This window comes from Onychomys torridus, chromosome 7 (genome assembly GCF_903995425.1).
Source record: "Onychomys torridus chromosome 7, mOncTor1.1, whole genome shotgun sequence".
Lineage (NCBI taxonomy): Eukaryota > Metazoa > Chordata > Mammalia > Rodentia > Cricetidae > Onychomys > Onychomys torridus.
Window position 1 is genome coordinate 15857030 of NC_050449.1, and position 71587 is coordinate 15928616.

Sequence of the window (71587 nt, forward strand, 5' to 3'; positions counted from 1 at the left end):
GGTGGCACATGCCTGTCACTGGGCGCTCAGGTGGCAGAGGTAGGAGCAGTGAGCTTTCGAGCGCTGCTTGCCTGAAAAGCTACAGATAAACAGTTTTGCCCTTTTTCTGGGGAGCAGAGTCTTGTGTAGCCCAGGCTGCTGTCAAGCCACTGGTCCTCCTGCCTCCACCTCCCCAGTGCTGACAGGCAAACACCACCACAATTGGTTTACTTAGTGCTAGGGACAGATGGGGCCCAGTGCATGCTGGGAAAGCTGTTAGTCAGGTTTCTGCTGCTGTGATAAACACCGTGACCAAAAGCAATTTAGGGAGGGAATTGTGCATTCTATACTACAGCTTGTAGTCCTTCAAGTTGGGGCAGGAACTCAAGGCAGGCGCTTGGAGACCAGAAGCAAAGCAGAGGCCATGAGGAGAGCTGCTTACTGGCTGGCAACACGTGTCTTGCTGAGTTGGCTTTTTGTTGTTGTTTTGGGTTTTTTGAGACAGAGTTTCTCTGTGAAGTTTTGGAGCCTGTCCTGGAACTCACTCTGTAGACCAGGCTGGCCTCGAACTCGCAGAGATCCGCCTGGCTCTCCCTCCTGAGTGCTGGGATTAAAAGCATAAACAGGGCTGGAGAGATGGCTCAGAGGTTAAGAGCACTGGCTGCTTTTCCCGAAGTCCTGAGTTCAATTCCCAGCAACCACATGGTGGCTCACAACCATTCATGAGAGCTGGTGCCCTCTTCTGGCACACAGGCAGAACACTGTATATACAATAAATAGATAAATATTTTTTTTTTAAAAAAAAGCATAAACCACCATGCTGAGCATTTAAAAAAACAAAATAAAACAGGGTATCACTGTGTAGACCAGGCTGGCCTCCAACTCATAGAGATCCTCTGTCTCACAAGTGCTGGGGTTAAAAGCATCTTCCACACCCTACCCTTAAAGTTTGTTGTTGTTTGTTTGTTTTTTTAAGATTTATTTATTTATTATGTTTACAGTGTTCTGTCTGCATGTATTCCTGCAGGCCAGAAGAGGGCATCAGATCTCATTACAGATGGTTGTGAGCCACTATGTGGTTGCTGGGAATTGAACTCAGGACCTCTGGAGGAACAGTCAGTGCTCTTAGCCTCTGAGCCATCTCTCCAGCCATGTTGTTGTTCTTTTTGTTTTGTTTCGTGTTAACATTTTTGTTTTTTATCTAGTGTGTGCTTGTGTGGAGATCAGAGAACAACTTTCAGGAGTTGGTTCTACCTTCCATCATCTGGGTACCAGAGCTCTAACTCAGGCCATTAGGCTTGGCGGCAAGTGTTTATCCACTAAGCCACGGCCCCCATACCATTTTCTACCACATCACTGCTGAAAGCCTTTCCCTTGGCTTAAACTCACCTTCATCTTGGCACTGTGCTCTATCTTTGAGGAGGCAGATTTGAGGCTCGAGTTTTTTGCCTCTATGCCTGGCTGCCTTTCAAACCACTCTCCTTGGTTGGGGTAGGTTGGCACTCCAGAAGTGAAGGCAGGAAGATCAGCCACAGCTACAGAATGAGTCTGAGAACAGCCTGGGACACAGGAGACTCTCTCAGAAACAGAATATAATTCTGCAGCATTTGCAGGGGATTTGAGGGGTCTCTCAGATCCTGTGGCACTCTATACCTACTTCTAGATATTTAACTTTAAGAAGTGCCAGCTGCAGGCAGTATTTTGCCTAGCCCTCTGCCATATACTAGATGAATCCTTTGAAACAGACAAGAAACATGCAGCTAGGAATGGATGGTGACTCATACCTGCAAACTCAGCACTGGAAGAGAGTCCGAGGCAGGATTACTGCCAGTTGAGACCAGCCTGGGCTACACAAATGAGCTCCAGGCTAGCCTGAGCTACAAAGTGAAACCTGTCTCAAAACAACCACCATGAACTATCCCAAGCCATCATTCACACCAATAATCCCAGCACTTGGGGGAGGGGGATCAAGGGAGCGTGACAACTGTGAGTGCAAGGTCACTTTAAACTTGCTACAAAGTAAGACCCTGTCTCAAAAAAAAAAAAAAAAAAAAAAGAGGCCCGAGAGCTCCTGGCCTGGCCAGTGAAGGGAAGTGGGTGCGAACTCAAGGCTTCTCGGGATACTTAGATCAAGTGATGGTTGAGTACTCAGCCCTAAGCAGGCATTCACACCCCTGAAAGGAGGGTTGGAAAGAGTGGCGAGCAGGCTGCAGGCATACTCTCAGCAGCTTAGGCAGCTAAGCTGCATGGAAGGGACTGTCAACAGCCATGTGTGGGTGAAGTGGGGCTCATGAAGCCCTGCCCTTGCCACTGAACTGGCAGATATGGATTCTAGAAAGGGACAGTCATCGATTTGAGTTGTGTGCCCACTGGCGAGCCCACCAGACTCCAGTGAATAGTTCCTGATCTGTGGCAACAGAGACCAGTAGATCACAAGACAAAGAGGCATGGAGGTGGGCAGGAGAATGGGGGGATGGTGGGGATGGTAGGCAGGTAAGAGGGTGTACTGAGTGTGACCAGAATGCAGTACACGTGAGACTCACAAAGAACCTCAAGGACCCGAGTTCAGATCCCAAGCACCATGTAAACATCTAGTCACAGCCTCCCGCCCGCCCCTGCAGCCCCAGCACTTGGGAGGCAGACATCGGGTCACTAAGGCTTGCTGCCTGCTGATGTAGCCAAAAACCAGTGAGCTCTGGGCTCAGTGAGAGCCCCTGTTTCAAGGAATAACGTGGAGAATGAGAATATTTGTCGGCCTCCTCTGGCCTGCACGCATGCACTCACAGGCATGCACACCTGCAGGCACATACATGCACAAACCAAGAAGAAACTTGGCAGCAGACCATCTAAGGCTGCACCAGAGACTCTCAACAGTGTCCTACTCCTTTACAAGTGACCACCCCCCAAAAGGAACAGTGTGGATCAGCAAAGCCAGGGCACAGTAGCAGAACATGCTGGTGGTCATGTTAGCACCCAGGAGGTCCAGGCAGTAAGGGTAGCTCAACATGAGACCCCATCTCAAAGTTTTTTTGTTTTGTTTTGATGTGAGTGTTTTGCCTCAGGATGTATATGCATGAGTGCAGTACCCAGAGAGGCCAGAAGAGGGTCCCAGACCCCTGGGACTAGAGTTATCCATTCTGTGGGTCCTGGCAATGGAAGCCAGGTCCTTTAAGAGAGCAGCCAGTACTCTGAGCTGTCCCTCCAGCCTCCACATCTACGTTCAGTCGGTTTGCTTAGTGGAAACAAGTTTCTTCAACAGGCACAATAAACAAGTTACACTTAGGTACAACTGGTAGGAAGGGGTCAGGAAAGGGCTTGGCATTGCCCTCATTAATGAGTTCGTTGTGACTAGTGCACTCCTGCAGTGGTGAAGAGTTCACTGATTCACAAAAACCATTGGCACACTGTCGAGGTGTCTCAGCTGCTAAGAGTCTGTGGCAGGAAATTCCAAAAGCTGCCCTCTGAACCCCACGTGTGTGTGCACCAGGGACACAGGCCCCACATTGGCACGGTAAATACAGTTGGGCACGGTGGCCCACACCTTTAGTTCCAGCACTTAGGAGGCAGAGGCAAGCAGATCTGAGTGTGAGAGCAGTCTGGTCTACTTAGTAAGTTTCCAGGTCAGCCAGGGTTACGTAGTGAGACCGTTTCAACTCCAACCCACCTGTCCCCCCCAAAAAAAATGCAACTAAAAACTGTCAGGTGTGACCGAGCACTTATAATGTGGCACTTGAGATGCAGAGGCAGACAGATCTTTTGTGGCCATCCTGGTTTATACAGAATTCCAGGCCAGCTAGGGTGTGGGATTGAATGAGAATGGGCTCATATTTGAATGCTTGGTTCCTAGCTGGTGGAACTATTTGGAAAGGATTAGAAGGTGTGGCCTTACTGGAGGTGTGTCGAAGGGGTATTTCAAAATGTCACTCTAGGCCCAGTGTCTCTGCCTCCTGCTTATGGAGCAGATGTAAGTTCTCAGCTCCCACTCCAGCACCATGTTTGCCTGCTTGCTGCCATGATGATCATGGCCTCACTCTGGGACTAAACAAGCTCCCAATTAAGTGTTCTGTAAGTCGCCTTGGTCATGATGTCTTCACAGTAACATGAAAAGACATGAGGCTACACAGTAAGATTCTGACTCAATAGGAAGAAAAAAAAAAACCTATTCTGGGGCAGCAAGACAGCTCCATGGTTGAGTGTGTGATGCGCAAGCCTGGCACATCCCCAGCATCCCACAAGTTAGGTGTGTTGATGCAGACAGGTAGATCAAAGCCAGCTTGAGCTGTGACACTGTCTCAAAGCAAAGTCAAGCCATCCAGCACTGCTCTGATCAGGGCTCCTTACCTTGCGGTTTCCGTTCCCCAAAAACAAAGCCTGCACTTGAGCTCTGAAGGGAAGACTGTCTGGTGGTTCAGCCGTGCAGCCCACCTAGGGGTCTGCATGCCTGAGCCAGGCCAGTACATGTGGAGGTGGCAGTTCTGCACATGTCCATTACAAGACACCAGCATGGAGGCCACCTTGCAACTTCTCTCAAGACACAACGGCCCCCAGGCCTGTTGAAAGATAGCAGCTGCTCCATAAGAGGCCAAGAGGCACCGGCCTCCGTTTACACAAAAGTACACCCCAGATGTTCTACTGGGTGTGGTGGCAGTCATAAACATGGGGTCTGGGGAGGGTGAGGCAGGGCGACTGAGGCCTGAAGAAAGTCACTGCTAGATTTAGTACAGTGCACCAGCACTTGGAAGGTGGAGGCAGGAGGATTGCCACAATTACTAAGCCAGCCAGAGCTACACAGTGAACAGTGATCAGACATGGTTACAAAATAAAGAAAAAGGTACGTACACATTTGAGCTATGCCCAATGACCCAGGAGGCTCTCAGCACAGTTCAGATGGCACCTGTTTGCTCCTGAGGGTTTAGCCACTTTGCCCCATGGTCTTGGCACATTTGTGACTCGCGGACTGAAGAGTAAATTCATAAATACGAACTCACAGAGATCCACCTGCCTCCCGGGTGCTGGGATTACAGGCGTGCTCCACCACCGCCACCCGGCACGTTTGCATTTTATAGTTAACATCTCCTCTAAGGACAAACTGAAGTTTTGTTCATGTAGAATTCAGAAGATCAAGTCAGAAAGCCTAGGCAGGTCTTGAGCCAACTGGAGTTCTACTTGAGGGCAGCTCAGCCATGGTTCCTCTCTGCTTGCACCACCCAGGTCTCTGTCCTTATGATCATAGGGGGGGCTGCTCCATTCCCAGACACCACAGTACAGTCAACTCCAGAACAGGGCAAAGTAGCCATGGAGATACCCAACACCATTTTCTTAAGAGGCTTTCTGGAACGTTCCATTTGCCCTCACTGGCCAGAACTGCGTCACAGAAATGTATCCCATGAAGTAGATGCAGGTAGCACATCTGTGGATGCCTTCAAGCCTGAGGGCCCATGCCCCCTCTTTTGTTGGTGGGGAAGCAGCCAGAGAAGTCGGTCACTACTTGGGGTGCTTTATAGAAGCGCTTTATTTGAAGAAATATTACAACATATAAAAACTACATCAAATCTTGCTTGCCACCTGCACAGTGGCGGATCTGATAAAATACAGAATTAAAAACAAACACTTTAAGATTCAGAATGCACAAAGCACTGCAGGGCTCGGTCACAAAGCAAACCTCATACATACAGCTAGTGTCAGCCATGGTCACAGACACTGTGCACGTTTCAAATGATGGGGCTCAACAGGTTAAAAACACAACAACAGTGCATGTGGGGCTCTGGGAGAGCAGAACTAGTCCAGCGTCGCAGTCTCCTTTACTGTAACTGCAGCTGAGGAGAAAGGAAAGAAGTCACCCCGAGCACAGCGCCATGTAAGCTCATGGCTGGCCTGGAGACCCTGCAGCAGCTGGAGACTTTCAGGACTAAGGCATCTCCCCAGTTTCCGCACCCTGGTCAGCACTACTTGAGGCCGGTGCCTGATGACCACGTCAGCAGGAAGGCTCACACCCCCTCCAAGCCACTGTGCAGTCACCGGCAGGTCACCGGTGGCTTCCACTACTGTCCTCATGTGGAGCTGGTGTGCCCAAGTCCCAGGGCCTAGAGCTGCCCATGAGGAAAGTGGCACATACCTGAGGCGATCTCCTGAGCTTTGGCCATCATACAGAGCTTGATCTCCAGGCCAATGGCTTTGGCCAGCGGTGGTGGCACAGCATTACCCACCTGTGGGAAGGAAAGAGGCCACACTAGATTGACACCCAGGCTCACCAGTGGCCTACCTCTGCTCTGACCAAGGCAGGACCACGACCTGGGCATCAGGAATTCAATCTTCTCGAGTGGCAGCACAGGCCTTCATTGTGATGCCCTTAGACCCACAGATCACTAACAGGGAGTTCTTTTGGTTTGGTCTTTGTTTCAAAGACAGGGTTTCTCTATGTACACCAGGCTGGCCTGGAACTCAGATCAACCTGCTTCTGCCTCTCCAGTGTTTGGGATTAAATGTGTGAGCCTCCATACATGGCCAACAATGAGCTTTTAGAAGGCTTTAGGAAAATCTGGAAGCAAAATGCAGACACACCCCAGTCCACTTTGATTCCTGCTATGAGCCAAACAAGGGTTTGGGGGAGCATGGGGCCGGTCTGCATGGAGGCCAGGCCAGGCCAGGCCAGTGTTTCTGGCATGGGCCTCTTTCTTGAAACTGTAGTTCCTAACGAGGGACAGCCTGCCTAGGAAAGACATGTGTGCTATCGTGTCGCTGCTGATGACCCACACTCTCAGTGACACAGCCCAACTCCCTACATGAGAGCTGAGGCCACTTGGCAACGAGCTCTGGTGCTGGGCTGACCTGCCGGTGTCTGTCCAAGATGTTGCCGAAGAGCCGGTAGGTGTCCGGAAAGCCCTGGGAGCGGGCACACTCCCGCACGCTCACCACCCGGTGCTGCTCTGGGTGGAGCACTCGGCCCTGCTTCCCCATGGGCTCAGGGTTGGTGACAGTGGTGCTGAAGAAGCCATCCCACTCCAGGCGCCCGTAGAGGCCGGCCCAGTGGTTGTGCCGGTTCCCAGTGTGCGGCAGGCACCAGGGGATGAGGGTGTTGAACTGCCTGGCTGTGGGGTCGCAGGCCTTGCCTGCAACAGAACACTGCGCTATAGCCAGGGCTGGTGCCAGGCTCCGGGGAGACTCCCTGGGGCACTGCATCTCTGCAAAGGGGCCTCCACCAGAGGGGCTCTGACGGCCGCATGCTCCAAGCACAGAGCACCTGACACACAGCACCCAGGCGCGGCCAGGGCCACAAGGCTGACAAGCAGATGTGTCAAGTGGAGGCTGCGAGGGAACCCTAAAAAGCCACCCTCGCTAAGGGGCTAGGCCACACACAGGGCTGCAGTCATGGGGTTCATGTTTGTGGGCACTCTGAGCGAAGGGATGACTAAAGCCTGGGGTCCCACCTTCCACACAGGAGCAGACCCCACGCATGGCGCCAGAGCTGCTGCGGCCATTCTTCCTGTCATGGAAGGTGTAGCGCAGCTTCTTGGTGGTGGTGCCGTCTGTGAGCGGCACTTCTATATTGGGCAGGTCACGCCAATCTGATCCTGGGAACAGTGGGATGTTCCGCATGCGGGCAGCCACCAACGGGCTCATGTCCTAGAGCACAGGGAGTCCCAGCTGAAACCCGGGTCAGGAAGCACGAAAGGGAACCAGAGGCTCAGATCCTATCAGGAGGAGACAACTACCCAGCCCTAGCCGTGAGAGCCGGCTACCTAAGAATGGAGCCAAGGACATACCTGGAGGGAGAGCTGAGACCAAAGAATAGGACAAGGGGCCAGTGTGAAGTCAGCCAGAGAAGCACACAAAAGGTGAAGTCTAGTGTCTCAGAAGCCCACCCAGAAAAGCTATTAGGAGAGGGGTACTGGGGGAGGCACTTGGATGCTACCCCAGGGCCATCTGAAGATGACACTATTGGCCATGGGGGTGGGAGACTGGAGATGTTGAGCCTGCAGGCCTGTGGAGGTACAAGTAAGCCCAAAGGGAAGTTGGGCCAGGCAAAGACCCAAGGGAGCACCAGACCCAGGCTAGCTACCTTGCAGATATGGTCCCTGAGGATGGGCTGGTAGTGTGAGCCCCGCAGCTGCCTCTGGAACCAGGACTGGGGCTCTCCATTGTAGGAGATCTCAGGTGCCGAGGCTCCATTCTGGATCTCAGGGAGGTCAGACATGGTATCCCGCACCGTGATGGTTCGGAAGGGGCCTGAGGTCAGCCTGCAGCAGAGGGTACTCTGTTAGCTGTCATGCAGGCAGCCTCTGCCGGATCTTAAGATGTGAAGGGCAGCTGTAGTGTGTGCTCTACTGAAGCCAGCTGCCTGCACACTGAGGCTGGGACTTGCAACAGGCTTGAGCTTCCTGACAGCCTGGCACAAACCTCAGTGGTCCAGGCATCATGACCTACTATCACTGTCCACTGTCCTGCACATGGGATGCTGAGATCAGCTCCTACCTGGTAATGTTGCTAACGAACTTCTTGTCATCCACCACAACGCTCAGCTGGCAGGCACGGGGTGCAAACACATGTAGAGGCTCTGGAAACAGAGGCAGCTTCTCTCCTGGGGCTGCAGCCAAAATGATGGCCCGCCTCCGTGTCTGGGCCACACCATACTGTCCAGCCTGCAACAGGGGAATGGAGACAGGCGGCATCAGGCAGTATGTCTGCCTAGCTGGCCTCCATGCAGAGAACCAGAACCAGAAGGAGGTAGCACACACCTGCAACTCACAAGGCTGATACCGCAGCTCATCAGTAAGAGCAACTTGCCCGTTAGCCAGGGCCATGTCATTTGTGACACTCGCACTGTGGTTAAGCGGTGACAATCTTCCAGACTATAGTAACGTGAATTCCAGAACTAGTCACTGCTCTTCGTAGGCCCCTACCACTGCAATTTGTCCAGCCCAGCCCCAAGAAGACCGACCCACCTGTTTTTGCCCCCCACCTTTCTCCCCTCACAGTGACTCATGGGTCTGAGGGGATGGCAAGACCTCTGGCTGACCAACTGGAAAGCTGCCATCACAGTTTGCTCTGGATCAAACCTGTTCTGCTGTGGGCCACTTCGCCTTTCACTGACCTAACATCTACGAGGCTGCTGTCAATCCCAGCCCTCTTAAGGAACACTGCAGAAAGGGTAAGACCAACGGGGAGCCAGGAGCCCCACTCCCTGACGTCACAGGAAGAACATGGCCAGTGACGAGGCCTGGCTTCAGGCAGAAGTTGGGAGTGCAGCACTTGCCCCGAGTGGCCTTGCATGTCCTCTAGTTACTTCAGCATCCCTTTGGACAACTTTTTTTTTTTTTTTTTGGTTTTCGAGACAGGGTTTCTCTGTAGCTTTGTACAGAGCCTACTGGCCTCGAACTCACAGAGATCCGCCTGGCTCTTGGACAACTATTTTTGATGTTTGATTTTGAAATCAAGGTCTCACGTAGCCCAGGCTGGCCACAAACTTGCTATGTGACAAAGATGACATCTTGAAGTACTGATCCTACTTGTGGGGATGATAGGTGTGTGCAACCATGTTTGGGCTAGTGGTGATGGGAATGGAACCCAGGCTTCCTGCAAGTGAGGCATGTGCTCTAACTGGGTCCCAGCCAACCCTGCTTACTTTTGGCAAATGTAATGCATTCACCAACGTGCTGCTGGTAAATGCACTACACTGAGCTACAGCCCAGCTCTTAATCCTGAGACACTGGCCTTGAACCCACGATCTACTTCAGCCTTTCAAGACTGGGATGACAGGCATGTGCTACCATACTTGGTCACTCCATGCTTCTTTCTTTTTCAAGGCAAGGTTTCTCTGTGTAGCTCTGGCTATGCTAGAACTCACTCTGTAGATCAGGCTGGCCTCAAACTGAGATCTGCCTACCTGCCTCTCTAGTGCTGGGATTAAAGGCGGGCACCACCACACCAGCTAACCCTATGCTTTTTCTATCTGAGCTATGAGACGCCTCTATCCTCACCAACACACTGGTGATCACACAGACCCTCTGCTGCCTAGAGCAGGCCTGAACACTCTCCTGGTTAGTGATGGAGGGCAGCAGTCCAGGGACTGCACTGCTGTGCAGTGCCCACCTGTAGCACACCAAAGGTGCATTGGTAGCCCATGCGGACGAGGCAGCGCAGTGTGAGCTTCAGCACCATGGAGCGCTTAAAGGACACGAAGTTCCTGACATTCTCCAAAAGGAAGAAGCGCGGCCGGTAGTAGTCACAGTAGCTGTGGAGACAGGAAGGAGACAGGTCACCACAAACCCACAGGCCCCAGGGAACCTGCACCAGGGCACAGGCATCTCCCACTAGGGAGGGGCTCCCCCACAAAGCTGAATTTAGCCTGGAGTTGCCCAAAGACAGCAAGTGGTAGAGGGCTGTCCGTGCCTACCTGAGGAAGGAGACCACTAGCGAGTTTTTGAACTTGGAGTAAGTACGGGAGTTGAAACGGTTCATGCCGCTGAAACCCTGGCAGGGTGGTCCACCACACAGCATCTCCACATCGCCCTTCTGGGGGAGCCTCTGGCCCAGGGAGTTGGTCACCTCGCCAGCCATGACCAGCTTAAGCAGTACATTGCAGTCCTCTGTGAACACCGTGGAGCTAGGGTTGTTCAGCCGAAATGCCTGGGCAGCTGGGTCCCACATCTCAATGGCCCACAGTGTCTCTGAGATGCCTGGTGGACGCAAGGGCAAAGGTTTGCTTTTCATGTCACTTGCTCAACAGGCCACGGTCACCCGGTCCGGCTATGTGCACACTCCAAAGCTTCCCCAGAGCCAGGCCAGAGGCGGCACCAACCAGTGCCTACCTGCTTGGTGGAATCCTTCAGATAACCCTCCACAGCCAGAAAATACATCCAGGGTCCGCAGCTTAGGCAATTTGATGGTTGCCTCAGGCTCTCTGGGCTCTGACACCTGACACTTTGCCTTCCCTTTTCCTGAAGGAGAACAGGCCACCAGTGTGAGAAGAGCCCAGACTGCTCTCCTCAGAGACTTATTCAGGAGACGTTGTCTTGCTATGTGACCTAGAGTAGCTTCTCGGGAGACCTTCCCAATTCAGTCTTCCAGAATTTGGGAGGTGGAGGCAGGAAGCTTCAGGGTTCCATGCTAGCCTAAGCAACATGCAACCTTGTCCCCATACATGTTGGAGTGACAGACAGGGACGCACCTTTTCCCTTCCCTTTCCCTTTGTTCCCAGGGTTGCGGGTGTGGTTTGGAGGGTCTTCGAAAATTTTGCTCTTTGCATTGTAGGCCTGCACAGAGAGGAGCCACGTTAGTCCAGAAGAAATACAGGGATCCCCACAGTTTAAGAGCTCTGACAGTCTCTTATCTCCTAAGAGCACAGCCAATCAGCCACCAACAGAATTTGATCTTATTATTGGAAACAGACAAGACTGCAGCCAGCTGGTCAAGGTGCTGATGCCCAAGTATTATGAGCTTGAGGCCAGTCCACACTACAGAGAGGCTGTCTAAAAATCACAATTATTCTATTAACCCTCCTGTGGTCTGCACCAACATCTGCTCCGGTAAGCACCCAGAGCATCCAGTCTAAGGAAAGGGCACTATGGGAGGCCGCTGTCCAATGCCACACAAACATGCACACACAGAACCTGGAAAAATGAGCACTTACCTTAACACAACACTAACGAGCCAAGCCCCAGGTATTCAAATGGATCTACTACCTATCCAAGAGGTTCTTGGATCCTTTCTCCAAACCAGGCTACCACCTGGCCACACTAGATGGAGCCAGAGTATACTCTTCCCAAGGAGGGGGACCTTCCCAACCAACATACATTAAGACCCAAGGTATGACTGGTAGAGGCCTTCAAAACAGTCCCTCAGATAAATTTTTAATGGTGTTAGTAAAATGTGGCATACTCTTAAAAAGCTGAATGTTAGCCAGGTGGTGGTGGCACTTGGGAAACAGAGGCGAGCAGATCTGAGCTCAAGGCCAGCCCAGTCCACAGAGTAAGTTCCAGGACAGCCAGGGATACACAGAGAAAAAACAAAACCAAAAACAAAAACACCACACACACACAGAGACACACACCACACACAAAGACCAAAACAAAACACAAAAAAGCAAAAGCTGAGCACCAAACTCCAGAACCTCTTGCTGTCAAAGGCCCGTGCTGTGGGTGACAGCATGGATGTGCAGCTCTGAAAGGTACTGTGCCCTATCCCCTTGCGCATTCAACAACTGCCTGCTAGCCATTACCTCCTTTTGAGTGCTCAATCCTGCCTCCATGGCCTGAGGGCTGGGGAACCGACAACCCAGGGCTTCATGCATCCTAGGCAAGAGTTCTATCAGACCAAGCCATGTCTCCAGCTGCCTTGTTTTCTTTCAAAGCCAAAACCCTACTCCTAAGATTCTACATAGGAGCCAGGTAGGTGGTGGTGGCACATGCCTTTAATCCCAGCACTCAAGAGCTAGAGGCAGGTGGATTTCTAAGTTCGAGGCCAGGCTGGTCTACAGAGCCAATTCAGGGCTACACAGAGAAACCCTGTCTCGAAAAACTAAAAGACCACATAGGCTGGCCTGGGGTGAGCACCACAAGCTTTTAATTCTAGCACTCGGAAGAGGGAGGTGGATTTGTCAGTTCAAGCCTAGCCTAGTCTACATATCAAGTTCCAGGGCTATATATTAAGACCCTATCTCAAAACAAACAAAACCCAAATCCACTCCACACATGCACATTAGCTGCTTCCTTGGTCTACCTTGTATCTCCCACCCTAAGACAAATAAATCCAGGACCTAGCCTAGCCTGATGAACACAGGCCCCACTACTGAGCTCCGCCCTAGCCTGAGCCACTTTCTGGGGCAGCCCGCTCTCAAACATTTGCCCCTGAAGCCTGGCTCCACCTCAAGGAAGTAGAAGCGGTCAGGGCCGCCCTGTGAGTACTCCTGGATGCTCTCAGGCAGGTCCTCCCCATACTCCACAGTGCAGCGGCCCTGCACGTCACTGAAGTCCACCACAGCTTCCTCGTCACTCCAGTACAGCAGGTTGATGTCTGAATGGTAGCTCGCCGGGGTGGATCTGTGGGTGTTCTCAGGCCTGTAAAGAGGACACCAGGTGAGCATTACTGTACCACACGTTTATAATCACAGGTCAAAGCACCCTCATCTCAATGTCTGGAACCAGCAATTGGAGTGCTGAGTGTGAGAACAGGGATCTTGTTAGTCTCGTACACCTCACACCTCAACGCCTGTATTTTTTTCTTTGGTTTTTTTCGAGACAAGGTTTCTCTGTGTAGTTTTGGTGCCTGTCCTGCATCTTGCTCTGTAAACCAGGCTGGCCTTGAACTCAGTGATCTGCCTGGCTCTGCCTCCCGAGTGCTGGGATTAAAGGCCTGAGCCACCACTGCCCAGCAGCCTTTATTTTTTAAGACTGTGTTTTGCTCTGATACACAGGTTAACCTCCATCTCAGTGGTCCTCCTGCCACAACGCAAGTGCTGGCTACAGGCAACTATCAACCTAGTCTACGCAGGACATTTCAGACAGCATTTTGAAAAAGATTTCTTCATTTGTATTCAGTGTGTATGGGTGCTTTGCTGGCATATGTCTGTACAACAGGTGAGTACAGTGCCCATAGAAGGCCAGAAGAGGGTAGGCATTAAACCCCGTGAAACTGGGATGTTAAGATGACTGTGAGACACCATGTGGGTGCTGGGAATTAAACTTCTTAAACCTGAAGCACTGGCATTAAGTATACCCAAGGCAGCCTGTAAGACGAGGTCAGCTGAACAAGGAGTATTTTGGCTTGGGGATACTCAATCTATAAACAGCATCATGGGAAGGACCACATGTCCCAGGTCCATCAGTGTGGTTGCACTACTCTGATTTGGACCTAACAGTACGGCAGGAATGGGACTCCTGGGAACCAGATCAGGAATGCTCTGCTTCTCTGCCTTCATCCTACCTATCAACGATGGGTGCCTCATTATTTTTTAACCATGCTGACTTTTATGAAAACTCCAGAAAAATCAGGTGTAGTAGCAGGTGCCTGTTATCCTAGTACTTGGGATGCTGAGACAGGGGGATGTGTTAATGAAACAAGTGCACACTGGTCATCTGGGCCAGCTTTCTTTCACTGTAGCCCTCTTCTGCTGCCTGCTGAAACTCATCCTCAACCCCCCCCCCCACACACACACACTCACACACACACACACACACACACACACACACACACACACACACACTCACGCAGACAGCACACACGAATGCACAAAGTGTGTGTGGATGGGTGGGTGAGGGTGTTTAGTTAAAACAATGGCTGGAAAACAAACCTTAGAACCAGCAAAGAAGGTACAGAGCAGAGGGACTGGGGAGGGTGGTGAGAGACCAGACAAGGACTGTGGTTTGGGGCAGAGGATCCAGACAAACCAGGACACACTCCCTGCCACTCTGCAGCTTTCGGTCCCACATGCTAGACACAGGCTCCTGACACAGCCCCTAAGGCCACAACTATGCAATACACCGGTGCCCTCAGGATATCTAGAAAGCCATCTCCAGCAGCAGCACCTTCTGAAGGGCCTCTCAGCAGGCAGAACCCACACCAACCTGTAGAACTTGTTGACCCTGATCTTGATGTCCGCCTCATTGACCTTGCCATTCTTCTTGCCACAGTGAATTGCTTTTATCCGACCGATGCGATAGGGCTCCGGAGCGTCCAGGTTGCTTCCTTTGATGTAGTCAGAATACTTGCGGTAATGCTCAGGGTACAGGTTCTCATCCACAGGCTCCTTCTTTGAGCGTTTCAAGGGGCTAGCCAGCTTGATGCTGCAGAGAAGAAAGGTGAAGAGGACAACACACCTGAGCTCAAGGCCGTAAGAGTCCAGAGACAGCCAAGTACCACTACAGTACAAATGAGATCTCGGTTTAACCCACCACTCAACTCCCAGCTCAGCTGGCTGTGGCTGCACATGCATGTCATCCCAGGATTTGGGAGACAAACTAATCAATCGATGCAGGAGGGTCAGAGTTTCAGGTAAGCTTACGCTAACTAGTGAGTTTTAGGTCAACCTGGACCTGCCTCCCAGCCATGCGGCATCGTGCACTTACTAAGTGGTATGTGACAAGGTCCTGTCAGCCAGCACAAGTTGCAATGTCATAGGAGGGGGCACTTCATTAGGGGAGCCAGCAGCTTCTGAGAGGGCACAGGTACCACCTTTTCAGGAGTCAGCCAGGAAAGGAACCTCTGTGTTCTGAGGAGTCCTGTGGCTCAAGGGATCACTGTGACATGATCTCACTTCCCTGACTATGGAGCACTGATGTAAATGTGATGCTGAATTTGGTCCAACTCAGGGCAAAGCTGGTTGCCCATCTTGCTACTCTACCCTCAGGCACCCACAAGGACACAGGAGGTGATCTTCCAGTGTGGCTCCCACTCTGGCTAGCAGTGCCTTGACTTTCAAGTCCCAGAGGAACCTCTGAGTGCCTGTGTGTGGCCTGACTGGTGTGCTTCTACGTGGCAGGTGACACCACGGGGAACTTATTGAGGACACCAAAGATGAGCACTTCAAGATTGGGTAATACACCCAACACCATCAATGCAGAGGCACCCACTCATTCCTGGGTCACAGGAACTAAGCTAAATTTGGGGGCTTAAGGTCTCACTAGGAAAATGGATTCTTAAGCCTAGATACTGAGCTATGTTTGGAAAACATGAGCTGCAATTCCAACTTGCCCCAGTGCTTAGGATTAAGAATGGAGGGTGGAGGTGACACCTCTGACTTCCAACACACAGAGTCTGAGGTAGTCCTTTTCACGGATCTCATCTGACAGAGCCTGGGCAGAGCACTGGAGTTCTGGCAGGCAGGCCCCATCAGCGTCAAGGAGAAACAGATTGAGGGAGAAGCCCAAGGCCTCACAGCTGCTCAGGTGCAGAAGCAAGGAAGTAAGAGACCGTCCAGCACCCCAGGTCTCAGCCTCACACACAGCTCAGATGCTGAAAGACCCCCAAGGCAGTGTGCGGTGGGCTAGGTCCCCAGCCCAGCAGCATTATCAGCAAGTGACAGAGTCTTTACAAGGTGAGGCCTAGAGAAAAGTCCCTGGAGGCACGCTCTCAAGAGCATAGTGGCAACACAGCCTCATCTCTCCTTTGCTTCCTAGATAGGTGAGCTCTGCCACCCTCAGAGGCCAAGAGTGGTCTACCCAATGTTGCACTGAACTTCCAAAATTATGAGCCAGAATCTGGCAACCTTTACAATTCAGAAAGTTATTTTGTTATAGTAACAGAGCTAAGAGCTCTGAAATTGAAGTGCAGTTGTTAGGAATCAGTTTCTCATCAGAAACCAATTGGATATGGTCTAAACACTGGCTTCAGGGGAGTAGCTGGAAGTATCAGAGCCAACTGACCAGTATGGACCATGGGGACACTCACTTGAAGGTAAAGGCCTCAGGAGGCAGGTACACACTGTCACCAACTCGGTAGACAACACCATTCTTGGTGATAGAACTGCAGTAGATCCGGCCATCCACCTCATCAAGTTGCTCCAGGACCTTAGGCATTTCTTTATGTCTCAGCTCACCGAGTCGGATACAGGAGAGGCAGAACCTGTAGAAGCCAAGGGAAGAAACTCAAGGCTCTGAGGTAGCCGAATGGTGACCATGGCAGCCACTGAAATCCAAGAGGAGACTGTATCTGCAGGTCTCTGGAGGAACTATCCCTTTATGCCCACACTTTGAAGACAGTTTTTTGTTTGTTTGTTGTTTGTTTTTTCAAGACAAGGTTTCTCTGTGAATTTTTGGAACTCACTTTGTAGCCCAGGCTGGCCTCAAACTCACAGAGTGAGTGCCTCCCGAGTGCTGGGATTAAAGGCATGCACCACCACCTGGCTCTGAAGACAATTCCTGTGGACCACAACTCAAAGATAAATACTAGCAAACAAGCTGAGGCTGTGTACATCAACAGCAGGGTCCTCAGCTAGCATTTGCTCAAGGCCCAGGGCTACAACCCAGCACCACAAATGAACTATTTTTTTTTTTCCTTTTTCCGATTTTTTTGAGATAGGGTTTCTTCTCTATGTAGCCCTGGTTGTCCTGGAACTCACTCCGTAGGCCAGGCTGGCCTCGAACTCAGAGTTTCTCCTGCCTCTGCCTACCAAGTGCTGGGACTAAAGGTGTGCACCACCACTGCCTGGCCCGCCCACACATTTTCAACACTTTCACAATGTCAGGCCTCTGGTCAGCAAAGAACACAACTGGGGAATAAGCAGACCTTTCCCTGGAGCCTGAGAGGATGGCGGGACTCACAAGCAGGATGGGGTCTAGAGCTGGCTTCACCACTCACTTGTGCCTGTTGTCCTCAGTCGGCTGGGTCTTGGGAGGGGACTCAAATCTCGCATACTCTTGGTTGTACCAGAACTGGTAGAAATAGGTCTTTCCATCATCCTCGGACCCTGGCAGCATAGTCTCAGGATCCATGCCTCCCTGTGGAAACAAAACACGGTCAGCCTTGGTTCTTTACAGGCGGGTGGAATGGGGAGGAGAGGAGGTACTCACCTCCATGGCCCAGTTTTCCGAGGGTGCTCTGTAGACGACCTTGACCTTGCTGTGGATGTAGGAAAGCTGCATGTTTTCACACTCGCCCACCAGGAACAGCTCCAGGGGGTCGGAGGTGGCTCCAAGGACTGTGTCTGTCCCAGCACAGAACCAGTGTGCATGGAACATCTGCCCATTCTTATCTTCCCACAGTGCTGTGACCCTGCAGCCGGAAGATGGAACAGGGAATAGGTATCTCATGTAACCAGCAGAACTTGACCACACAAAACCTTGAGGAACTTCTGGTTTCATTCTGACACAATGGACTTCAGGTGTTCAAGCGGAAAAGCAGGTACTCAAATCTGGCAAAAGGAGGACACACCTGGCTAGATACAGTGGCTTAGAGGAATCATCTGGAATGACAGAGACGCAGTCCCCCACCTCCAGGGTCTCTTCATCGATGCACACCTTCTGATAGTAAGTTCTCTTCTCTTCAACCTGAAACCAAATGCTGAAGCTCAGGTGAGGGTCAAGTCCAGTGTTTCTCTAACTTTCTATGAAACTGACTTGAGGCTTAAGGGTGTGGGTCAGCAGGGCAAAGAGTGCTGAAGGGATGCCAGGCCTGGGCTCCATCCCAGCAACCACAAGAGTGAAAGCATGACGTACGCGTCATGAGGGCTAACATGATGGCTCAGTGGGCAAAAGAGTTTTGCCACTAAACGTGACCTAAGTTTATTCTCTGGAACCTACAACCAGGAATGTGGAGAGAAGTGACCCATGCTGTGGCATGTGTGTGCATTCACCAATAAATGTAATAAAATTAAGAAAGCTAGGTATATTATAATGGCACATACCTTTAATCCTACATTTTGGAGGTAGAGGCAGGCCTACATTGAGGTCCAGGCCAGGCAAAGCTACACAGTAGAACCCTAACTCAAATTAAAAAAGCATGAGCTGCTGGGACTGGTAGCACATGCCTACAATCCTAACACCTGAAAGGCAAAAAAAAAAAAAGTTTCCAGGCCAGCACCTAGAGATGGCTCAGCTGTGAAAAAGTATTTTTTGTTGTTACAGTTCCTAGCACCCACAGTGGCTCACAACCATTCATAACTCCAGTTCCAGGGGATTCTTTACCTTCTTCTGACCTCTGTGGACACTAGGCACACTCATAGTGCATGTATATACAAATCTACATACGATAAATTAAAAGAATAAAAACAAAAAATAAGTTGAATCCAACCTAGGCTAAACAGTGGGAGCCTATCTCCAAAACGAAACAAAAAACAATGCTTCCAAATGAAGCCTATCTGTGTATAGCCTTGGCTGTCCTAGAACTTGCTCTGTAGACCAGGCTGGCCTCGAACTCAGATCTACCTGTTTCTGTCTCCTGAGTGCTGGCATTAAAGGAGTGCACCACCACCACCCAGCTTAAATTGTTTGTAATTTTTGTTTTTCGAGACAGTCTCTGTATACCCCTGGATGTCCTAGAAGTCGCTTTGTAGACCAAGCTGGCATCAAACTCAGAGATACTCCTGCCTCTGCCTCCCAAGTACTGGGATTAAAGATGTGCACCACCACAGTCCAGCAATAAATTTCTATTAAGCTGGGTGTGGTGTTGCATGCCTTTAATCCCAGCGCTCTGGAGGCAGAGGCAGGTTGATCTAGCCTGGTCTACATAAGCAGTTCCGGAGAGTGAGAGCTTAGAGAAACCTTATCTCAAAAAAATAAAACAAAGCAAAACAAAACAAACAAAAACCCCAAACCTGACATGGTGGCACATGACTGTAATTTTAGCACTTGGGAGGTGGAAATGGAACAGTGTCAAGTATACAAGTATATGGGCTGCCTAGGCTACAGAGGCAGCTCAGGATTTACCAGTGAGGGGCTGAGGTATGGTGGTTCAGTTGTAGAGCTCTAGCCTAGAGTGCCTGAGGCCTTGCACACTACTCCTAAGTATCAGGAAGAGGAAGGGAGGGGCAGCAGCCCTCCTCACGGTGAGCCAGCTGCCGGCTGGGCTCGAGGGGCAGCGTGAAGAGGACGGGCCCTCACCTTCAGCGGGTGCCCCAGCCAGGAGATACGGTCTTTGTTCTGCTTCTTCTTCTTCCCTTGGTGCAACTTCTTGGGTGACGGCATTTCTGGGATGTAATCGTCAACTTCCTCATCATCATCTGCCTCCTTCACAGCCAAGTTAGGACACCTACAGAACACACATGGCAGTCAACCCCAGGGAAAAACGTCCTGTCAGTTCTTCCCCATGTCGCCACAGGACACTGCATAGTGCACTTGCCTCAGCCACCTTGACTTGTTATCAAAACAGAACACAGCACAGCCTACCTCCTCTTGAGGCAAGCCTGTTTACTCCGTCCAGTGCCCCCAAACTTAACCATATCCTTGCAGGCCTTGCACTTCCCACACTCAGGCTGCTGACAGACCTGAAAAATATTAAAAAGGGTCGATCAACCAGCCATTCATGACTAGAAACTTTTTGTTTGGCTTTCTTTTTTGAGATGAGGTCTCTCTATCTAGCCCTGGCTGTCTTAGAACTCATTACGCAGACCAGGCTGGCCTCAAACTCAGATTTACCTGCCTCTGCAGATGAATGCTGGGAATTAAAGGTGTGTGTCACCATACCCAGCCCAGGAACTTTCAAAAATATGCATGCTCAGGGCCAATGAAATGTCTCAGGGGGTAAAGGCACTTGGTGCCAAACCACCTAAGCTTAGTTCAATGCCCAAGACCCACAGCAAGATAGAAAACAAACTCCACAAAGTCACTTCTGACCTCCATATATACACACTGCAGCCTGTGCACACATCCTCACTAATGAAGCTTTTTTTTTTTTTGGTGGTTTTTGTTATTGTTGTTGTTTTTCAAGACAGGGTTTCTCTGTAGCTTTGGTGCCTTTCCTGGATCTCGCTCTGTAGACCAGGCTGGCCTCTGCCTCCAAATGCTGGGATTAAAGGCATGCGCCACCACTGCCTGGCTCACTAATAAAGTTTTTCCAAGTGTGAAAACATACTGCATCTATGCTGAGCACTTAAGACTTTTTCCACCCATTCCCTAGGCAACACAGCTTGGCAACCACACACAGACTTGGCCTGTATTAGCTGTCAAGTCATCCAGCTCACTCAGGGTCCACAGCAACACTGTACCCTTAGAAGGGGGTCTGTAAAGCTGAGTATTTGGAGGTACACAGGGTGCGGAGTGCAGCCTAGAAACTCACAAGCAGCTCTGTTGAGGTGTTACAGAGTTACCAGTGTCCCCACCTGACACCGAGGGAGTCTGCGGGGATGGCCACTAACAAAACAAGAGCATGAGAACAAGGTAACCAAAAGGGCTACCAAGATTCCCTGTTCAAAAAACCAAAACACTTTAAAGGGAATTAACATTAGATACAAAGACACTGAGAAAAGTCAAAGATGGCAGGACAGGGCATCCTGAGGAGAGCTGCCATGAGAAAAGAACGGACACTACTGTGGGCTTGGGGACCAGCCAGGCTCTGTTGCACCCAGTCAAAACAGTAAACTGCAAAAAATACACCTGAGCTGTGTCACAGGGTTAGGGTGACTTCCTCTAGAGAAAATCCCAGCTGTCCCTTTGGTGCTGAGAACAGCATGTAACAGCCAGTCTCCTCTCCGATGCCCCAGTCCCTTTTACAGCCCGAGACAAGGTGTGCCCTGTAAGCTGGTGTCAGGACACACATCACGGGGTTGGGCATGGCACTACATACCCGGATGCCCAGCTCTTGGGAAGCGGAAGGACCACCAGCAGTTTCAAGATGGCCTTGTCTACCTAGCTGCCTCATGTGCACATACAAGCCATGTTCAGTATATAAATCCATTCTCCAATTTTCCAAACATGGTCTCCTGTGGCCCAGGCTGACCTCAAACTCACTACGTAACTTAGGATGACATTGAAATCCTGGCCCTCCTGCCTCCACTTCTCTCGTGCCTGGATCAAGGCTTATCCCTCCATCTTAACCACATTGAGTTTTTGTTTTTTTTTTGGGGGGGGGTTGTTTTGTTTTTTTAATGTGACACAGGTTGATTCCAAGGCCATCTATGTAAAAAGTATTCACAAGTGCCTGGCACAGTTCTGTAATTCCAGCTCTTGGAAGAATGAGGTAGGATTGAGACTTCCAGGCATCCTGAGCTAGATACTACCCAAGTCACATCAAAAGGCCTTCTGTAGCCACAAATCTAAGCTGAGGGAAACTTGTACTTCTGCAGAATTCTAGAGTGTAACGAAGCGAATGTCTCTCAGGAAACCAGGTTATGTAGCCAAGGGCATCACCCACAACAAAGGCCCTGGACACTCTTGTTGACTTCAACCCCATGTGTCCTATAAGGCAGGCTGCTTCTCGAGAACACTGACGCCTCCACATCTAAGGCTAGCCCTCCTCACCTCACAGACGCCACACCGGCGGCGCTTGAAGGCATTCTCCTTTTCGTCCTTGTCGTCCTTCTCAATCTGCTCTGAGAAGAAAGTGTCAAAGATCTGGTAGACCAGCTTGGTGGTGGTGGCTTTTGTGGGCCCTTTGTCCTTCTCCTTAGCAGAGTGTTTAAGGTTATGGCGCCTCTCCGCTCGCCTGAGAGAGATGGCCACCATTTTAGAGAACCAGACAGAGATCGCCTTCTCTGGGCTGGAGCCACCCACCGACCCGCTTGCTCCACCCTTACCTCTGCCCCAGGGTGACCCCGGCCAGCTGGATCAGGGCTCTCATGCAGGGGGTCAGGAAGATGGGCGTCTCATCGCTGTCCTTAGCGTCGTCGTAGCTCTCCACCTGGTTCACCACAAACTGGGCGTGGCGCAGGAGGGAGTCCTCTGTGAACCGGTTCAAGTTAATGGCGGAAGGAGGGACAGTGGTCTTGGGGGAAAGAAAAGAAAAAGGATCAGACGTTTCTAATAGTTTGCCTCCTTGAAATGCTGCAGGAGGGGGACCCTAGTATTTCATGTATGCTAGGCAAGCAATACACCAAAAGTCTCATGCCCTCAGGCCCTGCTGGGGGTTCTGGACAGGGCTCTGCCACTGAGCCACACCCCAGCCCCTCACTGGGGATTCTGGACGGGTGCTCTACCACTGACCACACCCCAGCCCCTCACTGGGGATTCTGGACAGGGCTCTGCCACTGAGCCACACCCCAGGCCCTCACTGGGGATTCTGGACAGGGCTCTGCCACTGAGCCACACCCCAGGCCCTCACTGGGGACTCTGGACGGGGGCTCTACCACTGAGCCACGCCCCCAGGCCTGCTGCATTGACCTTCTATCAACATTCTTGTAGTGGTACTGAAAGGCTCTGACTCTGAACGCAGTCTTCTATAACAACACCCATGCTACATGTATGTGGATCCAAACATTCATAGAGGTAAAGCTCTCACCTCAATCTTATTTATTAGGTCTTCATAGACAGCGTGAGGATTGCCTTGCAGGAACTCAACCACAATCTTGCTGATGTAAATTTTCTCCTGCATCAGACCAAATATTGGTGCATAGTCTGGGCTGGGTTCCATCAGAATGTATTCTGCAAATGCTAGGAAGAACACGTGATGTGGTTTTTAGAGATCCGTGCAGTCAGGGTGATTATTAGCACTGCTGTCTCCCACAGCACTTGCCCTTTATGCAGGTGGCTGCTTGGTTGGTTTAGTGGGGTCCTGTCATGTTGCTAGCCCCAAACTCCTTGGCCTGCTGGAGCCAGACGGAAATGAGCCAGGTGAGATTTGGACCTGTCTGAGTTGTAAGCACTTGACTGCCATACAACTGAAGGGTCAGCTTCCAGGCCAGTCATGATAAGCACAGGCCACCAGGTCCTCCCGTGCCTTATGACAACCCCTCTAAGGCGGACCAGACAGGCAGAGGTTCCAGGACACCTGTGACTGGGCAGATACTCACATGTGCTAAAGCCAATGAGCGCCTTTTCACCACCATCAAAGCCAGTGATCCACCACTCATTGATTGGCCCAAGGTTTTTGCAATTGACACCACCTGTAAAAAAATGTCTCTTGATAATAGACAAAACATGATGACTCACAACTCCTACCCCAGCTAGAAAACAGCCAGCATGCTGCCTCTCTTCAGGGTCACTTTGCTCAGTTAATGGCAGAACTTCTGAGTTCTCCGCTTGAAGTAGTACCCGCCCCCCATGGGGACATCATGCTTTCTAAATTTTGCTTGCTTCTTTTAATAAAGAACCCTTGAACATTGCACATACCTGGACTATTCCACATACCTTCCACAGATGGATTATCATCATAAATTGCTTTGGCACAACCAGAAAAGTAGAGTTCAACATTCTTCTCAATGAGACCAGTGTCAACAGGACACAGGTGACCTCGACTGCAATAGACACTGTACGGCAACAAACATCACTTTACCACCGACCCAGCACAGAGGGCCACAGACCAGTCAGACTCCAGGGACCCAGACTAAGTGAGGGTTCTGGACTCAGCAATGTCCATCACCAACAGTGTCTCACTCTCCCGCTTGTATGACAAGTACACATACTAAGGTCAGAGGATTCCCCCGACATTGAATTATAGCTGCTTGGTTGTGAGCTGCCTACATAGGTATCAGGAACTGGAGTTGACTGCCAAGTCATCTCTCCAGACTAAAAAGAAATGGAGTACCAGGCCTGATCCTGCATAGGGCATGTTTCCACCAGCCATACTCAGCCAAGGGCTGCATGCCCTCAGCCATCCCCACTCCTCCCACCCCCCGCACCAGGAAGGAGGCTATGTAATTGAGGGAAGGAGGATGCCTCAGTGGAATTCATAGCTGACTGCTATCTACAAGCAAGCTTCAACTGGCTCCTCAGATCTACTGCCTATTAGGGTCTGCCCCTGTAGATCACTGGCAGACAGTATCCTTTATGGGAATCAATGTTCCAGTGGTAGGGAGAGATATGGCCACCATCAACTTGCAGGGAATACTGCCATAGCCATACCCAGGGATCTTCACCCAAGAAACCCCAGCCCATGGTGGGTTCAACATCTAGGAGCACCCAAGAAAAATGCCTACTGGGATGCCAATATGTGCTCCTGAGGGGACCCTTCTACCATATACAACCCAGAAGGACTTGTGGGTCCCAGCACCATCCATCTGGCCCTGGTTCTCCACCAACCACTCTGCCCATGGCCAGCGCAGGAATGGTAGGTAACCTCTGAGAGCTCTCACAGATTTTCTGTGACCAGAAAAGCAAGGGTCTGAGGGGCTACGCCTGTGAATTGGCACTCTGCACAGAGCTGGTCACTGTGTGAGCACAAGGATGAGTTTCAGAATGGCATGACCTGGAGATTTAGCCTGTGAAGTTGTACCGACCACAGAGCAGGAGACAGATGGGGGCGTGGCCTAGGGTTAGGCCCCTGGCTGGAGTGCAGGGGGCCTTACGTTCTACCCCAGCACTGTGAAGGAGTATCAGAATAGCAACAAAGCTAGGCTCAGAGCCAGAAGCAGGTGGACCTGAGTTTGAGTCTAGCCTGATCAATTTAGAAAGTTCTAGCCAGGGATACATAGTGAGTTCTAGTTCTGTTTGTTTGTTTGTTTGTTTGTTTGAAATTAAGCTTAGTGGTGCACGCCCAGAATGACAGGAGGAGTTCAAAGTCAGTCGGCTGACAGTTAGGAACCCTATCTCAAAAACCAAAACCAGGGCTGGAAAGGCGGCTCAGCTTTGAAGTGCCGGCCTGATGTAAGTGAAGCTCTAGGCTGACTCCTCAGAGTACTACACAATCTGGGAGTGTCAGCACAAGAAGGCCAGGAGTTCAAGGTCGTCCTGGACTACCTATCAAGTTAGAGGCTGGCCCAGGCTGCAGAACAAAATGCCAGAAAAGCCAACAAACAGCAATAACAAAGTTTCTACCTGTGGCTAAAGTCTACCCAACCTTAATTGGTTTCTTGGCTATCGTTAAAAGGAGAGCAGCTCGAGGGGCCCTGTGGTTAGGACCAATACTTGGATGCCCACCATAGGACGTGACCCAGAACATGGTGGTTACCTGAAGCAGGTCACCCTGTGCTGGGGAGAGGAATCGATGCGTTCTCCAGACGAACTGGAATCATAGATGGACAGTTTCTCACTGACCAACATTTGGAGTTCCTCCACCTGAAGGACAGGGGACAGTGAGACATGGTCATACCAGGAGGCAGGACAAAGGGTGAGGCTAAGCGTGGACTCACAGCATCCGAAGGGTGCTGCTGGTACTTCAGATCAGGGTCATCCAGGTACTGGCCGCACTGGGGGCACCGTAGCAGGTCTATCTGTGGGAAGGACAGGTACGGCCTCAGGGCAGCTCTCCAACATCTGGGGACTGCTGCACTGCTGCTGGCCAAGTTCTTGGAGGTGCCCTTACCTTTGGGTTCATGGTTGTTTTGGTTCGAGCCACCTTTTTCTCTGCTCTGGAAGGAAGCACAAGGTTGTTGGATATGCCATCAAATTAGAAGACACTTCCATCGGCCCTCCATTACCTTTTCCTAACCACGAGCATGCTGATGCCAATAACCACGGCGACTGTCAGGGTATGAGGCTGGCCTGTAGAACAGGAGTGTCCTGGCCTCCACTCCAATCCACAGAAAGCTAAGGCTGCTGTGGCAGTCCACTAACGGCCACCTCTCACCGCTCGCCTAGAACCAACACAGCATCACCTGCTCTGTAAGGAAAAAGCACTTACGGTTCTCCGGGGGTCATTTTTTTTCGTCTCTTCTCCTCCTAAACAAGAGAAAGAGGAACAGAGTCAGGACATCTCAGGCTTGGATGGCACTAAGAACTTCCTATACTGCTGGGCAGTGGTGGCACATGCCTTTAATCTCTACACTCAGGAGGCAGAAGCAGGTGGATCTGAGTTCGAGGCCAACCTGGTCTACAGAGCAAATTCCAGGACAGCCAGGGCTACATAGAGAAACCCTGTCTCAAATAACAAAACCAAACAAACACAACCACCACCCCCCACCATCCCCACCCCCGCAACCAAAACCTTCCTATGTGTGACTGTTACAAAACTCAGGGAGAAAGCTGGTTAAGATTCAGGTAATGAGGCCCAAATCACTCCAAAGTCCAAATTCCATGAAAAGCCTGCTCTAACCCCAGTGCTCAGAAGCCTAAGGCAGGAGGACCATGAGTTAGAGTCTCGCCAAGTATCCCAGATTGACCTCCATCTAAAAAACAAACACCCCAGTGTGGATGCATCAGGAGGCAGGGCAACTAGAAAGGTGAAGTTCAACAAGGCCCTAGCAGTGAGGCCCTGACTCTAAAGATGCGCCATTTTTATGGGAAGGAGGACACCAGAGCCCAGTCTCTCCTTGTACTACCCAAAGCCACGTGAGGATACAGCAACATCGAAGTGGTCAGGGAACCACAGAGCAGCCTCTCCAGTAGCTAATTGTGGGGTCCTCCTAAACATGGACCTCTAGAAGTCACAAGTTTCACAGGTATTACTGGAGATGCCTATCACAGGCAGCCTGAGCAAAGCAACATATAGAATTACTTCAATTTAAAATGACTCAGTGAACTCAAAAAAGTCATTGCCACTTTATGTTTGAGACAGGCTCTCACTATGTGGCCCCTAGCTGGCCTGGAAATAAGTCCCTATGTAGGCCAGGCTGGACTCAAACTGAAGAGATCTGCCTGTCTCTTGCCTCTTGAGTATGGGGTTGTGGCTACTGTGTAGGTCCTAATGAGACATAGATTTAGAATGCCAACTGTAAGCAGTAAAGGAACTGGAGTAAACGCTGGTGCCCCCTCTCCCACCACAGTCAGACCTGATGGATCCAAAGCCTATAACACTTCCCTCAATCCCTAAGCACCCTAGCTCCAGAGGCACTGACAATCTGCGTTATGGTTTTCACAGAAGCACTTGAAGGCAGTACTATTCTAACCCTAAGTGTGTCCTTTGTTTAGGAAGTGTGGCAGGTTAGTTGGTGTGCATGCTTCAAACTTACCTCTCACGAAACTGTCTTCAATTAAATAATTTTTCCCTAAAATTGTCGGGCTATGTAGCCCAGGCTGACACTGAATTCCAGATCCTTCTGCCTTAGCCTCCTGATGCTGGGATTATGGGTAAGAGCCACAATGCCCTGCTTCCTCTGTGCCATCTTTAAGTTTGAATTAGGACCCATACAAGAGAATGTATTGTAAGTGTCAGTACTTACAAATGGGTATGATGGCACTAGGTGATAAGCACAGGAGCTGACGTATGGGATCCACTGTTGACCAAGTGTTGTTATGTAGCCTATGTGTTTTCAAATATGTAGTCCTAACTTGTGGAAGGTAGTCTGGTTTCCCAGGTTCTGGATCTGGCCAGCCCTGTTTCATGCTGATGCTGGGCTACTGACTGTTTTTAGGAATTTGGGCGGTAGCACCATGCTTCTTGTGGCATCATCTGGAAACAGTGGACCAGGGGTCATGGGTATGTCCCCCAGCTGACCTGGAGCTCACTATGACCTCAAACTAAAAGTAATCCTGCCTTTGTCCCCGGATGCTTTGAAGCCAGGCATGCCTCCACCATGCCTGGCTTCCTCTCAACTTTTTACCTCCTTTCAATCTGCAGAGCTGGGTATGGAATCCAGAGTGTGCACAGGCTACATGGCCACCAGAGTGGCCTCACTAACAACTTCTATGGAGGTTTAACACTGAGGTTTGCACTCAGCAGCTCCTGCTCAGTTTCAAGTGACACTAAGACATCAGGCGAAGCAGGTGTGGTGGCTCATGTCTAGATCCCAGCAATCAGTAGACTGACACAGGGGACTGAGATAAACCTGGACAACAGCATTAAGACTTCGTTTCAGGGCTGGAGAGATGGCTCAGAGGTTGGGAGTGCTGACTGCTCTTCCAGAGGTCCTGAGTTCAATTCCCAGCAACCACATGGTGGCTCACACCCATCTGTAATGAGATCTGGTGCCCTCTTCTGTATACAAATTCATAGTAATAATAAATTAAAAAAATCTTAAAAAAAAAAAAAACTTCATTTCAAAAAACCAAAAAGAATAAAAACGCTGGGTTAGAATCAACAATGAGGCTCAGTAGCAGAGCACTTCTAGCAGATATGAAGACTTGGCTTTCAGCCCACACTTAAAGACAGACAGTATGAGAGGCTGAAAGGATAGACAGTCCACAGTGCCTAAGTCTGGGCTAAAAATCTCCTCACAAGGGGCCACTGGCTCACCACAGCTACAGAGTTCCTAGAGAGCAGCCACCAGCAAGAAACAGGCCAGAGAAGACAGCTAAGAAGCTGGGAACCACAGGACACTTTCCACAAATGAGAGTATGCTGAGAACGTCTACATCATTTGTAACAAAACTGAGCCACATAACGATGTTTTGATCAGCTATGGGCCATACAGATGACAGTCATACATGATCTGTGACCATCTAGCAACTCCATGGCATCTTTTGTTAACTACACATCATGACTTACTTGTTAGGGGCAAAGTTACCTAGTAACGACTTTCCTGGAGCATATTCAGGTCAATAGGTAGCATGTAATTGCATACAATCTAGATTCTCCCCACCCTCACTCCAAGGCAGGGCCTGACGTAGCCTTGGCTGTCCTGGAACTTGCTCTGTAGACTAGGCTGACCTTAAACTCAGATCCAGCTGCTTCTCTGCCTTCCGATTGCTGGGATCAAAGGCAGGCGCCACCACTGACCAGCTTTTTTATTCTTTCTTTTTTTTAAACATAGTCTAGATCTTAATGTGGGTCACAGATTAATGCTTAAAAAACAGCAGACATGAAGCAAATTGACATGACACACACCTGTGTCCAACACTGGGGGTGCCAGGATGTGTTTATAAGGAGATATTGTCTCAATAAAAATATACTCTGAGCCGGGCCAGCAGTGGCACATGCCTTTAATCCCAGCACTCAGGAGGCAGAGCCAGGAGGATCTCTGTGAGTTCCAAGCCAGCTTGGGCTACAGAATGAGTTCCAGGAAAGGCACCAAAGCTACAGAGAAAAACTGTCTTGAAAAACCAAAAAAAATAAATAAATAAATCCTGAAAGACTAGGATTGGAGTAGACTAGATATGTGCTGGTGTTTTATTCACTGTGGCATTGTGGTTCTATTCAGAGCAACTTCTTCCCTCTTAGAAATCTTAAAATTAATTTGTCTATCTTGTGTGTGTATGTATATTGTGTAGGTGTGCATGTGCCATGATATGCATGTAACACCAGAAGACGACTTCTGGAGTTTGAAGTCGCCTAGGATACATAGATACATCTAGACTCAAAAACAATAAAAAAAAAATAACAAATGACTGAAAGTGAGGCTGAAGAACTGCCTCCGTGGGTAAGAATACTGGCTGATCCTTCAGAGGACCCAGGATCAGGTCTTAGTACCCACAGCCAGCTCCAGGTGACCTGGTACCTCTGGTTTCTGTGAGCACTGCACAACACCCCGACACGTACAATAATTTTGTTTGTTTGGTTTTTCAAGACAGAGTTTCTCTGTGCAACAACAACTCTGGCTGTCCTAAAACTAACTTTGTAGACCAAGCCAACCCTGAACTCACAGAGATCCTCCTGCTTCTGTGCTGGGAATTAAAGGTATGTGCCAGGTTGGGGATTTAGCTCAGTGGTAGAGCGCTTGCCTAGCAAGCGCAAGGCCCTGGGTTCGATCCTCAGCTCAAAATAAATAGATAGATAGATAGATAGACAGATAGATAGATAGACAGACAGACAGAATAAAGGTGTGTGCCACCACCACTTCTCTTTTCCTTTAAGTTAAGGAACAGAAGAGCCAATGCTCTCCTTAGTTACCCGTTCCTCGTCCTCTCTGTCCTCAGGAGTCTCTGGAGTCAAATCCCCCAATTCTTCCTTGGGTCTCCGTTTGGTGGCCCTGTGAACAAGGAACACATCAAACATTACCTTTGAAAAACTAGCTCCAGCAGACCATTCTGAAAATGACGGATCAACAACCCCATCAAAGAGCAAAACACTGGCAGCTGAGAGAGCTGAGGGCCTAAGGCGCCTCACAAGTCTTAAGGACCCAAGTTTGATCCCCAGCATCCAAGTAAAGCTGGCACAGCAGGCACAGGCCCGGAATCCCACTGTGGAGATGTGGAGGATTCCTGAGTTTACTGGCCAGCTGGTATACCCACCATTTGTAAGCTTCAGGGTCGAGGGTAAGAGATGCAGGGTGTCAACCTCTTGACTATACACAAACGTACACTGCCATGCATGTAACTCACACTTGCAACCCTAACACTTAAAAGGCTATGAAAGATCATGAGTTCCAGGCTGCTTGAGCAACACAATGAGACCCTGCCTCAAAAAACCCAGTCACGCTGGGCGCTGGTGGGGCACGCCTGTAATTCCAGCACTCTGGAGGCAGAGGCAGGTGGATCTCTGTGAGTTCGAGGCCAACCTGGTCTACAGACTCCAAAGCTACACAGAAACCATGTCTCGGAAAAAAAAAAAAAAAAAAAAAACCCAGTCAGAGCCGGGCAGTGGTGGCGCACGCCTGTAATCCCAGCACTCAGGAGGCAGAGCCAGGCGGATTTTTGTGAATTCGAGGCCAGCCTGGGCTACCAAGTGAGTTCCAGGAAAGGCGCAAAGCTACACAGAGAAACCCTGTCTTGAAAAAACAAAACAAAACAAACAAACAAACAAAAACCCAGTCAGGGACATAGCTCAGTGGTAAAGTGCTTGGTAGTGTTAGATTCTCAGTACTGAAGAAACAAAAAAGCAAGAGGCTGGAGAGATGGCTCAGTACTTGAGTGCTTGCTGCTCTTCCAGAGGACCCAAGTTCAGTTCCCAGCACCAACGACAGTCAGCTTACACTAGCCTGTGACTCCAGCTCCAAGAAATCTCACAGCCTCTTCTGCCCTTTGAGGGCACCTCAAGCAAGTAACCAACTCAGACATGTAGACATAAATAAATCTTTACAATCCAGGGGTCTGGAGAATTGTTAAGAGCACTGGCTGCTCTTCCAGAGGACCCAAGTTCTACTCTCAGCACCCACACGGTGTCTCACAACTGTCTGTAACTCCAGTTGCAGAAGATCCGAGAGCACTATGTGTACACAGTGCACAGACATACAAACAGGCAGAATATCCATACACAAAATTTAAGAAGCCTAGGCATGGTGGTAAACACCTGTAATCTCAGCCCAGGCAAAGTGGAGGCGGCAGAGGATCAGGAACTCAAAGTCAGCACGGGCTCCATGAGACACAGTTGAACACTCCCAACCCCCAAATCCAACAGTCATGAAGACTCTGAAGGCAGGGTTCCTTCTGAAAGAAGGTCTGCAGATGGCTAGGTGATGAAGTGGAGCCACACACAGCTGAGCAGGTGTGGCCTGCCCCCAGCCTGTCCTATTCTCCGTCGGCTCTATAACTCTCCCTAGCAGAGCCTTTGCGAGTTAACAGGACAGAAAGGCACAAGCACTTTTGACACTTACAGGTCTTTGGGTTGACTTCTGGGCCTGAGCCTTCTTTTATCCTGACAGCAGAAATGAAAGGAGGGAAAACAGCAGCATTACTTCCGAGGTTAAGCAGGTGACTGCAAGCTCAAGTGTGCAGAGTCAGCATCCTGGTTCTGAACCTAGGACCAGATGCTAAGACTGTACCCCCCATTTCCCCAATCCCACAAATCAGCAGGCACTAAAGAACTTTCTAAACTAAAGAACTTTGTAACCTAACACTTGGAGGAAAAGCAGGAGGCCTCTTTTTTGTCCAAGTCAACAGAGACCTTGCCAAAAACAAAAAACCAAGCCACAGCTGACTGTGGTGACACCCGCCTTTCATCCCATCACTTGGGAGGCAGAAGCAGGTGGATCCCTGGATTTGAAGCCAACTCAGTCAGCACAGTAAGTTCTAGGCCAGCCAGGACTACATAGTAAGACCCTGTCTCGAAAAACTAAAACGGGCTGGGACTCAGTGGGTCAAGTGCCTGCCAAGCATGCACGATGTCCTGGGTTCCACCCTCAGCTCAGTATGGACAAGGAGTGGCAGCAAAGACCTGTGACCCCAGCACTAGGGCTGGAGTCAGGAGGAGGCGAACTGGGGGTTCAAGGTGACCCCTGGCTACACAGTGAGACTGTTTAAAACAGAACAAAAAGCAAAACAGAAAATACACATCTAGCAATTTCTGAGCTTGTAGAGTGTACCAGCTCACTGATAAGCCCATCTAGAATGAGTGGGTCTATGCAACTGGTGTGGACCTCAGCCCTCCCTTCCACAAGGCAACTGTGAGGCACTCTGGGGGCTAGGGACACAGGAGCTTAAGGCCATTCTGGTCCCATATCAAAAACCCATCCCAAACTAAGAGCTCAGCCAACAAGATGACTTGGCACTTGCAAACAAGCCTGACAACCCCAGGGCTCCATATGGTGGACAAAAACCAATTCCTACAAGCTGTCCTCTTGATGCCTACATGCACCCACACATATAAAAATAAGATGGAACACAAACAAAAGCTCCCTGACTTGAGGCAAGCACTGCTCATGACCCCCTGGCATTTGAGCAAAGAAAGTGAGAGGCATGGAAACACACCACACCCTGGGGTGGTACCAGAGCATCACCTGTGGCTTGCTCTCACAGGCCAGCAGGGAGTGAGAACACTCTCACACTGGCCCAGGCTCTACTCTCTAATCTCAATGGGGGAACCAGATGGACATTTCCCAGGCATCTCCTAAGGTGGAGACCCGAGACTCGAATGTGTGACCTCACCTACTGCCCTAGAGCTCCATAAAGCAGGAATCCAGACTGAGCACTGTACCCTACCAGAGGCCTTGGCACCCTGGGCAATCAGTCTTCTGTGTCTCTGAGATTCAAGCAATCACAGATGCAAGAGGCAGAAAATCGTCCTCAGCCCATACAGACAGACGGCCCTTGTCCTGTCCCCTAAACAGTACTGTAACAGTAAAGAGCACTCCGAGCACTAGGAGGGACCTATGGGCCCAAGCCAACCTCACCTACTTCACTGGATGAAGAGAATCCTCACACCACCCTCCAACGTATGCTTTGCTTCACAGGGAAGACCTGGGTTGTTTTGAGACAGTCTCCAATAGCCTAGGCTGGCCTCGATCCTCGTCTTTAGCTAAGGAGATGAGATTCCTGCTCCTGCCTCCACCCTACTGGTGCTCAAGTTATGGGGTGTACCATTTTGCCAGCCTTGTTTTAGGTTGTGAGGGTGCTCAGTTAAGCAAGTAGAGGCAGGAAGAGGGAGAGTCAAGAACTGATCTTAAGACTTAAGGGAGCAGGCTTGGTGAACAAATCAAGGCTTAAACTCTAGGTGGACCAGGTGTCTAAAGAAGCAGGCTTCACATACACCTTGGTCCAGGCAAACAGGCTCAGACATGCAGTGGCAACCAACATACAAGGGAGACCCAGAAAATCTGTACAGTAACAAGTGGGATAGATTTTGCACCCAGAACCCTGCCCAGCACCATCTCTGCCAATCCAGTAGGAACACACAGACAAGGCCCATTTAAGATAAATAAGGACTCTGCCTTTGCTTCTTCATCAACGTCCATTTCCTTGTGAGTTCCTGGTCTTGCTTCTCTGCCTGGCTCTTCCCTTGATCTCTGCCTCGATGTTCTGCCACATAAACAAAAAAAAAAACAAAACAAAACAAAACAAAAAACTCACATGAACAGTGGTGGGACCAAGGCTCTGGACACCATCCAAGCAGTCAAAAGGAGGGTTTAAGTGACCTCTCCTACGGAGCTCAAGGATGGGACATCTTTCCTATCCTTCACCTGTTGATCCTTTATGTTCCGTATTTTTGCAGAACTGGGGCTCAAACCTAGCGCATCATGAACTGATGACAAGTACTCAATTGGGACCCACCAGATGGCTGAACAGATAAAAGGACTTGACACAAAGCCTGCTCATCTGAGTTCAATCCCTACAATCCACAATGGGAAGTGTGAACTGAATCCAAGGAGCTGTCCTCTTACCTCTGTGAGCAACCTGTAGCATGAATACTTTCAAATAGACTTGTGTGTACATTCACTAGCATCCTGGATCTATGAGCCACACCCCTCCCTCAGTTCTTCAAATGAATGACAATCAGGAATGCCAGAGATTAAGACAAAATCACCAGCAGGCCTCCACTGGCAATCTGGGGCCTGGAAGAACCATCTGTACTGTCCTGTGAATACTGCTGAGACCAACTGAGTGGAGTGTGGCCAGCATCAGCAAGCACAGAGGCTGGCCTCACACAGGAGTCCAACTGTCCCATACTCTCCAGCAGTCTCGCCCAAGGGTCATATACTTGGCCGTGCTCTGGACCTTCAATATTTACATCAGTCAAGTCGGTATTAACAGAAGCTTCAAAAGAACAAAACAACAACAACAACAACAAAACCCACTACCTCTGAGGCTGGAAAACAGCTCAGATAAGGACGGAAGTTCCCATTGCCCGGCTCACTAAGTAAATACTGGCTGTGTACACAGCATGATAATCCACCTGTGGTTCCAGCCTTTAGAAGGCTGTGACAGGAGAGCCCCAGAGCAAGCTGGCTCTTAAGACTGGTCCTACCAGTGACCCCTGGACTCAACTGAGAGCTCCTGCCTGAATGAATAGGTGCAAAAAGGAAGACATTTATGCCAGCCTCTGGCTACTGCACCTATCTACACACATGCCCACATGTAAGACACATGACAAAGGGAAAAAAAGGTTGGATGTGGTGGGACAGGCCTGCAATCCCTGCATTCCAGATGCCGAGGCAGGAGGATCAAGTCTGGGGCCAGCCTGGAATACATAGGAGATCCTATCTATAAAAACACCCAAACAGCCAGGCAGTGGTGGCGCACACCTGTAATCCCAGCACTCCGAAAGGCAGAGCAAGGTGGATCTCTGAGTTCGAGGCCAGCCTGGTCTACAGAGTGAGTTCCAGGACAGCCACCAAATTACACAGAGAAACCCTGTTACAAAAAACCAAAAATAAAATAAAAACATCCAAACAAAATCACAATAAATATCAAAAGACCAGCAATGCCCATCTGTGCCTCTCCACTGCCACAAGAATGTGTCAGGTGAAGTAAGTCAGGGACAATTACGGCAGCCCACTGCCCCTGCCAGGACCAGCTGTATAGGTCAGCAGGCCTTGGATGAGCTCAGTGAATGCCTAGCTTTAACCCGCTACACTTTGGGGCAATCAGCCAGCACTCTGAGTACAAGATAACTTATATAACCACTCAGCCGCATTACTGAAGGCAGTGTGACCACTAAGGCAAGGCCTGAGTCAGAAGGTCACAGGCTACTGTGACGTCAGTCTTCCCCGGAGTAGTCAGACTTCCTTTGTTTTGTTCTATTTTGTTTTGGTTTTTTCGAGACAGGGTTTCTCTGTGTAGCTTTAGAGCTTGTCCTGGAACTCACTCTGTAGCCCAGGCTGGACTCGAACTCACAGAGATCCTCCTGCCTCTGCCTCCAGAGTACTGGGGTTAAAGGCGTGCACCACCACCGCCTGGCCAGACTTCCTTTTGTTGAGGCACAGAGTCTATATAGTCCTGGCTGGCCTGAACTTAGAGATCTACCTGTCTCTCCTGTGTTAGGATATAAGGTGTGCACCACAATGCTTCTCTCTCTTTTTTTTTTTTTTCTTTTTTTAGAGACAGTGTCTCACTCTGTAGCTCAGGCTGGTCTCATGGTAACCTTCCTGCCTCAGCCTCCAGCGTCCCAAGACAAAATTACAGATGTGTCCCACCGTGCCCAGCTTTGACTTTAGTTGGCTGTATAATGTGAGTGTACGAGATCTATGGAAGTCAGAAGACAACTTTAGGGTGCATCTCTTTCCATCGTGGAGGTTCCAGGGATTGAACTCAAGTTGTCAGACTTGTGTACCAAGCACTTTACCGGGTGAGCCATCTCACTGGGCCTTGGTCTGGTTTTCATTATATTAATAATATTTTATGTGGATGGGTGTTTTGCCAGCATGTATTAGAGGCCAGAAGAGGGTATCTGCTCCCCTGGGATCTGGAGTTAAAGGCAGTTGTTGTTAGCTTCCATGTGATTAGCTGGGTCATCTCTCCAGCCTGCCCTGTGCTGGCCTTTCTCAGAACTTTCTGTCGACTACAAAATACAACAGTGCTCAGTGTCAGACCCTCATTCACAACTATGATACGACAACAACTGAGCATCATACAGGGAAGAGAGGCATGCCAGCTTCACTTACAGTTCTCTGGTTTGACCTCGAAGCCTCCTGTCACGTTCCTAAAAGAGAATAAAAGAGTTAGTAAAAAAGCCAGTCTGGTCTACACATTGAGTTCCAGTCAGCCAGACATACATACGTACATAGTGAGACATTGGCACCACCAAGAAAAAATTCCTCAATTTGTCCTGAATTAACAGATCTGCAATAATCCTACTAGAGTCTAGTTAGTGAGGTTGGTAAGGTGGACACTTATCGAGACCACTCTTTTGAGCGGCTCTCCCTGGAGCCTGGACCCACACTTGGACTCGTCCTATTCTGAGGGGCCACATCCAGACTCTAAGGTGTTTCTCTCTCAACCCTCACATTAAGCCCACATTAAAGTATCTTTATTAAACTCCAGTTCTACTTCCTTAAAAAATAAAAGCCCAGGGCTGGAGAGATGGCTCAGTGGTTAAGAGCACTGGCTGTTCTTCCAGAGGACCTGGGTTCAATTCCCAGCAACCCACATGGCAGCTCACAACTGCCTGTAACTCTACCTTCCAGGGATCCGACATCGACAGACATGCAGGCAAAATAGCAATGCACATAAAATAAATAAATCATTTAAAAGTAAGTAAATAAATAAAAGCCCAGCTGGGCAGGGGTAGCGCACACCTTTAATCCCAGTGCTCAGGAGGCAGAGGCAGATAGATCTTTGTGAATTTGAAGCCAGCCTGGTCTACAGAATAAGTTCCAGGACAGCCAGGGCTATACAGAGAAATCCTGTCTCAGAAAAAAAACAAAGTAAAATAAAAAACAACAACAACTATCTTTTCTTTTGGTGGAGTCAGCAGACAGCAGAGACATTCTTATGAGACAAACCCTGGGGGCAGAGAAAGAAAAACTAAAGCAAATCCTGGGCTGGGGAGGTGCTGCAGCACACACAGAAAAGTCAAGATATTAAAAAGGCTAAGGAAATATCTCAGCAAGTAAAAGGCCTGCCACACAGGCCTAACAGCCTGAGTTGGAGTTCCCTGAACACAAGGAAGCCAAAGCCAGAGCCAGTGAGATGGCCCTTGGCATCTAGCCTGATGATTGTATCTGGACCCCACGTGTGAAAGAGAATCCCTGAAAGTTGTTTGTTTATTTTTAAAGATTTATTTATTATTATGTATACAGTGTTCTGTCTGCACATATCCCTGCAGGCCAGAAAAGGAGGCCAGATCTCATTACAGATGGGTTGTGAGCCACCATGTGGTTGCTGGGAATTGAACTCAGGACCTTTGAAAGAGCAAGCAATGCTCTTAATCTCTGAGCCATCTCTCCAGCCCCAAAAGTTGTTTTTTGATATCCACGTGTGGACCCACAGACACAAATAGATGTAAAAACCAATTGTTTTTTGTTTTTTGTTTTGTTTTTTTTGTTTTTTTTTTTTTTTTGCCTTTTTTAGATAGGCTCATGTAGCCCAGGCTGGCCTTGAACTTGCCATGAAGCAAAGGATGACCTCCACTTGCCAAGCACTAGGAGTATAAGTGTGCCTGGAAAGGTTCTGTTGTTCCTGGGTATGATGAAACCCAAGGCTGCAGTATGCCAGGCAAGTAATCCAACTAAGCTCTATCCCCAGGCCTGTATATAAAAACAAAAAACAAAAACAAACTACCATGTCGATGGTCAGAACCTTCACCTTGTTTCCCTGCAGTGCTGGCTTGAGGGAATGAGCTGATCTCATCTCAGCCACAGGCAATGTCAGACAGGTTTTCTTGTTTAGGACACTTTGGATGGACCCACAGCCTCAAGCTTGCTACACCAACACTCTGCCCTGAGCTAGAACCCAGGCCAGGATGGCAACTTTGTATCTGGATGGTGTTACGGAACCTCCAGCACTTCCTATACTCAAAAAGGAGACCTCTATAAAGACCCAGGCCAGGCTTCCCGCTCAGCTGACACTCATTACTGTCCCACTCTCCTCACCTCCACCTCATTCCAGGAACCAGAGACAGACTCAAAGAGAGAAGACTCTGAAGGGGCTTTACCTGTTCACCTCGCTCTTCCTGACACAGTTGGGTTCCCGGTGTTTCTCCTTCTGGTTCCAGTACAGAAACCCCAGCACCACTGTCAGGCAAAGTAGAACATTACAAAGGCAGGACCCAAGCAGCCTAGTCCCCAGAAGCAGCTTCATGAGCCCAGCTTCCTACACTAAGAGCAATCACCATCCCAGGACCGTGACAGCCAAGTATTCTCACCACCGAATATTGAGGGAGATCTTTCCACCCAGGCCTCATACCAGGAGACCAAAGATTGATACTTTGTACCCAAATTCATCATTCTTAACAGGTTCATACTTGGTAAGAAAACTCACCACAGAACTCCTTTCAGCTTTCAGAAAGTAATCTCTATAATTGAGACAAACCAAAGGAGATTCTTACCACACTGTGCCTTTAACTCTGCGCCTCTTATCCTAGGCAAAGAAAGGAATAGAGAACAAGACAATGTTGGTTTGAAAGGCAGATCAGGAGTTAGGGATTTAGCTCAGTGGTAAAGTGCTTGCCTAGCAAGCACAAGGTCCTGGGTTCGGTCCTGGGAGGCAGGTCAGATCAACCCCCAAACACAAGTTAAACAGGGTGGGTAGAGCAAGGTATGCTAGCCCACACCTACAACCCAGCACTTAGGCCACTGAGGCCAGCCTCAGTTATATTTTCAGAACAGCCTGGATTATACAGTGACATTCTGTCTCAAAAGAAGGGAGTAGGGTGCATGGAGAGATGGTTTAGTCACTAAGAGTGCATTTTGCTCTTCCAGAGGACCATAATTCAGTTCCCAGGACCCATGTCAATTACCCAAGTTACTTCACCCCCAGTAACTAGCTCTAGGGATCTGGTACCTCTAGCTTCTTTGAGCATCTGCATGCATGTGCACATACCCACACAGAAAACCACAAACATACACATAAAAATCCCAACCAGCTGGGATAGTAGTGCAAACTTGTCATTCTAGCACTTGGGAGGTGGAGGCAGGAAGACCAAGAGTTCAAGCCCAGGCTCAATTACATACACTTCAAGCCCAGCCTAGGCTACACAATACTGTCTTATTATAGTTGCATATACCAAACACAGGGATCCTGTGTGTAGTTCAGTGGAACAAGGCTTACCTGGGTGAAGCCCTAAATTTGATCCCAACATTGAAAAAATAAATAGAACTCTGCCTCCTGATGCCTTCAGGCAAGAACTACAGCATCAGCTGTTATATAGGACTCCAGCCTGCTGGGGTGCCCTGCCATTTCAAACCCATCAGGCTCTAGCATAAGAGCACATTCCATCAAGAGCTCTGTCCTCCCTCTAACCCACATATTCTGAACACCCCTACTACAAGGAGTCGGTTTAGACGGACCACCCTTGCTCACCCTTGCCAACAAGCACAAAGTTAAGTGTCCAGATTCAACAGGATTGGCCCACCTGGTCCTTCTCTGCAACAGACTCATCTGAGATTCCCTCTTCAGATTCTTCCTTGGGTTTCCGTTTAGTGGGGCTGTCACACAGTGAAGAGACTGTTAGTTCTGAGACACACCCCCACATACATACCAGCCATCCAGTGGCCTTCAATAACTTCCCTTCTTTTATAAAAGAACCTCTTAAAGGCACAGGTAATCTTCCCTGCCAGGAGGGCCCATCTTTCCAGGACTGAAAGATGTTTTTTTTTTTATTGTTACATGTATTATTTTAAATTATGTGCTCTTAGAGGATAGAAGAGTATTAGGTCCCCTGAAGCTGGAGTTACTGGCAGCTGTGAACACCAGTGCTCACATCCATCCATACACACATATACACACACACACAGATTTTTGTTTTGTTTTGTTTTGTTTTGTTTTTTGAGACAGTTTCTCTGTATAGCTTTGCGCCTTTCCTGGAACTCACTCTGTAGCCCAGGCTGGCCTAGAACTCACAGAGATCCGCCTGCCTCTGCCTCCCGAGTGCTGGTATTAAAGGTGTGTGCCACCACCGCCTGGCTCATATATTTGTTTTTAAAAACAATTTGTCGGTTGGGGATTTAGCTCAGTGGTAGAGCGCTTGCTTAGCAAGTGCAAGGCCCTGGGTTCGATCCTCAGCTTAAAAAAAAAAAAACAAAAACTCTCGAACAACAACAACAACAAAAAAGAATCAACAATTTTTCAGACTTAATTTCAAGTATGCGAGCACTTTGTCTGCGTTTGTGTCTATGCAACACATTGTGTAGTGCCTGTACAAGTCAGGAGAGGGTGTGGGATCCCCTGGAACTGGAGTTACCAATGGTTGTGAGCCACCGGCTGCTGGGCCCTGAACCCAAGTCCTCTGCAAGAGGAGCAGGTGCTCTTAAGCACTGCCATCTCTGCAGCGCCACATATACTCATATATACTCATAGTGTGTATATGTTGTATGTATGCGTTTTTGCAATGTGGTCACCCATTTGGGATTGGGTGAAGCTGCTCTTGGCTTTATTTTTTGAGACAGTCCCACTGATCATGGAGCTCACTGGCTTACCAGGTTATCCAACCAGGGCCCAGAATCTGCCTGTCTCTGCCCCCTCCATGCTAAGATTGCAGACATGCACTGGCATTCTGGCTTTTAACATGGGTGTTAAGGATCTGCAGACAAGTTCTTGTGTTTGCAGAGCAGGAAGCACTCTGCCTTCTAGGTCATCTCATTGTCTGCAGCTGTACACTCTGACAGTGTGTATGACAGTTTCATTTGCACGTCTGCCTGTGCACTGTGTGTGCCTGGTGCCTGTATAAGCCAGAAAAGAACATCAGATCCCCAAGTTACAGATGGTTGTGAACCACCATGTAGGTCTCCTGGAAAAGCAGCTACTCAGCTTTATACTTTCTGAGGTTGACTCAAAGGACAGAGTTGCCCTTGTCAAAAATCTGTCGTGTCTCTTTGTAAAATGAGAAGCCATTGCTCAAAGTGGCAGGCAACCTTCTAATGTTTCAGAGAAACATTTATGTGCTGGAGAAATGGTTCAGTGGTTAAAAGCACCCAATGCTCTTGAAGACTTGAGTTAAACCTAGGCCCTGACTGCCCAGTTGGGTAATCACATTGCAAAAACGCATATATATAACATGAGTATGTATGAGTATATGTGGCGCTGCAGAGATGGCAGTGTTTAAGAGCACCTGCTCCTCTTGCAGAGGACTTGGGTTCAGGGCCCAGCAGCCGGTGGCTCACAACCATTGGTAACTCCAGTTCCAGGGGATCCCACACGCTCTCCTGACTTGTACAGGCACTACACAATGTGTTGCATAGACACAAACACAGGCAAAGTGCTCGCATACTTGAAATTAATCTTAAACAAACTCATAACAAAACATGTTTATGTCTATATAAATATGAAGTTGGATGGTACTGCTTTGTGAACAAGGTTCCAGTACCAGAATTGGAAAAAAGACGAAGTTCATAAAAAGCATGGAAACAGTATATGCTTCATTTTTCTATCACAGGGTGATGAGTATGAGGGTTCTTTGTTTTGTTCTTTAAGTTTTATGTATATGAATGTTTTGTCTGAATGTACGTCTATGCACCACATGCACACAGTGCCCAAGGAGGCTGGAAGAGGGCCTCATATTGCCAGGACTGGAGTTACTGAGAGTCATTAACTACCACGTGGGTGGAGGGAATCAAATCCAGGTCCTCTGAAAGAACAATCAGTGCTCTTATCTGAACCATCTCTCCAGGTCTGAGCATTAACAGCTCTTGTAGTACTATATGCTGTAGCTTGTGCATGCTTTAAGTTTTCTCAAAAAGTGGGGGGAAAAAGGGTGTTCACAAGTAATGTTTGTCAATGTCCAGTGGAAAAAAATTGTGAAACAGACATCTATATAGCGCTGCAGCTCAGTGGGAAATCCTCTGCCTAAAATCCCTATGAGGGATAGGGGCATGGCTCAATGGTAGAGTTCCTAACATGAACCAGAATCTGGATTCTATCCTCAGTACTAAAATAAAGGCAAAAAAAAAATTTAAACTTGGGGCTGAAGAGATGGCTGAGAGGTTAAGAGCACTGGCTGCTTTTCCAGAGGTCCTGAGTGCAATTCCCAGCAACCACATGGTGGCTCACAACCATCTATGAGATTTGGTGCCTTCTTCTGGCATATAGGCACACATGCCAGAACATTGCATACATAATAAATAAATATTTTTTAAAAATTAAACTTATCAAGTACGAAGCTAGACAGTTCACTCCAATTCCATTATGTTTTTGCAAATTTACCAGACCCCCAAGAAATGGCCAAGAGCCCCCATTACATACTGACCCCTTCAGGAAGTGAGAGGTGATGGTGGTCTGCCTGGTGGTTCTCCTTGTAGCCATGGAGCTAGATGAAGCTTCCGCTGTTTAAAAGCAAGAAAAAAGACATGGCATTCTTCACTAAGAAAAATGGCTGCAGATGGCCAGGTGCTGCAAGAATATACACTTCTTGACTTTCAATCTAGAGCAAACTGTGTACCAGCTTGCACATGTCAACAGACAGCCCCTTAGAGCTGCCATTGCTCAATATTGGGCAAGAGCATCATACAACCCAGGGAAAGAAAGCCCAGAATCCAAGAATGGTTTATGGTGACTGTGCACCTGTCAACACCATTATAAACATCAAAACCCCTAAACTGAAACCTCCTGTAGGGACAATTTGTGTGAGTCTAAGCTAGGCAGAAGTGCACAGAAAATAAACTAGAGGCTCTGTGCAGCTCCATGTCAAAGCACCTGTACAGCATGCACATGGCTCTGGGCTCCATCTCCAATACCACTACTACCATCCCAAAAAAGAAAACAGCTGGGGTTTGGCAGATGTGCCCTTCCCTAGCACAGCACAGGTCCTGGGTTCCATCCCTGGCACTGCAAAAGAGGCAGAGACAGACGGGACAGACAGACAAGGAAAGGAACGTTAAGAAACTAACCAGAGAATAAGGGTACAGCTGAATGTCAGCATGTACTTAAATGTTCATAGGGCCTTACGCTTCTTTCTCAGCACCAGAAACAAACAGAAAGAAACTAGAATATATGTGGTGCACGCTCATTGGTTCAAGATGAACTGTCTCTTCAAATGAACCACAACCTCCAAGATGGAAACAAGTCAAGTGAGACAGACAAGATAGCACAGGCCTATCGTCCAGCACTCAGAAGGCTGAAGCAGGAAGGCAGAGGTTAAGGACAGCCTATGCTATCCAGACAGGCACCGTCTCAAAACAGCCAGAAAACCCCAAACAAGCAAACAACTGCAAACCACTGTCATGTGTTCTTACAACTGGTCTCACTGTCCGACTTGCTTTTCCTGGGCCTGAGTTTAGAGGGTTGTTTTGAATCTGCTGTTTCTGGTCTCCGGCTTGGCCGGCTTCCGTTGGCTGGACAATTGTTGGCTTTTCGGGTGAGAGAGACTGTTCCATTCTCCAAGGACAAATCTTTATTTAAAAGGGATTTCACTTTAGCCAGGTAGCCCTCCTACAACAGCAAAGGACAATTTAGCAGGAAGACATCACAGCGGGACAGACAGGAGCCTCTGCCTCCCTGATAACTGGGAAATAGACTTACCTCAGATAGTTCCTCTCTGTGTAATTTGGTCTCCAAGTCACATAACTGGTTCTTTATTTCCGTTTGCAGGAATTCATGCAACAGGTTCAATTTCTCTTTCACACACTCCTGCGGAAGGACAGAGCTGAAGAACCCCAAACTCCCAAGCTGGCAATTCAGGGTCAGCCCAAGCTACAGACCAAAACCTTGCCTCAGAAAGGAACTACAGAGCTGGGGAAATATCTTGGTCATTAAAGCACCTGCTATGCAAGCATGAGGACCAGAGTTCAGATCCCCAGTACCGGCATAAAGGCTCGGCAGAATCCAGCTCTCAGTAGGCAAAGGGGATGCCCCAGACCAAGCTTGACTACTTAAGACTGGTTGAACCCATGAGCTCCAGATTCAGTGAGTCTCCACCTTAGTAAATAAAGTGGACAGTGATGGACAAAGATATCTGACATCAATCTCTGGCCTCTACATGCACATGCATGCACCTGATTGCACCCATATATATATGAACACATTTACAGGCACACATAGTACATATCCAAGTGAATATGTGAAGGAAGAGCAGTTAGTTACCTTTTCTGTTAAGCCATCTCTTTCCAAGTCTTTGAGCCTGGGTAAAAATAAAATAAGCAACTTCATTTACCTGAGAATCAATGCCACAATCCAAAACAAAAAGAACGACAACAACAAAAAGAAAAACATGGGATGCTGGAACTGGGGTAAGTGCCTGTGGTACTAGCCACTCCCTCGATAAGGCTAAGGCAGGAGGATAACTCAAGTCCATAAATCTGTAGCCAACTTGGGTACCATAGTGAGAAGTGTGTGTGTGTGTGTGTGTGTGTGTGTGTGTGTGTGTGTGTGTGTATGTGTAGAAAGCTGGGCACAGTGGTAGAGCACACCTTTAATCCCAGCACTCTGGCAGAGGCAGGTGGAGGTGGATCTCTGAGTTCAAGGACAGCCTGATCTATATAATGAGTTCCAGGACAGCCAGAGCTGCACAGAGAAACCCTGTCTCAAAACACAAGCAACAAAAAGAAAACAAAACCAAAATCCACCCCTCCCCCCCAAAAGAAAAAGGAATAGACAATATATTTGACAGTTGGGGAAAACAGTCCTCTTCTGCCCCTGGCCCCGATGTCCAACATCAACTTTTCTTTTTGGTTCTTTCCTAGAGACAGGGTCTCCTACAGCTGGGTGGGTGAGGAAGTCCTTGAACTACTCCTGCCTCCCTCCACCTCCTGAGTGTGGAGACTACAAGCATGCCCCACCATGCCTGAGTTCCTAGCATGCCCGAGCCCTGGGTTCCGTTCCTAGCTCTTCGTAAACTGGTATGGTGGTACACACCTATAATTCCAGCACTCAGCACGAAGGGGCAGGAGGATCAAGAATCCAAAGTCATCCTTGGCTCTACCTTGGGAGTTTGAGGCTAGCTTGGACTACAGGAAACCCTGTCTCAAAGCAAAGGGGGAATAAAAAAAAAGAAATAGGGAACAGGTCACAATCAGGGTCCTTCTATAACCTGGATGACCTACAACTGTTTTTCTCCCAACTGAGTCCTAAAAGGGCTGCCATGGCATAATGTCAGCCCGAGTCATGGCTGCACTGTGGGGACCAGCCAGTTGATGGCTCCTAAAGGCCAGGTATGGGGTGGCAGCCTTCCATTGTAGAACTAATTGAATGGAGGAAATGAGGTCTCTAGGGCATCAGGCATGGCCACATACACAGGCGCTAGAGATAAAATCTGAGAAGCAAGCTGGTAAGCTAAAAACATGGCTCAGGAGTAGAGTCCTGCCTGGCATATCAAGGCCTTGGATTCCATCCCTAATACTACTTGGGAAAAACAAAGCAGGCCAAAATCTCAAAGAGCTCAACCTCCAGAATATGTACCTAAATTTGGAAGCACAGAATTCTCTTGGATTTGTCTGAAAAAAATGTGGTCTGGGCGGTGGTGGCACACGCCTGTAATCCCAGCACTCGGGAGGCAGAGGCAGGTGGATCTCTGTGAGTTCAAGGCCAGCCTGGTCTACAGAGCTAGTCCAGGACAGGCTCCAAAGCTACAGAGAAACCCTGTGGGGGGGGGGGGGGGGAGCCACAGAAGAACTGGTAGCCTGTGACCTGGGGACAGTGGAGGGTGAACAGGTCTAACCACCATGGACAGGAGCCAGGCCTGTGCCATCTCTGCCCCATATCAGCAACCTGAAGTCTAGGTGCTCAGTTTTCAGTCCCCAAAGGGCAGATTCAGTCTGCCCAGGGGCTGCCAGACCAGGGGCACAGTGGTTCCTCCACCTACCGGCAACCCTCCTTCTGGCACACCCCATACACGTGCCTAGCTTGTTCCGGGTCAGAAGCTGGTTAACTGGATTAACGTCAGCAAGGGGCTTTCACTTAGAAAGGCACTCCACACCCTGTAACCGTACTTATGGTTAACTACAGTGTAGCAGGGACCCAAGCTCTGGAGAGCTGGGGCCTTGACAATGTCTGTCTGGTACGTACACTCTGGGTTCCATCCCAGCACCCCGTAACCCAGATGTGTGTGGTGGCACACATCTGTTAGCCCAGTGCTTAGGAGTAGAGGGAAGAGGCTCACAGCCAGCCTAGACTACAAAATTAGTGTAAGGCTAGCCTAGGCTCCATGAGACTAAAAATGAAAAAGGCCTGGAATGGCTGAGATTTCAAAAGCTCAGGGTGGAGTGTGGCAGAGTCCTGCCTAACACACACAAAGCCCCAAGTTCTACTCCAACACCCAAAGGAAAAGAAAAACCCTTCCAGGAGCTCAGAGCCCCACATGGGCAAAAGTCATCCCACCCTACAGTGACTTGGCCAAAGGCAAAACTCAAAGAAAGGCAGCTGCACCGTGGCCACTTGTCGCCAGAGGCGTAAACACAGCTGCTACAGCAGTCCACATGACTGTCCCTTTTGTGCTCCACCTGATGCTGGGATGGAACCAGAACCTCACTGTATTGGGCAAGAGATCTACCACTGAGTCATACTACCAAACCCAGTTACTCTGCCTTAAAATGGTGATAGGACACAGCTACTGTGACCAGCTCAACAGCTCCTACATCCTGAGATTCAACCAGGTAAGATTCAACTGAGTTTGGTGGTACAGGCCTGGAATCCTAGCACAAAGGATGGAAGAGTTCATAGGATCTCAAGTTCAAGGCTAACCTGTGCTACAAAAAGCAGTATGTCTCAAAGATAGTGAATGAGAGTTCCAAGTGGAGAACCAGAACTTAGCCCCATGTTGACCTGACAGGCCATGGCTCATTCAGAACTACTTCCAACAGCTTAGCCAGCTAGGAAAGACAAAATACATATAAACCTTTGAAAAAGTAGACAGTCATAGCCAGGTGCAGCAGCAGCACTGAATGGCGACCCCTAACCAATACTTAAGAGGTAGGGGCAGGTGGATGGCAAGTTCCGGACCAGTCTAAATTTTATGGCTCCATTCTGTCTCAAACATAATATAGGCCCCGGTGGGATGATTCAGTGGGTAAAGGCCCTTCCCACAAGCCTGACTCAACTTCAACTCCTGCAAGTGGAGGGAGAGAACCAACTCCTCAAGTTGTCCTGACCTCCACATGCATGCTACATACACACACACACACACACACACACACACAAGCCTAATTTCAAAAACTCTAATATAGCTGGGCAGTGGTGGCGCACACCTTCAATCCCAGCACTCAGGAGGCAGAAGCAGGTGAACCTCTGTGAGTTCGAGGCCAGCTTGGTTTACAGAGTGAGTTCCAGGACAGCTAGGGCTATACAGAGAAACCCTGTCTCCAAAAACAAAAACAAAAAAACCCTAACTCTTCCCTGGTGAGAAGACAAGCCCAACAGCACTGAAGAGGGACCCAGCAGAGTCCCAGTGGGGAAGCTGCTTCAGGGGACACCCAAGAAACAGCCATTAACAGTACCAGAGAGAAAGAAGTCTAGAGAGGGGCCAGCAACAGAAGCTCAGAAGCATTTACCTTGTTCCAAGGTCAGAAGACCAAAGGAACCATGGAGAGGTAGGACCACAATACTGGAACCAGGATTTTAGGAAAATTAGTCTGACGGAAACATGAACTAGATAGGAGATTGGAAAGGTTAAGTTATTTCAACATCCTAAACCAGAAATGCTGGTCTGAGATACAATTTGGTAGCAGAATAAGGCCTGAAAGGGAAGCCCAAGGTTCTAGAACCCTGCCTTTTCTGTCTACTGCTGGAGATAAAAGCCAGGGCCCTGAGATGTGTTAAAGACATACTCTCCCACTGAGCTATACCCACCCCCAGCCTCTGGCTAGACTGATGGGGTGAGCCCATCTTATGATAGCATCTTGAGTAGCAAAATGATGTCCCTCTCACAAGATGCTGCTGCCCTGACCCGAGGACCTGTGACTCTTACTTATGTGGCAACAGCGACTCGGCAAATGTGACTAAGATTCTAGCGCTTCTGATGCAAAGATGGGAAGATTATCAGGGACAATCAGTATGGGCCTAGTCTAATCTCGCTGCATCGCAGAAAAGACTAAAGTACAGAGGGAAGGTCAGAGAGACAAAGACATGGCCCAAGAAGCTGGCTGGGACGGGGGTAGGAAAGAGGGGTTAGGAGTCAAACGGTCAGACCACTTCAGAAGCTAGAGACAGTCCCCAATTTAGCGCTGACAAAGCAGACCTAGCCAGACACAGTGGTGCACACCTGTAATGCAACACTCAAAATGCTGAGGAGGAACATCACAAGTTCTGGTCATCCTAGTTACATAACACAAGTCTGGAGAGGGCTGGGAAAAGGACTTAGGAAGGACCCAAGTTAGGACCCCAGGACCCATGTAAAAAGCAACGTGAGGAGAAAAACGACACCAGGCTTGTTGGCCACCAAATCTAGCCAAAGAAGTGAGCTCTAGGTTCAGTGAGAGATCTGTCGCAAAAAATAAGGTGGAGACTATTTTGGAAGACAACCCACATTGACCTCTGGCCTGCCTAAACACACCCACACAGACAGGTGTACTAAAAAATATATGGCCAGTGAGATAGTTAAAGGTAGTTAGAGGGTTTGCCACACAAGTCTGGAATCCTAAGTTTGATCCCAGAATCCATAAAGGTGGAAACAAGTTACCAACAACTTGACCTCTGCCTTTCACACACATACCAAGGCAGCATCCCCCTAGACTCACTTCTGTAACTTTAAATTCTTTTAAAAATCACATAAATAAAAATTAAGTTAAAATAGCCCTCAAGCCGGGCAGTGGTGGTGCACGCCTTTAATCCCAGCACTCAGGAGACAGAGCCAGGCAGATCTCTGTGAGTTCGAGGCCAGCCTGGTCTACAGAGCAAGATCCAGGACAGGCACCAAAACCACATGGAGAAACCCTGTCCTGAAAAACCAAATAAATAAATAAATAAATAAATAAATAGCCCTCGGATGTCTGTACACATGCTGAGGAGCACAGCTGCATTCATACATACACATACACACAATAAAGAGAACTAGCCAGGTGTAAGAACACCTGTCACAGTAATCACAAGGTTGGAGTAGGAAAACTAAGTTCAAGATCAGCCTGGGGTATATAATGAGACCTGTCTTACACACACACACACACACACGCACACGCACACGCACACGCACACGCACACGCACACGCACGCACGCAAATAATCAAGCCTCCCCTACCACACCCCCTGCCAGACTTGCAACAGCAATAAACTAAACTGTCAGTTCCCCAGAGAGAGGACACATTCCTGCCACAGTGTTTCTAGAAAAGGGCCACAGTCTAGAAATATCTTGGTTTCTATCCCATACTGCTCTCATTTCTGACCTTCAGAATAGAACAAGAAATTTAGTGTTTGGCCCAAGGTGTGGTTCAGAGGCACAGCACTTGCCTAGCACAGATCCACAGCCAGCAATAAAGATACAGAAAGAAAATGAATAGACGGTCATCTCAACACCAGAGAAAAAGATCTAAAACTAAATCAGTCTTGGCAGCTCATACTAGGAATCCCAACAGCTCTCAGAAGGCTGAGCAGGACAGAATTCAAAGACAGCCTGGGCTACAAAGACCCAGTTTCAAAACAGAAGGGTGACTGGAGACCTGGCACTCAAAAGTCTAGGCAAATCGCAGAACAAGAAGCCTAGATCATTCCACAAGTTTGAAATAAAAAGCCAACACTGCTGACTGCAGAGTGCTTGAACAGATTAGCTCCCTGGGCCCAGGGTGAAGGCCTCCAGGCTGCTGTTCTAACCCACTCCCACCATGAGCTCAGCTGACCTATAAAACTCCTAGGAGCAGTTAGGCCCAGCCCATCTTTCAGATGGCGTGTTGAATGGTAAAATATCTGCCCTGGGTTTTATGCCCAGCGCCCTCCAAAAACAGATGAGGGGCCCCTGGAGAGATGGCTTGGTGGTTAATAGCATGTGCTGCTCTTATAGAGGACTTAAGTTCCCCACCTGGGTCAGGTGGCTTACAACACCCCTTCCCTAACTCAAGTTCCCAGAGAGCTGACACCTTGTGGTCTCTATGGGCACCTGCAATGCACATGACACACATACACATGAGTAAAGATAAATCTTTAAAAGGGACATGGACAGATCACTGAGATCAAGAAGACAACCACACAGCTGTAAGGGACAGCACCAAGGCTTAACAAGACACCTGCCAATCAAGTGACAGTGCTCTAGACCTGGGTGAGAGAGCCCCTCCAGCACAGAGCTGACAGACATACAGGCCTGGGTTCAACTTCAACACAGCAAAAGTGAGTTAAAATTTAAAGTCACAGAACTCACTTTTCCTACTGAGTGAAGCCAGGCTGTGTTATCTTACAGAAGAGAAAGTCAATGAGGAGAACGCTTGCCTCGCACAGCTGAGGCTCTCAGGTCCAACCCAACACCACATAAACCTGCACACATGGAAGTGGAGGCAGGAGGATCAGGAATCCACGTCATCTTCAGCTGCACAGGGCTGCTGGGGCTAGCCTGGGCTACCCAACTGTCTGAGACAGAGGACAGGCCCAGTAAAGTGACTGTCAAGCACAAGGACCTGAGTTTGGATCCCAATACTCACAGAAAGACAAACAGAAAGAGGAAGGACGGACCTCTGGGCTTGCTGGCCAGCCAGACTAGCTCAATCAGCGAGTTCCAAGGTTATGAGCAATCGGTCTCAAAGAAAAGGTTATTAATCCCTGTACTCCAGACACTGTAGGAGGGTTGCTAAGGTCCAGGCAGGCCTAGCTTACATATCAAGTTCCAGAATAGCCAGGGTTACATAGTGAAACCTTGTCTCAAAATAAGGTTGAAAGTAAAAATCCAGCCCCAGGGATCTACTGCCCTTTTCTGGCTTCCTTGGGTACTAGGCACACATGGTGCAGATAAACTCACAGGCAAAACACCTACACTTACACACACACACACACACACACACACACACACACACACACACACACCCCATAAGGTAGAAGGCAAGAAACAACTTCCAATTCCAAAAAGTTCAAATGTAGTAAGATTGGCATGGTGGTACACACCTTTTAATCCCAGTATTTGGGAGGCAAAAGCAGGTGGGTATGAGGGCAGATTGGTCTACAAAGAGTTCAGGCTAGCCAAGGCTACACAGACCTGTCTCAAAAGCAAACAAAGTTCAGGTCAGATGAGATGGCTCATAGTAAAAGCACTTGCTGCCAAGTCTGACTTCGTGAGTTGGTGCCGTTCTGACTTCCAACTCCAGGACCCCCAAGAACTGACCTCCACATGTACATCGTGGTAAGCGTGTGCACACAGACACAGCAAATAAGTGATAACGGACTTGGTGAGATGGATCGGTAGGTGGAGGCACTTGTCACACAGGCCTAGCAAACTTAGTTTGATCCCAATTCAACATAAAGGCAGATGACAGTGTAAATGAGTCTAACTGCCACACTCAGGCTGTAGTACACGTGCACATACAATTAAAAAGTAAAGTTGTCCTTACACCCACCCGTACCTTGTGGGACGTGCACATCAAACACACACCGTTCACACACAAGTTTAAAAAAAGAAAAAAAGAGCAAGACAGGCATGTAACACACACCTATCAATACAGCACTTAGGAGGAGGAAGAATTCTAAGTTCAAGCCCAGTTGGAGTAACTCTGCCTTGAAATAATTTAAAAAGCTAAAAGCAATTAGAAACCTGAGTCAACAAGGAGGTCTCAGCTATGGAAAAGATGCCATCTTGTTCAGGGAAAGAAATACTTCATCCCGAAAGGTATGAATCTTTGAAACAAGGCTTTGGTTGAATGTGACCCTCCTGCTTATGCCTTCTAAGGGTTTGGGTCATAGGCCATGTGCCACCACATCTAAAAAAACATGATTTTTCAAAGACGTGGGGTTTAGTATATTGCAAAGAAAGTCAGTCTGGGGCTGGCAAGGTAGTTCAGCAGATAGGGGTATGCTACCAAGCCTGATGACCTACACTCCATACCCAGAACCAGAAAGACCAGCTCCTGCAGAATGCCCTCTGCCCTCCACACAGAAGCTGTAGCATGTACCCACATACATACATACATACTAAATAGAAGAAAATACTTTATATGTCTAGCAGAACTATGCAAACTTCAACTGCCATTTAAATACAGGATAGCAGCATGGACAGAAGCCCCTGCAAGGCCTAATTCAGCTCCCGGCATCCCACCAGATGTAGGTACCTCTTCATACATTATATTTTGCTACTAAGTTTTCCTAAATCAAGAAAAATTAAACCAGATGTGGTGTCACAGACCTGTAACCCCAGCACTTGGAAAGAGAATCAAGGCTAGCCTGAGCTATACAACCAGAAGCTAGCCTACTTGGGCTAAAGGAATCCCTTTCCGGAAAACAAAAACAAAACCCACAAGTGAAGAGGGAGCAAACAGAAATGAAGGACAAGGAGGAGGTCATCTCACTGTCTAACCTTGGAGAGCCACCAAGTGCTCCGGCTGTGTATTGTGGTAGAAAGGGTCAGTTATAAAAGAAAAATTTGTTGAGGGGTGGGTGTCACAAAAGCTGCCAATATTGCCAGGTGGTGGCGGCGGCACACGTCTTTAATCCCAGCACTCAGAAGGCAGAGGCAGGTGGATCTCTGTGAGTTCGAGGCCAGCCTGGTCTACAGAGTGATTTCCAGGACAGCCAGGGTTACACAGAGAAACCCAGTCTCAATTTTTTTTTTTTAAATCTGCCAATTTTTCTGTCTATATAGTCAAAAACAGGCATTCAAAACTTAAACCATCATGGTGGCACATGCCAGTAATCCCAACACTGAGACAGTGGCAGGAAGGTAAGAGAGTTCCAGGCCAACCTAGGAATAAACCAATAAACCTGTCACCCCCTCACCCCCCTCATCCCCCAATCCTGCCCAAAAAGAAAGTGCAAAAGGGCTGAGGGTGCTTGACAGGAAGGGGAATTTCAGCCATACTCTTTTCTCCCACTTCATCCTCCAAAGCTCAACTAGAAATTGGCCTGGCATCACTGCAGTACACAAACCCATGGAAATAGACTGCACAGGTAGATTCATAGATCGGGTTGGAATACGTCCAGAGCTTGTTAGGGCACCTATGACTAATGCACACCACCACATGGGACAAGTTTTCAGGAATTAACTGACTGATGATGGCCTTCTGGAACAGGAAGTGGGATTGTGTTCCCGCCAATCCCCGTGCACAGAAGGTAGTAGCGCAAGGCCCATTACCCAGGTCCCTCACTTCCAGTGACACACAGTGGACCGTTGAAGGGGGCCTGGGAGGGGTGGGGGGTATTCACAAGGACTGAAATGGGAGGTGTTTACCTGCCATCCCTCACTCCTCAAAACATGCACACTGGACAATGTAAAAAGCTTCCTCAACGGTGCCAGGATGGAAGGAATTGGTTCACAGGGATTACAATCGTGGGGCTGGGGCTGAGACAGCTCATTACCATCCATCTCTCCCTCCCCACGACACACATTTTGGACGGGGTCGAACGTTTCCTTGATTGCTCTGGGATCTCAGGGCCTGGTTTATGTCACTGGAAAGGGGGAGGGCCTATTCTGCACCATCTCTCCCCAGGCAGTCTTTCTGATGGCTCCAGGATGGCAGGAGCTCCTTTACTTTAGGATAAACGCAAAACAAAAACCCACGAGGGCTGCAAGCTGCCCAGGCCCGGCGCTGCACCCTGATGCAGAGGAAGCCCTCCTGCACCAGGGCCTGGGGAGGATCCTGCAGAACGACCCTGGGGTGGGCACGGTGGGACCTACAGGGCACCGGAAGTGGAGGCCAGAGCTGGGTGGGGGCTGAGGGGTGTCCGCAGGCCGCGGGGGAGGGGGCATTTCCTGCATCCTCAGGAGCCTGGCTCGCCCAAGAGGAGCGCCCGAGGCGCCCCCAGGCTTGCCCTATTTCAGGAGGCCAGCAGACAAGCTCGCCTTTCTCCCTCAAGTTCCCAGTCGGGGGACTGGCCGGCGAACCGGCCCCCACCCATTTTGGCGCCAACAGTCTTGGGAACGCGCGACCGGAAGCACGGCCCGCGCCAAGCACTGCCCGCGCATGCGCGCCCCGGCTGTCAGCGGCCGCAGGGCCACCCACAGCCGAGATGCCTCCACGAACGGCTCGGCATCGGGCTAGCCCCCCACCCGCACCCCGCGTGGCACCTACCGCCTGCGGACATGGTCGGGCAGCGAGCCTGCCGGGGAGGCGAGCGCAAGCACTCGGGCCGGGGCTGTTCGCGCTGGCATCTCGCAGGTTGCAGCGGACAGGACAGCTCGGAACGAGACCCCGGCTTTTTCGCGCGCGCGGAAACCAACTGGGAGGGGGCGGCGCAAGCGGAAGCAGCGTGTACCACGGCTGAGGGGGTGGGGAAAGCCGCGTCCGAGGAGCGCATGCGCAGGGCAGGCGCCCCCACACCTCCCGGCTGCAGTGGGCTCGTCCGCGCTGGGGCTGGCGCCGCTAACCTCGCCTTGCTAACCTCGCCTTGCTAACCTCGCCTTGCTAACCTCGCCTTGCTAACCTCGCCTTGCTAACCTCGCCTTGCTAACCTCGCCTTTTCCTGCAGAGCAGGCTCAGCTCCTGAGAGCCGGTGGAGGACCCTGGGTTGGTTACCAGCGCCCGCATCCAACCGCTCAAAGCCCCTGTAACTCCACTTCCAAGGGATTCTACGCCCTCTTCTGGTTTCTGTGGGCACTGCACTCACAGGCGCACACACACACACACACACACACACACACACACACACACAATTTTTAAAAACCTTTTAAAAAGAAAAAAAAAATCTATGAGCTCTTAAAAGGCCTCACATCTAATCCAGTGTTCACCCCGTGCCCTCCAAAGTGACCTTGAGTACACCATCTGGACTCCTCCTGTGTTCTCACCTGACAACCAGGGCTGAGAGCACCTCCTTGACAATGTAGTTCACAAGAGACTTTTAAGCCAATATACCAAGGATGTAGCATAGTGGAGAGACCAGGAACCACGTCCATAACCTATGTTGAATAAAATCAGTAACAGAACACAGGGAAATGATAGTCTCTTCTACTGACCTTCCACACGCTGTGAAAGGATTCAGAATATACAGCTCAGCAATAGAATGCTTACCTAGCACACTCCAGAGCCCTGAGATCCATCCCTGGCACCAGATGAATAAATGAAGAGAATGAATATGAGGAGCAGGAAAATGGCTGAGAGAACTGACCCTTCTAAGTTGTATGTAACTGATCCTTATCAGTCCTCCTCTGACCATAGTGTACTTTGACACCACACACCCACACATAGGTACATAAAAATAAATATAAAATTCTGTAAAATTTTTTTTTCTGTAAAAATTTTTAACCAAAGGTTTTGTTTGTTTTTTGTTGTTGTTGTTTTGGGGTTTTTGTTTTGTTTGTGTGTGTGTGTATGTTTTGTTTTGTTTTTTTCTTTTATTTATTTTTTTTTTCTATTATCAGTTTGATACAGTACAAATTCTTATCCTAATAGTGAATATTTCACTGAAGCTTACCCAGTGATTGGGTAAAACCAAAACTTATTATAAGCCACCATCATCCTAGGGTCCCCCTGCTATTTAGGCTCCCTGGATCTGTGGATTGCAGTCTGATTGTTCTTTGCTTTATATCTAGTATCCACTTATGAGTGAGTACATACCATGTTTGTCCTTCTGAGTCTGGTTACCTCACTCAGGATGATTTTTTCTACTTCCATCCATTTGCCTGCAAACCTCATGATGTCATTGTTTTTCTCTGCTGAGTAGTACTCCATTGTGTATATGTGCCATATTTTCTTAATCCATTCTTCAGTTGATGGGCATCTAGGTTGTTTCCAGGTTCTGGCTATTACAAACAATGCTGATATGAACATAGTTGAGCATGTATCTTTGTGGTGTGATTGAGCATTCCTTGGGTATATGTTTTTCAAGACTGGGTTTCTCTGTGTAGCAGCTCTGGCTGTCCTGGAACTTGCTTTTTAGGCCAGGCTGGCCTAGAACTCACTGAGATCCACCTGTCTCTTCCTCCCGAGTGCTGGGATTAAAGGCGTGCGCTGCCATGGCCAAAGTTAATTTTTAAAATTCTGAGGCAGGCATGATGGCAGACATCTATTCTAGCACTCAGAAACTAAGGCAGGAGGATTGGGAGTTTGGGGCCAGCCTTATTACATGGTAAGATTTAGGCCAGCCTGGGATACATACTAGGACCCTGTCTGAAGGGAAAAAAAGAAATCCCGTCTGAGCTTCAACATGATGAACCTTAAGGACACTAAACTATGGGGACTGGAGAGAAGGCTCCGTGGTTAAGAGCCCTGGCTGCTCTTCCAGAGGATCAGGGTTCAATTCCCAGCACCCACATGGCAGCTTACAACTGTCTGTAACTCCAATTCCAGAGAATCCAACACCCTCACACAGACATGCATGAAATTAAAACACCGATGCACATGAAATGTAAAACTTGAAGAACACTGAGCTAAGTAAAGTAACAAAAGGACAAACACATGATGCTACATCCATGGACTTCCAGACTATGAGACTCCAAAGACGAAATGGCGACCCAAGGTGAGCGGTGGGCAGGAGGGCAGTGCAGTGCCTACAGTTTGTTTCCAAAGACGCAAGTTCCAGAAGTCTTCTGTGTGATTATGTGCATGTCAGTAAATCCTACAGAACCACACATTTAATCACAATGGTGAATATGGTGCACGCCCCTAAACCCAAGCACTCAACATCAGAGGCACGAGGATCAGGACTTCAAGACCAACCATGGCTATATAGTCAGTTCAGGCCTATCTTGGGCTACATGAGACTACTGTCAAAAAAAAAGTCATAGCCAGTATGTGGTGGCATATGCCTGTAAGTGGCTAACAAGAGAAGACAATTAGGTCAGGATTTCAAGACCAGACTTCACAAGATCATCATAGCCCGTCTCAAAACACACTGTTAACATTTTGTTGTTGTTTTTTTTTTTAAACCTGGGGAGAGGACTCCATGAAAAAGAACACTTGTGGAACATGCATGAGGACCTGGGTTCTAATCCCAGCACCCACATAAAAGTCAAGTCTGGCCAAGCACATGTCTGTAACCCCAATACTGTGGGGTTGATGGCCTCTAGTGCAGATCCAGTTTGAGCAGGAGATTGTCTCAAAGAAATAAAGACAGCAGGAGACATGGCATCCCTACTAGAGAAGGACACTTGTCACCCTCCTGTGGCCTCCAGCATGTGTTGGCCCACAGCAATGCCCCAACACCACATACACTAATGAAGGGCTGGGCTCAGCCACAGAGCGCTTGCCTAGCACGTGTGAGGCCCTAGGCTCAACCTCCAGTATTGCAGACCAGGGGAGACCCAGAGAGAGAAGGAAAGAGAAAGAACTCCAGAAAAGGAGAGAGAGATGTACACACATATGAGAGAGTCAGAGTGACCCAGAGAGAGACAGATATAGACCCAGAGAGACAGGCAGACAGACAGACGCAAAGAGAGACCCAGAGACACAGTAGGCTCCAGGGACCAGGAATGTAATCTCTACTTCAGTGCTTCCAGCACCTCACATGCAGTGGGTGATTCCAGGCTTGACAAGTCATTCAGCCTATCACAGGCCACAGGGAAACCATCGGGGAAAGGAGGAAAGACAGGGCAGGGTAACCAAAAATCTCAGAGAAAGCTCCAAACCAGCCCGAGCCTAGCCCTGCCACCCCTAAGACACTTTGGAAAGGGAAGGGACACAGATGGGCAGATTTCCTGTCGAGTTGCCTCAAGTCAAGGATCAGAGTGTACTGGGAATGAACCTAGGGTCTCATGCATGCTAGAAAAGTGCTCAAACACTGAGCTGTGCCCAGCCCCTCATCAGGCGGATTCTAAGCCAGCTTCCAGGTTCAGCTGCTTTGTTACTTGCAACTCCCTCCCAGACAAGAAAGGGAAAAGGGTGAGCAGGCTGACAGGATGGTTCACAGGCAAAGGCGCTGGCGGCCAATCCTGATGTCCCAAGTTCCATGGTGGAAGGAGGGGACTGTCTCCAAGGTGTCCCGACCTCCACATGTGCACCACAGCACATATATGAACCCTCTGAACACTAAATAAGACAGAATCAAAGAAGCATTTGTCTCATCTCTAGCCTGCTGCCCGGATGTATGCCAACCTCCACCTCACTATGGGCCCCAGGACTTCTGCCCAGAACATTCTTCCGGAAGATGTGTACAGCCCCCAAATACTTCCATCAAAACTCTCCCAGACCACATGGAAGCCCCCCTGTCACTCCCACCACATCATTCTTGGTAGCCATGGCCAGAGACTCTTACCATTATCCCACTGGAGTGGGGTCAGACTTTTTTCATAGAGATGATGATATTGAAGGTTTTGTGAGCCACACAGCCAGAGCTGTGCCCAGTAAAGTCCAATACTGAAGTGCAAGAATGGCATTAGATATTATTGGACCCAATAATTCCCAATAAAGCTTTTTCTTTTGCTCCTTGGGTTTATGAGACAAGGTCCCTCTGTGTAGCCCTGACAGTCCTGGAACGAACTCTGTAGACCAGGCTGGCCTTGAACTCAATTCCACCTGCCTCTGCCTGAGTGCTGGGATTAAAGGCAGGTACCACCACCACTCAGCCCAATAAAACTTCATTAATACAAAAACAATGTGGGCCAGAAACAGCTACCAGCTGAATTAGCATGAGGGCATGGTAGGTGCCTGATACACCAATAAGGCACAACTGTAGTCAGTTGCAAAGTGCTTTTCTAAAATAAAGTTTTTTTGTTTGGTTTTTGTTTTTGTTTTGTTTTTTGTTTTTGTTTTTGTTTTTTGTTTGTTTTTTTGTTTGTTTTTTTAGCTTAACAGTGACACTGCATTTTACAAAGGGAAACTGAGGTCCAAATTGGATCAAGATATAAAAGTAGGTTTACAGTCTTATAGTCCATATTTTTCCTGCTTTGGTTTTTGATGTATTAGAAATATCACACAAAGGACTAGATGTGCCTCAGTGATAACAGCCTTTACCTATTCTGGATTCTATTGCCAGCACACCAAAGAAAACAGTCCCCTCAGCCAGGCAGTGGTGGCGCACACCTCTAATCCCAGCACTCGGGAGGCAGAGGCAGGCAGATCTTGAAAAAAAAAAGCAAGTGCCCTCTACACATAAATAAACACACACACACACACACACACACACACACCCTCACCCCAGGCTTGAGTAACTTGCCCAAGCCAGAAAACTAGAGACAGCCAGGTCCCTTGGAGTCTGCTGGGCAGAGCCACGCCCTCCTGGAGCCCCTTGAGCCCAGAACTCTGTCTGGAGTCACAAGTACTGCCTCCAGCACCTGCCAGTTTTAGATCAAAGAGCCCTGAGTCAGCTGGCAATCTGCCCCTCCGGTGCCCTCCCCATCCCCTAGGCCCCTGGCCTTCCCATTGATGCCAGCCTGGCTCCATCCCCAGGTCTAGGGAGGAAGCTGTGAGAAACCATATGCGTCAGAACATCTGGCCCTCTTGACTGCACCTGAACGGCTTCTCAGAGCTCATGGTGACCCCTCAGCTTCCACAGCAGCCCGCAGGCCTGATAAAAAGCCAGCTATAGCCTATAGTCAGAACTCTTACAAATTCAATGATGGGTCTGTGGGGACAGAAAGGGCTAAAGACATGCTTCACCCACAATGACGGTAAAAGGAACTCATCTGGTTCGACTGCCCAAGCTCATTAGTCATCACAGAAACAAAATCTCAATGTCCTCTCTCTCTCTCTCTCTCTCTCTCTCTCTCTCTCTCTCTCTCTCTCTCTCATACACACACACACACACACACACACACACACACACACACACACCCTAGGATGGGTCAAATTTTAAAAAGAATGAAAAGGAAATTTTCAATGTTAACATCGGAACACTTCCCTTGCTCTGCAAGAAGTCAAAACCAGTACAGCTGGGCCAGTGAGCTGGCTCTGTGAGTAAGAAAGAGCACTTGCCACAGAAGCCCGACAAGTGGCATTTGAGCCCTGGAACCCAAGTACAGGTGGAAAGAGAATGGACTCCTGAGAGTTGTCCTCTGACTTCCATAGATGTGTGTCACGGCACACACAGCATACACATACAATTAAAAAATGATGGCCAGCAAGATAGCTCAGCAGGTAAGGGTGCTTGCTGCCAAGCCCAAAGACTTGAGTTCAATCCACCCTGGGACCCACAAGGTGGAAGGACAGAACGGATTCCCTTCTGTTAGTATCTTCTGACCTACACACACACCTACACACATGCACACACTGACAAAAAAAAAGTGTGATCAATTTTTTTCTTAACTGAAAATTTTAATAAGCCACTTTGGAAGTTGGTTTGGCAACATCTACTTATGTTCAGTGTACTCCCACCCTAGGACCCAGCAATTACACGCCTTGAGTACCTGCATAGTAACTGGATGATATATGCAAAAATGTTCAAAGCAGTTTCCTTACAACAGCCCCAAACCCAAGCCAATTACCTCATCACACAATGGAATGTGGTATCTCAGGATGGTGATAGGTTCTTCCTTTAGCAGAGAAGAGAAACCTGGAACTCACCATGTAAGATGCTACACAGCCAAGGATGATCTCAAACACCTGATCCTCCTGCCTCCACTTCCCCAGTGCTTCGATGATAGGCATACACCACAATGCCTGGTTGTTACAGTTCTGGCGAGGGACCCCAAGCTTTGTGCATGTTGGGCAAGTGTCCTACCCACTGAGCTATAGCCCCATAAAGTTTTTCACAAAGGGATTAATCGGCAAGTAATTTACAATGTGTGGGGCCCACAGGTGATGTTACAAATACCAACTCTGCCTGTGAAGACTCCAAAGCCCCAGACAATGAGAGAGAGAGCTGTGGCCAATAAAGCTCTTCCTAAGCACCCAAACCTACCTTCCATGCTGTTCCCAGGTGTCATAGCGACTGTGGGATAGTGGTTGTTTTCCATGATGTAAAGCGGGGAATAATCATTCATAGTTCAGTTTATGTCCCTATGAAAATAAACTGATGTGTCTCAGCGAGTAGAGCACTTGCCTAGCGTGCAGGAAGCCCCAGGTTCCATCCCAGCTCCACACAAACCATGTGTGGTAGCACAAGTGCATGATCTCAGCACTGAGGGTGTGGGGAGACAGGAGAATGAGGAATTGAAAGTTATTCTTGACTAAGCAGGCAGTGGTGGCCGCACACCTTCAATCCCAGCACTGGGGAGGTAGAGGCAGTTGGATCTCTAAGTTCGAGGACAGCCTAGTCTACAAACTGAGTTCCAGGACAGCCAGAGAACTACACAGAGAAACCCTGTCCTGGGTCGGGGGAGGGGAGAAGGCAGAATATTATTCTTGACTAAGTTGGGAGTTCTAGGCCAGCCTGGGCTATAAGCTACAGAGTGGATTTGACCAATGGATAGCAGTTTGACAGTCCCCCTGAAGGAGTAGTTTACAGCTTCAATCAGAAACATATAGTGGGGATGTAGCTCTGGGACAGAGTGCTTCCAGAAGACCCCGAAAGCAGAAATCAGAGAAAAGATAAAGTCACAACTTCTGGTACACAGAGGAGAAGCTTGGGCTGAGTGTACACCCCAGGACTGTGCTGTAAGTCTCCAACATTGACCCCCAAGATTTTCTCACCCACTTTACACATGAACCTCCTTCCTACTTACACAGGGCTGTTCTCTCAGCACTCAGAGCCGCGTCCCTAACCCCTTTATAGCCCTAGAGAACAGCAGAGGTGAGTGCTCGGGAGAGTGACCCCCCTTCTGGAAGACATAAAAACGCGCAGCAGTGAATGGCTCTGAGCAGCAAAGAGTAGTCTGAAGGTGAGAGCCCCGTGTGTAGATATAAGGGCCGACTCTGCCCTGGCCATCAAACTAGAACCCATGATCCTGAATTGCCTGAACAATTGGAAAAAAAAAAAAAAAAAAAGGAAAGCAGCCGTGCATTGTCAGGCGGTCTGCCTGAGACCTACTTGGGTTGTGAAGTGCGATGGGCAATCTTACTCCATAAACGGCTACTAGGAATGAGTCACATGAGCCAGCTTCCTGAAGGTCAGTGAACTTGTGAAAGCTGCCTCTCTCCTTCCACCATGTGGTTCTGGGCATCAAACTTAGGCTGGCTGGCTTTTTACCTGATGAGCCACCTCGACTCCCCATGCTAGGTTTATTCAGGGCTGGGAATTGAACCCAGAGCCTTGTGTATTCAAGATAAACTCTCTACCAACTAAGCCACTTGATCCTTCTGCCTCTGTCCACCAAGAACTGGGGTTACAGGCATGTGGCCATCACATCCACCTCTATTTTGATTTTCTTTCTTTTTTTTTTAATTTATTTTTATTTTTATGTGTTTGAGTGCTTTGCCTGCACATACGTCTGTGTACCACATTCATGCCTGGTGCCCAATGGGGACAGAAGAGGGCATCATATCTCCTAGAATTGGAGTTACAGCTAGTTGTTAGCTGCCATGTGGGTGCTGGGAATTGCACCCCACACCTCTGGAAGATGTCTTATCCACTGAGCAATCTCTCAAGCTCCTTCCATTTCCTGATTCTGACAGGGGCAAGTAGTCCCTAATAAGACTTTAAGAGAGCTGAGTGGTGGTCCTGAACACCTTTAATCCCAGCACTCAGGAGGCAGAGGCAGACAGTTCTCTAAGTTCAAGACCAGTTTGGTCTACAGAGCAAGTTCCAAAACAGCCAAAGTTACACAGAGAACATTTGGGGGGAAATGGCAGGTGTTAGTGGTCTAAATTGTGGGAGTTTTAAGCTTTGTAATCAAGTGAGAACTGACCAGGATGCTAATCACATGATAAATCCAGGAAACGCACATTATAGATGATCAACCAAGGGGGAAGATTCAAATTAAAAATTGACAGAGAGGGCTAGCAAGGTGGCTCAGTGGTAAAGACACTTGCCACCAAGACTGAGGACCTGAGTTCAATTTTTGGAACCTACAGGTGGAGGAAGAAAACTTATTCCCACAAGTTGTCTTCTGAAGATGCACACGCACACACACACATATACACACACGCGTGCACACACACACACGCACGCACACGCGCGCACACACACGCACACGCACACACGCACACACACACACGCACACACACACACACACACGCACACACACACTTTTTTAAAAGTTGATATAGAGAGGCCTTTGAAACTCTCGGTCAGTCTTAGTTATCATTACAAGGGGTAGACAGACAGACATCAACGCCTTCTAAAAGTGTTTCCAGAACAAACGATAAGCTGAAGTCCAAAATAATATAGTTGGTCCTAAACCTGCTTGGAAGGCTGGAGAGTAAGTTAAATAGCATAAGGGGATGCTGCTGGCCAGGATCTAAACCATGGCAAAGTCCACAAATTAACCTCGTCAGTCTACAAATTAATTACAAGGCTGGAAAGAATGGTTAGGAGTGTTAACTACTCTTCCAGAGGACCTGGGTTCAACCTCCAGCACCCACATAGCAGCCCACAGCCACATGCAAGTCGGGTTCCTTCCTCTGGCCTCCATGAACACTAGGTACAAGGTGCATCTATTCATGAGTGCAAAACACCCATACACATAAAATTAAACACACATCAGTTACAAAGGAGGGGCTAAAAGGTGCCAGGATCTAAGGGGTACTAAACAGAGTACTTGATTAAATGCCTTGTAAAGACTTTGTTTGGATTCTGGTTTTTTGGTTTTTTTTTGTTTTGTTTTGTTTTTAATTCAAATCTAAAGAAGAAAAGTGGAAACCAGATGTGGTAGCTCAAGCTATATTCTCAATGGCTGGGAGATTGAAGACAAGGATCAGGGGTTCAAGGCTAGCTTGGGCTATTTTGTTTTGTTTTATTTACATATACATTATGCCCACATAATAAGATTGTTTTGTTTTCTTGTTTGTTTTTGAAAGAGGGTTTCTCTGTGTAACAGCCCTAGCTGTCCTGCCAGAACTGGCTTTGTAGCCCAGGCTGTCCTGGAACTACAGAGATCCGCCTGTCTCTGCCTCCCAAGTGCTGTGATTAAAAGTGTGCGCTGCTATGGCTCAGTAAAGCCTGGGCTACTTAATGAGAGACCCTGCATCACAAGAAAGAAAGAAAGAAAGAAAGAAAGAAAGAAAGAAAGAAAGAAAGAAAGGAAAGAAAGAAGGAAGGAAGGAAGGAAGGAAGGAAGGAAGAAAAAGGAAGGAAGGAAGGAAGGAAGGAAGGAAAGAGGGAAAGAGTGTGGAAAGGAAGGAAGGAACCCGAGACACAGACACATGAGAGCAACGTCAACTTTTGGGGTTTTGCTTTAATTTATTATTCTTTGGAAACTCCCCACATGCATAAGTGTTATTTGGTCTTTTCCACTCTGTGACCTTCTCTCTCCTCCTTCCCACTCCTGCTCAGTCCTCTTTCCAAGAAGTCCAGATGGGGGACTTTTAATTCTGATACTTTTAAAAAACATTTTAATTAGGATCAAAGTGATGGCGCACGCCTTTAGTCCCAGCACTCAGGAGGCAGGAGGATCTCTGTGAGTTTGAGGCCAGCCTGGTCTACACAGTGAGCTTTAGGACATCCAGAGCTATACAGAGAAACCCTGTTTCATAGAACAAAAAAACAGTATTTTAATTAGGTTATTTATTGTGGGGAGCATGGAGATCAGAGGACACCCCCCACTAGAGTCAGCTCTCTCCTTCAAGCATGTGGGTTCTAAGGATGGAACTTTGGTCAACAACCTCAGCGGCAAGAACCCTTACCAGGTGAGTCATCTCAGTTCAATTCTTACACTACTTCTTCTCCTCCTCCTCCTCCTCCTCCTCCTCCTCCTCCTCCTTCTGTGTTTTGAGACAGGGTTTCTCTGTGTACCTTTAGCTGACCTGAAACACCTCTGTAGACCAGGCTGGCCTCGAACTCAGAGATCTGCCTGCCTCTGACTCTCAAGTACTGGGATTAAAGGCGTGCGCCACCACACCTGGCCAATTCTGATACTCTTGATAACTTGATAAGCATGATGCTGCTGGTATTGTGGTTAAGCTTTATTTTTTTTTCTCCCTGTATTGGCCATCTCTTAGAGACATAAAGCAAAGTATTGAAAAATAAATGATTTCACTTCTCATGTGTGCTTCTAAATAATGAGTGAGAATAGGCCTAAGCAAGGGCTGGTGAGAAAGAGTGAGAGTGGGCTGAGTCATACAGGAAGTTGCAACCTGAGTAGATCTCACCGCAGGACCCTTCACAATTATGAACCAGGAAATAGCAGCCCCAAAGGGGAGAAGACAGACAGACAGACAGACAGACACTGACTCAGCTGAGTGATCAGAAGAAATCGGTTTTTCTAGTGCTGGGGGCTGCAAAGCATAGCAGTGCATAAGGCCAGCAGTGGGGCTGTCAGTGGTTCTTCCTGAGCATGGGAAATATCCAGGAACAACAGACCTCTGTTTTCCTGTGGGTCAAGGCTGTGAAAGACAAGAGGAACTTCCAGCTGAAAGAGACACTGGACACAAGGATGACCTGATCAGTAGAGAGATCGTTGGAGAAATCTGATGCAATCTGCAGGTTGCTGCTTTTTAGAGTTCTTGGGGTAGAAGAATGCCTTGATCTTAGGAAACTCAAGGAAGTGTTTACATTGACTAGAAAGATGGGTGGATAAACGGTTGGCTGGCTAGATGAAAGGGTGGGAGAGGGATGGATGGATGGATGATGGATGGATGGATGGATGGATGGATGATGGATGGATGGATGATGGATAATGGATGGATGGATGATGGATGGATGGATGGATGGATGGATGGATGGATGGATGGATGATGGGTGGATGGATGATGGATGGATGGATGATGGATAATGGATGGATGGATGGATGGATGGATGGATGGATGGATAAGTGGGTAGGTGGGTGAGCAGATGGATGCATAGATAGATTAATGAGTAGGAGGATGAATGAATGGATGGATGGGAGAACTGATGAATGGATAATTGTACAAGTGAAGGATAGATGAATGGATAGATTGATTGTAGGTATATGAATGGATGGATGGAAGGAAGGATGTGTGGGTGGATGAGTGGGTAGATAAGTGAATAGAGGATAAAATTGTTAGTGCTTTGAATCTCTTTTAAATGTGAGAAAACTTACTTTTCCTGTCATTGAATTCAGTAGGATTTATATCAATACTTCTCAGTTACAGCTGTGTCTGATTTATATACCACTAAGAAAAAGAACTAACCTCTGCATCATGAAGCAAAATTCAGAAGTTACCAACCATGTCATCATAATCATAGCAATAGGCATGATAGATTCCTGTTGCTATGATAATACAATGCCAAAAGACACTTGATCCAAGGCAGCCCAAAACAGAACTATGTGTACCGATACATGGGCAAGGGTTATAGGCTCAAGGCCCTGATTTCCATCCTAGAAACCTGATGTTGCTCCAGCTAGATGGATAAATGGGTAAAGTCTCTGGCTACTGACTCTGACAGCCTGATTCTAATGCCCTTGGTGGGAGGAGACAACTGACTACTGTAAGCTCTCCTCTGACCTCCATGCACAGCACTGCCGCATGCATGTGTACACGTTCACTTAGCTAGATAAGTTAAGACAACAAAAAACTTGATACAATTGCCCATGCACCTAATTTAAATTAGTTAAAATTAGCAGGAGGCTGGGGGAATAGCTCAGGAGAGCACTTGCCTAGCAAGTGTGCAAGCCCCTAAATGCAATTGTTAGCAACACACACACACACACACACACACACACACACACAGGTTGATGTATCATCTGTAATCTTAGTACCTGGGAGGCTGACACAGGAGGATTTCTGGGAGTTTAAGACCAGCCTGGGCTACTTAATGAGTTAAAGGCTAGCCTTGTCTACAGAATAATAGTCTGCCTCAAAAAAGAAATGTAAAAAGTTAACTATAGCCGGGCGGTGGTGGCGCACGCCTTTAATCCCAGCACTCGGGAGGCAGACCCAGGAGGATCTCTGTGAGTTCGAGGCCAGCCTGGGCTACAGAGTGAGTTTCAAGACAGGCTCCAAAGATACACAAAAAAGCCCTGTCTCCAAAAACAAACAAACAAAAAAGTTAACTACAGCCGGGCAGGGCAGTAGTGGTGCACGCCTTTAATCCCAGCACTCGGGAGGCAGAGGCAGGCGGATCTTTGTGAGTTCGAGGCTAGACTGGCCTACAGAGTAAGATCCAGGAAAGGCACAGAGCTACACCAAGAAACCCTGTCTCAGAAAAAAAAAAAAAAAAAAACCCAAAACAAAACAAAAGTTGACTAATTACAATTTCAATCTTTGCTTTGTACTAACCACACTTTAAGCATCCTTGAACCACGCTGCTCAGGATTAAAGAATGCCTGTGTTTATTATTTTGTGTGTATGAGTGCTTTGCCAGCATATGTATCATGTAGCATGCCTGGTGCTTATCAAAGTCAGAAGTTGCCAGATTCCCTGGAACTGGAGTTACAAATGGTTGTGAACTACCATGTGGGTGCTGGGAACCAAAATCTGGTCCTCTGAAGTCTCCCCCACCCCATGCTAGTGATGGACCCTGGGGCCTTGTGTGTGCTCAATGAGAGCTGTACTATGGAACTGTACCCCAGCCCAAGATCAATTGTAGGAGTGGCTATTATGGTTAAAGACGCTTTTACAGGCTGGGCAGCAGCAGTGCTGCAAGCTTTTTGTCCCAGCACTCAGGAGGCAGAGCCAGGCTGGCCTTGACTCCACAGTTCGAGGCCAGCCTGGTCTACTGGTCTACAGAGCAAGATCCAGGACAGCACCAAAACTACACGGAGAAGAAACCCTGTCTGGAAAAAAAAAAAAAAAAGACACTTTTATAGACCATGGGCTTTTAATTTTTAAAATGTATGACTTTGCCAAACTTGGTGGCACACCCCTTTAGTCCCAGCACTTGGGAGGCAGAGGCAGGTGGATTTCTTGAGTTGGAGGACAGCCTGGTCTACAGAAAGAGTTCAAGGATAGCCAGGGGACTACATAGAGAAACTCTGTCTCAAAAAAAAAAAGGCTTTTTCTAATGTATAATATTCCTATTTGTTAATTTTGTGTGTGCACATGAGCATGCATCAAAATACACACTGAAGTCAGAAGACAGCTTATTGAGTCTGTTCTTTCACTCCAGCATGTGGGTCATGGACTGAATCATATTCGTGGAACATGCATTTATTTATTTGTTTGTTTGTTTTGTTTGTTTTCCTAGACATGGTTTCTCTGTGTTGTCCTGTAGACCAGGCTGGCCTCAAACTCACAGAAATCCACCTGCCTCTGCCTCCTGAGGGCTGGGATTGAAGGCATGCACCTCCACAGCCAGGTTTATGGATTTGTTTTTTATGTGTATGGGTGTTTTGCCTGCCTGAATGCCTGTGCCCCATGGGTGACTAGCCAGAAGAGGGTTTCAGATCCCCTGGGACTGGAGTAAGTGACAGTTGGGAGCCATCATGTGGATGCTGGTAATCAAATCCGGGTCCTCTGGAAGAGCAGCCAGTGCTCTTAATACTGAGCCAACCCTCCAGCCCTCCTTTTTAAATTATTTAGAATGTTTGGTTGGAAAGCTTGTTCCTGGGTCAACTCAAACCTTCTTGATCTGAAATTCTTCCTGCAAGAGTTTAAGAATCTACATTTGTGAGCTGGGCGTGGTGGCACACACCTTTCATCCCAGCATTCCAGAGGCAGAGGCAGGCATAATATCTCTGAGTTTGAGGCCAGCCTGGTCTACAAAGTGAGTTCCAGATAGTTATTACACAGAGAAATCCTGTCTCAAACAACAACAAAAAGTCTACATTTGTTTTGTTTTGAGACAGGGTCTTATGTAGCTCAGGGTAGTCTTGAACTCACTAAGAAGCTGAGGCTGACTTTGACCGTCTGATCCTCTTGTTGCCACTGCCTGAGTTCTGAGACTGGAGGTATGGCCTGTGTATGCAGTGCTGGGGTTTAACTAAGGCCTAAATAGAGAGCACATGTGGATATTTGGGGAGAAATTTCAGACTACACAGCAAGTTTCAGCTCAGTATGTTAAACTCACTGTGTGTGTGTGTGTGTGTGTGTGTACTATGTGCAAAGCCCTAAGCTTAATTCCAAGCACCAGATGAGAGAGAGATCTTTGGTGAGGATTCTAGCTAGAGGCTGGAGGCCCACCCAGCCAGCAGGAGGAAAGACAGGGCAGGCATGTGCAACCTGCAGGCTACATGCATCTCAAGAGAGCTACAAATGTGGACCAACACAAAATCAGAAACAGGCCTGGAGAGATGGCTCAGTGGTTGAGCACTTGTTACTCTTGTGGAGGACATGGGTTCAATTCCCAGCACACACATCAAGCAACTCACAACCACTTATAACCCCAGCTCCTATAAGATCTGATGGTTCTGCTCTCCTGGACACTTGCATTCATATGCTCATTCAAACACACACACACACACACACACACACACACACACACACACACACACACAAGCTTTAAAAAGAAAAAATTTCAAAATCAGAAACTTAAAAAATTATTTTTTCTTTTTATTTGTTTTTTTTTGTTTTTGGGTTTTTTTGTTGTTGTTGTTGTTTTTTGGTTTTTTTTGTTTTTTTTTTTTGAGACAGGGTTTCTGTGACTAGCCCTGGCTGTCCTAGAACTCACCTCTCTTAGAAATCCTCCTGCCTCTGCCTCCCAAGTGCTGGGATTAAAGGAATGCACCGCCACTGCCTGGCTTTTTTGCATTTTTTAAAAACTTGTTGGCTTGGTTCTAGTGCATGAACTCTGGAAATTGTCTGTTGCAATGTCAGAAGGCTAGACAAATCTGCAAGAGGACAGAGGCCATAGGCCTGCACCCCACTGGAATTTCCCTTCTCTGGACAGCTCAGAGATGACCACTGTTGGGTAACTTAAACCCTGCCTGGGACTGGAGTTGTGTTAAAGGCCAGGCCTCTCTGTGTGTGTGCATGCCTGAGCTGCAGTGACATGTACAGGTGAGGATAATGTTCAGGAGTTGGTTCTCTCTTCTTCCACAGTGGGGCCTCAGGGCGTAAGCTCAGGGAGCCAAGCTTGGCAGCAAAGGGGGCCTTTACCCTACCGAGCAACCTCACCAGCCCCCTTTGCTTTTGTTTCTTCTTTAAACTGTCCTGAAAACACAGAACACTTCATGAAGTTTTCCTGTCATTCTCCATCACAGGAACCATGCCGACCTCCATATTGTTTTGATTTTAGTATATGTGCTGCCGAAGTGGACACACACACACACACACACACACACACACACACCACACACATACACACACACACACACACACACACACACCACACACACACACACACACCACACACACACACACACACACACACCACACACACACACACACACACACACACACACACACGCGCGCACACACACACACACACACACACACACGTTTTAAATAGGATCTTGGTCTGTTATTCAGGCTAGCCTGGAACTCAGTATGTAGTCTGGGATGGACTCAAAACTCTAAATTCTGCCTTCACCTTCCCAGTGCAGGGATTAGAGATGTGAATGACCACATCTAACTCAGAACACCACCCCACCCCTTTGTGTGTGTGTCTATGTGTATCTGTGTGTGTTTGTCTGCATATGCCTGAGTTCACAGGTGCAGGTGTGTGTGTAGAGGCCAGAGGTTGACTTCAGGTGTCTTCCTCCACCCCTCTCCTCTTTATTTGCTCAAGCAAGGTCTCTGTCACAACCCAGAGCTCGGGGGTGGGGATTTAGCTCAGTGGTAGAGCGCTTGCCTAGCAAGCACAAGGCCCTGGATTCGGTCCTCAGCTCTGGCAACAAACAAGCGAACAACCAACCCAGAGCTCAGCAGCTAGGCTGGTCTGGACAAGCTAGCTTGGTCCTCCACCCTCCTAAACTGTCTATCTTCTCTCCAGTGCAGAGGTTCCAGGCAGCTTCTGAGCCTACCTGGCTCTTACTACCACGTGGGTCTAGAGATGCAAACTCAGGAGTGTCAGCCACTGAGCGTCACCTCAGCCCTAGATCAGGCTCTTAGAGACCCTTGCCTCTGGCAGTGGAGGAAAGATCATCCCTTGAGGCCATTTAGAGCAACACCTAGCGTGCAGGAAGCCCTGGGTTCCATCCTTAACAGAGCATAAACCAGTTTGTGGTGTAAC

At 48.6% G+C, this 71587-nt stretch overlaps 1 protein-coding gene across 1 annotated transcript; it reads right to left on the reverse strand.

Annotated features, from left to right (window-relative positions):
• Nucleotides 1–5473: 5473 nt before the first annotated feature.
• Nucleotides 5474–54857, reverse strand: Dnmt1 (DNA methyltransferase 1). The gene is made up of 39 exons (XM_036192551.1): nt 54679–54857; nt 44639–44675; nt 44078–44185; nt 43792–43987; nt 42807–42882; nt 39978–40050; nt 38952–38983; nt 38559–38637; nt 36568–36605; nt 33898–33985; nt 31846–31886; nt 30204–30282; nt 26122–26159; nt 25804–25849; nt 25631–25711; nt 25450–25556; nt 23691–23809; nt 23354–23446; nt 22843–22994; nt 22142–22329; nt 21867–22050; nt 19797–19894; nt 19512–19659; nt 17845–17960; nt 17484–17685; nt 17272–17411; nt 16363–16536; nt 14541–14759; nt 12842–13034; nt 11147–11231; nt 10788–10916; nt 10373–10655; nt 10069–10210; nt 8452–8618; nt 8039–8216; nt 7407–7602; nt 6808–7088; nt 6095–6185; nt 5474–5795 (listed from the first exon to the last, which is right to left on the reverse strand). Exons 1-39 carry the CDS (start codon nt 54756–54758, stop codon nt 5758–5760), a joined length of 4815 nt encoding a protein of 1604 aa, XP_036048444.1. The 5' UTR covers nt 54759–54857; the 3' UTR covers nt 5474–5757.
• Between the last annotated feature and the right edge of the window lie 16730 nt (nt 54858–71587).

Bases quoted from the DNA above. Each gene is read 5' to 3' on its own strand.
- Dnmt1 (XM_036192551.1), bottom strand. From the start codon at position 54,758: ATGCCAGCGCGAACAGCCCCGGCCCGAGTGCTTGCGCTCGCCTCCCCG. The intron at 42,883-43,791 runs GTAAGAACACAT...GCTTTTAAACAG, and splicing joins GTCGGACAGTGAGACCAGTT to CGGAAGCTTCATCTAGCTCC. The intron at 23,447-23,690 runs GTATGTGGAATA...ATTTTTTTACAG, and splicing joins TGATAATCCATCTGTGGAAG to GTGGTGTCAATTGCAAAAAC.